General features: G+C 44.2%; 2 protein-coding genes across 2 annotated transcripts; one reads left to right on the forward strand and one right to left on the reverse strand.

Moving 5' to 3' along the window:
* Window positions 1–3,518: 3,518 nt before the first annotated feature.
* On the reverse strand, window positions 3,519–49,140 carry LOC134337658 (trypsin I-P1-like). Its single transcript, XM_063032850.1, is given in 7 exon segments — window positions 3,519–3,665; window positions 4,502–4,768; window positions 11,047–11,188; window positions 11,292–11,442; window positions 27,354–27,446; window positions 27,576–27,644; window positions 48,897–49,140. Coding segments are annotated over 7 exon segments (1,113 nt in total).
* zmp:0000001088 (trypsin) lies at window positions 33,948–45,078 on the forward strand. Its single transcript, XM_063033342.1, has 5 exons — window positions 33,948–34,005; window positions 34,499–34,646; window positions 34,736–34,880; window positions 39,826–40,092; window positions 44,929–45,078. The coding sequence occupies exons 1-5, from the start codon at window positions 33,948–33,950 to the stop codon at window positions 45,076–45,078; spliced, it is 768 nt and encodes a 255-aa protein (XP_062889412.1).
* Window positions 49,141–72,089: the final 22,949 nt, after the last annotated feature.

The raw sequence follows: 72,089 nt of genomic DNA on the forward strand, positions 1-72,089 counted from the left end.
TGTGTTCAGAAATGCTCCTCTGCACTCCACTTCTATTTGAGTTACTGTCGGCTTGAACCTGCCTGGCCATTCTCCTCTGATTAACAAGGCGTTTTTGCCTACAGAACTGCCTCTCCAGGGTTTTTTTTTGTTTTGTTTTTCACATCATTCTCTACAAACTCTGGAGACCGGTGTGCATGAAAATCTCAGGAAATCAGCAGTTTCTGAAAAACTCAAAACCACCCCATCTGGCATCAACAATCATTCCACAATCAAAGTCACTCAGATCACATTTCTTCCCCATTCTGATGTTTGGTCTGAACATCAACTGAACCTCTTGACCATGTCTGCATGCTTTTATGTATTGAGTTGCTGCCACATGATTGGCTGATTAGATACTTGCAACAATGAGCAGGTGTATCTAATAATGTGGCCATTCAGTGTATAATGCAAATAAAGTTGATCCAGGATCGTATAGAAGTGATGGTATTGTTAGAATCTGTTGTTTTAAAAATACTTTTTATAAGGTATTATTTGAATTAATGCAACAATTTGTATTTTTAGCAAACACACATTTTTTCTGAATATGTGGCCTTTTATCTCCGCCTACTGGCAGGAACATGGTATAGCAGTTACTCGACAGTTTGTCATCTTTAATTGGCTAAGTGTCAGCACATTACACGTGATTTCATTGTGTGAACTTTGATTGGATTCTCTTATCTAAGGAATTTGTGTTATCTGCACTATTGAGGTGATAGATTTATCAAAAGCACCATCTTTAATCTTTATTTAATCCTTTCTTGCTGGAGGAACTCAGCAGTTCAGGCAGCATCCATGGAGGGGAATAAAAGTGAAATGTGTTGCTCGCATCGTCAAATCAATCCTCGCTGACTGAATTTAATGCAAATGACGCATTTTGCTGTATGCTTCAGAATCACAATCAGAATCACTTTATTGCCAAAATTGATTGTGTTTGGTGCCAAGCATAAAACACAGGACAATACCATAACAGACAACACAAGAGCAACCAACTATTTACAAGACGATAGTGCAGACAGGCACGAGCAATCAACAATTAGCAGAAGGGTCACATGTGCGAATGTCAATAATCAAACTTCAATAAATGTGAATATATGAACAGACTCAATAATTATCAACAGAACAAGGAGCTGCGAGACCGTTTAATGGATGTTGTGCTGGGACAGTCAGGGTATTACATCTGAGTGAGTCTTGTTGAGAAGCTGGGTAGCTACAGGAAAGGAGTTTTGGAGGTGGGGTCTGGTCCTGGTATCTGATGGACGTAGCGTCTCCCTGATGCCAGTTTTGTGAACAGGTGACGGTTAGGGTGGGTGGAGTCAGCAGTAATATTTTCAGCTCTTTTCGTTGCTCTGGCAATGAACAGCATTGACGTACATGTGACGAATAATGCTAATCTTTATCTTTTCAGAAACAGTTCATGTTTCAGGCCGAGACCCTTCATCAGGACTGGAAGGAAGGGGGAAGAAGGGGGAAGGAAAGGAGTACAAGCTGGCAGGAGATAGGTAAGACAAGGGGTGGGGAGTGGGGGATGAAGTAAGATAGGTGGAAGGGGTAAAGGGCTGAAGAAGAAGGAATCTGATTGGAGAGGAGAGTGGAATAAGGGGAAGGAGTGAATGGGCAGGTCCTGGGGACATGGGAGGAAAAGAATAGGGTGAGGGGGCAACTGGAAAGAGAAAACAAAAAAAGCTGTGGAGAAGAGATGGGAGTGGTTACCATTAGGCGACTGCTCTGCTTTAGACTATATATCTCAGAATCAGCTCTAAAAGGATAGACTCTATTGTCGTTTGCTATCTGTGAGCAAAATGGTAAAGAATTTTTTCTGAAATGAATTAAAAACTTAGGCTGTGACCCACATTTATGCTAACCACTCCTTTCTTGTTTATCATTCTGGATTGGGAGAGCCCCATAATGACCATAAAATATAAACGCTTCTGGTTTTAATGAAGTGTCACTTTCAGGAATTTGAAGGCATGTGCTTCAGTCTTGAATCTCAGCAGTTAGTTTGTATCAACGTTAGTGAGCTCAGAGATTGACAGACAATTTGTAAAAGGACAGAGTGTGGTGCACATGCATTGTAGAGAGTGGTTTTTCATTGGGTCCTGAAGAAGGGTCTTGGTCCAAAACGTCAACTGTTTTCCCATTTCCATAGATGCTGCCTGACCTGCCGAGTTCCTCCAGAATTTTGTGTGTCCTGCTCTGCATTTCCAGCACCTGCAGAATCTCGTGTGTTTACTATTTCATTGACTCTATTGTGTTTCTTGGATTTACTGTGAATGCCCACAAGAAAATGAATCTCTGGGTTGTATATGGTGACATGTATGTACTTTGATACTAAATTTACTTTCAGTTTGAACTTTGAACTTTTACAATTTAGAGTTTAGTTACTGGATGTATGGTTTGAGGTTAACATGCATGTTAAGTCGGTGGTAAGGAAGGCAAATGCAATATTAGTATTCATTTCCAGAGGACTAGATTATAAACTTAGTGGCCACTTTATTAGGTACCTCCTGTAACTAACTAAATGGCCACTGAGTGTAAATCTTGGTCCTCATGCCCATCCACTTTAAGGTTCGATGTGTTGTGTGTTCAGAGATGCTCTTCTGCACACCACTGTTGTAACGTGTGGTTATTTGAGTTACTGTCACCTTCCTGTCAGCTTGAACCAGTTTGGCCATTCTCCTCTGACCTCTCTCATTAACAAGAGTTTTCACCCACAGAACTACTGCTCACTGGGTATTTTTTGTTCTGTGCACCATTTTCTGTAAACTCTGGAGATGATCGTCCGTGAAAATCCCAGGAAGGAGATCAGGAGTTTCTGAGATACTACAACAACCCTGTCTGGCACCAACGATTATTCCACGGTTAAAGTCACAGATCACGTGCTTTCCTTATTCTGATGTTCGGCCTGAACAACAACTGAACCTCTTGATCATGATGGCATGCTTTTAGCATTGAGTTGCTGCCACATGACTGGCTGATTAGATATTTGCAATAAAGGGCAGGTGTACAGGTGTACCTAGTAAAGTGGGCACTGAGTGTAAAAACGAGGAAGTGATGCTGAGGATTTATAAAGCATCCGTCAGATCGCTCATGGAGTATTGTGAGCAGTTCTGGGCCGCTTATCTAAGAAAGGATGTGCTGACATTGGAGAGGGTTCAGAGGAGGTTCAAGAGAATGATCTTGGGGATGAATGGGTTAACATATGATGATTGTTTGATGGGTCTAGCACTGTACTCACTGGAGTTTAGAAGAGTTGGGGGGGAATCTCATTTCTGTTCAACTTAATGATTATAATTAGAGGCAAGTCGTTAGTCACATATTGAATTAAAACTGATTTAAATTACGTAAATAATTGCATTAATTGGCTCTAAAACAAAAGGCAATTTTGAAAACTTTTTTTTTCTAGTTTTTTAGGACTAACATAAGCAAAAAAGAAATTAACTAGATGGCACCTAATGTATTTTCACAAGTAACCAGGAATGTTGAGTGACGAGCTGTACTCAAAATCTTATTTTGTTTCCTATCCACTTTATGTATTTAGCCACGTTGGTGTAAACGCCTGGGTATCTTCCATGTGCACAGCTGATCCCCCAGGAGACGATTCCTTGAATTATTCCGTCACAGATCAGTGGCCCTCCAGAGTCACCCTGCAAGGAGAGAGGAGGAAAATCAGAATCAGCACCAAAAAACTTTGATTGCAGAATAGGAGACACCCAAGTGCTGGAGGAACTCGGCAGGTCAGGCAGCACCTGAGGAAAGGAATAAAGAGTCAACGTTTTGGGCCCAGTCTCTTCATCAGGACAGGAGAAGAAGGGGGCAGAAGCCAGATTAAGAAGGTGGGAGAAGGGGAGGAGTTCAAGCTGGCAGGTGAGAGGAGAGGGGGAAGGGGGAAAGGGAGAGGTGGAATGAAGTAAGAAGTCGGGAAGGGATAAGATAAATGGAAAAGGTAGAGGGCTGAAGAGAAAGGAATCTGTTGGGAGAAGAGAGTGGACTATCGGAAAGGGGGAAGGAGGAGGGGCTTTCATTTTTCTCTTGTGAACACGGTTTATTGGATGCCAAACGCCTGTGATACTGCTGTAAATACGTTTCTCTTTGCATCCATATACACATGTAGTTGTACACATGACAATAAACTTTGATAGCTCTCCTGTCAAAGTCCTGTTTTCACTTTCTGGGTCGCCATGGAAACAGTAAACAGCGGCGGTGTGCTGCAGTAAGGAGGCCCCGGGAGCACACTTTGCATTTTCCACTGTGTATCTGTTTAGTATTTGTCTTGTCCTGCCGATTTGAGTGCTCGATTTAGCCAAGTATTGGTAACTGTGCAGTTTGAAAGGTTTGTGGGTCCAGTGTCTGTCTTGTCCTGTATATAAAGAGTTAACTTACTCACCAGTAGTGTGTCTTCTGCCCCACTCACTGAACCCACAAACCTGATTTCACACGACAATTGTGTAATGTAGAAATACGTACCGTGAATATTACGCACCTGACAAGAATCCTTGCCTCCCTGGCGATATCCCGCACAGATCATGTAGTAATTAATTCTGCCGTTGTAGGAGGAAGGTCTATTGCACATGTAATTTGAGATGATTGGAACCTGAACAGCTATGAGCACATCCGACAGGCTGTAACTGTAAACACTGGTGACGCCCCATCCTGAGACGGTACATATCGTGTCTTTCGGCACCCTCCTTGTGGATGTTGGAATTGGTATGGGGCTGATATATGCGCTCTGTTTCACTCGCTTGTTAATCTGAGATATATATCAAAACAAGTGTTACATGCAAGATTCAAGGTTCAAGATTTTTTAAGGGAGAACAAAATAATTTAGAGCAGAGATGAGGAGGAGTTTCTTTAGCCAGAAGGTGGTGAATCTGTGGAATTCATTGACACAGGTGGCTGTGAAGGGCAGGTCACCGGGTGTATTTAAGGCAGAGGTACATAGGTCACTTACTTAAATCTGATTCCAACTTGCAAATAACAACTCATGTCCAGTTTTATTCATTTATCATGAAGGCAATTTGCACAGCTGAATCATTGGGTTCTTGGTACAATTTAGATTCAAGATTATATAATGTTATATCATGTGATAACAAATGTAGAGGGGATCAAAATAATTGTTACTCCAGATCCGACACAGCACAAAAAAAACCTACTAAAGATAAGGAACAAAATAATAAAAAAACACAATAAATATAAAGACAGAAGCCAGCTTATACACGTAGATTGATTGTATGTCCATACGGTGACGCCAGGCACAGGAGTGTCTGTACATAAGGTGACTCTGACAGGAAATGATAAAGTAGTGGTGTTTGGGGGTGTGGAGGGGTGCAGGTGTACAATGAATTTACTGAACTGATTTGCAAAAACATTGGTCTGAAGTGTCAGTCAAAGTTGAAGTGAAGATGTTATTTCAGAACTGATGTAAATACAATTACATTTGTGAAGAACTACGTGTTCAGGTCTGCTGACATTTACACCAGACTCTAGTGATGTTCTGAAGGCTCTCTAACGAGATTCTTGAATATATCTCACATTCAGACTGAGATACGTTTATTTATCACATGCACATGGAAACATACAGTGAGCTATGTCATTTGCATTAACAAGCAGCAGATAAGATGAATGGTCAGTTTTTCCCCCAGGGTAGAGAGGGCATCACTTTATGGTGAGAGTAGAAGATCTAATAGGGAAACGAGAGACAACTTTTTCCACACAGGGTGGTGGATATGTGTGTTAGGGTTAGCGGAAATAGTAGAGGTGGATTGAGATTTATTTAATGACAGGTACATCCTGACATACCGTGAAATGTATCATTTGAGTTAACAACCAACACAACCTGGGGCACGCTGTGTCACCACACGATCTGGTGCCCACATAGCATGTCCACAATGTTCAACAGAACAACACAAGCAGCAACAACCACAGAATGACGGTAACCAAACAACAGCAGCGAAGCTGGCCCCTTTCCTGCCTCCCACCCACTCACAGGTACAGACAGTCGTCCAAACCCAGAAAAGGCCACCTCTGGGCCTCCAGTAGATCTCCAGATCAGAATGTGATAAAAAAAAACAAACATTTCAGTCGATTGTAACTGTATCTACAAGATACACTGCCTCAGGAAGGCACCATCCATCGTCAAAGATCCCCACCATCCCGGGATGCTATTTTGTCACAGCTCCCACTGGACAGGAGGTACAGAAGCCTGAAGTCCCACACCACCAGGTTCAGGAACAACTCCTTCCCTTCAACCATTCGGTTCTTGAACCAACCAGCACAACCCTCATCACCACAGTTTACCAACACTATGACCACTTGATCACTTTGCACTAAAATGGATTTTGTGTTTTATTTTGTTCTAATGGTGATTTTTGTTGTAAAAACCATGTTTAATTTATATTTTCCCTGTGACTGTTGAGTACCTGATGCTCCGAGCCTGTGATGCTGCGGTAAGTCTTTCACTGCACCTGTGCACACAAGGTCTTGTGTACATGATAATAAAGTCAACTTTGATTTCCTCTTGTAGAGTTACTGAATTCATTCATTCGTTATGAAATGAAATATCTTTATTGTCATTGCATAGTACAGTCGTCATGCACCAATACAGCGAAAATGAGTTTGCAACTCTCATACTCAACGCTATAAAACAACAAATAAAATAAATAAACAATAAATACAATCCAGTAACCAGCCAGTATAAGCAACGTCCAGCAGTACAAAAGCACAACTCAGGTGCATGACAGACATAAAACCAGTATTAAAGTAGCAATATAACAAATTTATGGATGATGCTTGATCGATTGGTTCAGAGCAATTACAGCTCTGGGGAAAAAGCTATTTTTCAGTCTGGAAGTGTGGGCATAGAAAATCTTATAACGTCTGCCAGATGGAAGAAGTTCAAACAGATGATTGCATGGGTGTGTATTGTCCTTACAGATGCTTGTAGCTTTCCTTAGGCAGCGAGAGCTGTAGGTGTCCTCCAGGACTGGGAGCTGCGTCCCGATGATCTTCTGTGCGCTGGAGATGACCCGCTGACGTGCTTTCCTTCCAGCTGCTGTACAACTGAGAAACCACACAGTGATGCAGCATGTTAAGATGCTCTCTATGGTGCAGCAGTAAAAGGTCACCAGCATCTGTTCAGGTAGACCAGCTTTCTTCACCGTCCTGAGGAAAAACAAGCATTGCTGTGCTTTCTTAACTATTGTAGTGGTGTTAGTGGACCATGTAAGGTCTTCTGAGATGTGTATTCCCAGAAACCTGAAACTGGACACTCTCTCCACTATGACTCCGTTAATGTAGACTGGAGCGTACTCGTCATCCCGTGACTTTCCAAAGTTGATAATTAGCTCCTTAGTCTTGTCTGTATTAAGAGACAGGTTGTTCTCTGAGCACCAGCTCACTAGGTTCTGTACCTCTGCTCTGTACTCTGATTCGGGTCTCTGTTGGAGATCAGCCTGATCTCTGTTGTGTCGTCTGCGAATTTGACGATGGTATTGGTGTTAAATGCAGGTACACAGTCGTAAGTGAAGAGGGAGTAGAGTATGGGACTCAATACACAACCTTGTGGTGTACCAGTGTTCAGGATAGTAGTGGAGGACAGGTGAGGGCCCAGTCTCGCTGCCTGTGAACGCTCTGACAAGAAATTCAGGACCCAGTTGCAGAGTGATGAGCTGAGGCCGAGCTGGTGGAGTTTGGAGACCAGCTTGCTGGGGATGACAGTATTAAAAGCAGACAAACAACATCCTCACGTATGTGCCCTCCCCCTCCAGGTGTGTCAGGACAGTGTGAAGAGCTGATGAGATGGCATCCTCCACAGACCTGTTTGCTTTATAGGGAAACTGGAGGGAGTCCAGTGTAGCAGGGATAGTGACTCTTGTGTGTTGTGTCGTATGACATGGGCGGTCATGGCCTTTCCACTTCCATTATTGCTCTTGGCAAATTTTTCTACAGAAGCAGTTTGCCATTGTGATTGTCTTCTTCCGGGCAGTGTCTTTACAAGACAGGTGACCCCAGCCATTATCAATACTCTTCAGAGATTGACTGCCTGGTGTCAGTGGTCACATAGCCAGGACTTGTGATGTGCACCAGCTGCTCGTACGACCATCCACCACCTGCTCCCATGGCTTCACCTGACCGGATGGGATCTAAGCAGGTGCTACACCTTGCCCAAGGGTGACCTACAGGCTAGCGGAGGTAAGGAGTGCCTTACCTCTCCTTTGGTAGAGACGTATCTCCACCCTGCCATCCAGTTACTAAATTGCCTGCTGTTAAAACCAATGAGGTGCTGCAGATCTCTCTGTCCATGGAATATCTCCTCACAAACCTTATCCTTCTTCTACAGAATATTTAGTTATTTTGTCCAGACCAGACATGCCTTCATCAACCGCACCCAGACCACAAGACCGTAAGACACAGGAGCAGAATTAGGCCACTTGGTCCATCAAGTCTGCTCTGCCATTCCATCATGGCTGATTTATTATCCCTTTCAACCCCAATTCTCCTGCCTTCTCCCTGAAATCTCTGTTGTATCAAACATGGTGATGAATCAGCATACAGGAGTGAGGATGAAGATTTGGCTGACTGGTGTAATAACAACAACCTCTCTCTCAATGTCAATAAGACCAGGGATCTGATTGTAGACTTCAGGAGACCCGCACCACCAGGTTCAAGAACAGTTACTACCCTTCAACCATCAGGCTCTTGAACAGAACCCCTATTTAAGGACTTTTAAAATCATATTTTATGCTCTTGTTATTTATTGCTATTTATTATATTTGCATTTGCACCATTTGTTGTTCATTGATCCTGTTTACAGTTACTGTTCTATAGATTTGCTAAGTGTGCCTGCAGAAGAGGAAAAGAATCTCAGGGTTATATGTGGAGACCTTTATGTACTCTGATAATAAATTTTACTTTGAACTTTAAACTTTTTAACCTTTGTGATACCTATACTAATCAAAAGCCTATCGACACCGCCACTTTAAGTATACCCAATAATTTGGCTTCCACAGCTGTCAGTGGCATGAATTCCACAGATTCACCACCATTTGGCTAAAGAAATTCCTCCTCATCTCCATTCTAAAGAGATATCCTTCTACAATGAGGCTGTGCCCTCTGGTACTAGACTCCCTCACTATAGGAAACATCTTCTCCACATCCACACTGTCTAGGCCTTTCAATAGTCAATAGGTTTCAATGAGATCCACCCCATCCCCATTCTTCTAAACTCTGGTGAGTACAGGCCCAGAAACATCAAAGGCTCCTCCTACGTTCCCAGGATCATTCTTGTGAATCTCCTCTAGACCAAGTTTAAGAGAAATCACTGGAAACAATGATGCCCAGGAATGTGATTATGTGGGTTTCCTCTGGCTGCCCTGGTTCCTTCCCACATTCCAAAGCCGTATGGGTTTGTGTTGGTAAGTTGTGTCCACGCCATGTGGCTCAGGGAGTGTGGCCCCCAGCATATCCTCACTGATTTCATTTGACACAAATGGCGCATATTTCAATGTACATGTGACGAAGGTGACACTCACTTCAGGGAAGGGGCTATTGTAGGTAGCATTCACGCCAGGACCACCAGACTCGAAAACAGTTACAGCACTTCCCCCCCCGCCTTCTAGATCAGTAAGGCTGACCTATACCTCCACCTGCTAATCCACCCCTCCACACCCCCAACCAATCTGGAATCTTGAAATAAAGATACTTACTATAAGTACTGCAGGCCCTTAGCATTGTCAATGATCCCTTCCATCCATCCAACAATCTCTTTGACCCCTTTCATCAGGCAGGAGGTACCATAGCATTAGGACAAGGACTGTTAGGATGGGAAACAGCTTCTCCCTTCAGCCTATAAGACTACTGAACTCCCTGCCACCACCCCAGTCTCATCGAGTATGAAGTGCCTGTAGCATTATACTGTTTGCTTTTTAACTTGTGTCATAAATACATCTTATGCTAAAGGTTTGGAATATATTTTATTATTTGTTAATTTTTTTATGGTAATATTACATTGTGCACCATGTATGAATTATATGTAGTGTGTTCTGCATTTTGGCCGGAGGAATGTTGTTTTGTTTGGCAGTATACATGCATACAGTTGAAATGACAATAAACTTGAGCATGAACTTGAACTGCTACTAATCTTTAATCGTTAATCATTGGCATTTTCAAAGCTTGCTTCCCAATATCCCCTGGCCCCACCGACCACTCCCCAAAGCCCCCTGTTCTGGCCTCTAGATACATAATTCAGTTTGAATGAACTTCACCTCCTGTATGCAAAATTTTTTTTTAATATAATTTCCTGGGTGAGTAGTTTTTATTCTAATTTGAAGCATACGATGGAAGGACATTCATTTTCACCCACTCTTTATTTGTCCTTGAAACAGCCTGAAGTTCAGGTAATACTGGTAAAAATTTAGTGGATATATTTTAAAGGGATCATTATGTTGAAGTTTATTATTGTGCTGGAGTTTACTCGTGTTTACATGGCACAGTTATGGAATGTTGCATGTGTTCACTACCTTGGTTAACACATTGTGAGAATAATCATCAGTATTAGTATTTTCAGGTGCACGACAACTCTCTGCATTACATGTATTATTTTTATTTGAAATACTGCACGGAACAGGCCCTTCCAGCCCTTCGAGCTGCGTCCACCCAACAACCCCATCTCAACCCTAACCTCATCACAGGACAGTTTACAATGACTAATTAACCTACCCGGCACATCTTCGGACTGTGGGAGGAAACCAGAGCACCCAGAGGAAACCTACGCATTCCCTGGAGAGGACGTATAGAGACACCTTCCAGAGGACGCCGGGAATGAACTCTGAACTCTGATGCCCCAAGCTGCAGTAGTGCCACACTAACTGCCACGCTATGGCGGTGCCCGAGTTTCACAGAAAAGAGATCTCATTAAAAGCCCTGGAGAAAGCTGCCGTCTCAGGTGATTTTTAAGAAGTTGTTTAGCACACTGCATAGCCGCGTGCGTGCACACAGTGAGCACAGCGGACACCCAGCACATTCACTTACCTTCAGAAGCATGATGTCATGTTTGAACGTTGCAGGCTGGTAGTAGGGGAAGAGGATAAGTTTGGACACCTTGTAATACGCCTCACTACCATCCGACTTGGACAGACTGTGTTCACCAAGGACGACTGTGATGAGATACGGACTAAAACAGCAGAACAGTTACAGGTTACATTTTTGTAGCAAGGGCCTTTGAAAATTTGAGTTCTTATTTTAAAATATGTGAGGTATGTTTTCAAGGAACCTACGGTTTCACACAGTGGGCTGCAGAGAGGATCCAGGAGAGGTTAATTAGACTCCCACTGCAGTAATGAACGGATCGTATCTGTAAGGAGGCTTGGAATGGGAGAGAGTGGGGCACGACTTCAAAGCCTCCGATGATCCTGTCCTGAGCCCGACCTGGACAAACAAAATATTGAACATTAAAAAAAATACACATCGGATCACAGCCAATACAAACCCACCTTGTGCCTTGAGTTTGCCCCTCACCCCTTCACTCTAACTGCATGATTGTGTTGACCTACTGCGACCGCAATTCTCAATGCATTGCTGTGAGGTACAGTGAGCCGGCAACGGCGCGAGGTTGGAGGGTGTGGAGTTTTAGAATCATAGTTAACTAAAGCACTGAAGCAGGCCCTTCAGCCCATCTAGTCCATGTCAACCTATCCTGCCTAGTCCCATCAACCTGCACCTGGACCATAGCCCTTCATATCCCTCCCAAACTGCTCAGAAATGTTGCAATCAAACCCACGTTCACCACTTCTGCTGGCAGCTCGTTCCACACACACACCACCCTCATCCCTTCAGATCCCCCGTAAATATTTTAACTTTCACCCTTAACCTATGACCTCTAGTTCAAGTTTCACCAGACCTGAGGGGAAAGAGCTTGAAAGAGGAAACTGCAGTTCAGGATTTCAATCAGCGGATGGCTACCTGACAGGACCCTGGCAAAAGGCCTTTCCACTATCACTGACGACTAGTGTCATCGCAGGTAGACAGGGTCATAAAGAGAGCTTTTGGCACATTGGCCTGCATAAGTGAAAGTACTGAGTACGGGAATTGGGATGTTACGTTGAAGTTGTATAAGACGTTGGGTGAGGCTTAATTTGGAGTATTGTTTGCAGTTCTGGTCACCTGCCTACAGGAAAGATATCAATAAAATTGAAAGAGTGCAGCAAAAATTTGTGAAAATTGTTGTTTTGTGTCAGCATAAAATATAGAATAAATTATGATAAGAAATGCATACAGTAAAAAAACTAAATATGTAGTGCAAAAAGGGAAAAAATATTGATATAGTGTATATTGGTTAATTGTCTGTTCAGAAGCCTGTTGGCAGAGGGGAAAGGAATTAGTGTCTTAAGGCTCCTGTACCTCCTCCCTGATGGTAGCAATGAGAAGAGGGCACGTCCTGGCTGATGGATACCACCGTCTTGAGGCTTTGACTTTTGAAGGTGTTCTGGATGCTGGGGAGGCGAGTGCCCATGATGGCACTGGCTGAGTTTGCAAACTGTCTGCAGCTCTTTTCAATCCTGTGCAGTGGCCCCTCCACACCAGATGATGATGCAATCAGTTAGAATGTTCTCCACTGTACTTCTGCAGAAACCTGCGATAGTCTTTGGTGACATACCAAGTCTCCTCAAACTCCTCATGAAATGCTAGCAAGCCTTCTTCATGATTGCATCAATATATTGGGCTCAGGCTAGATTCTCTGAGATGTGGATACTTGGGAATCTGAACCTGCTCAGCAGTTCCACTGCTGACCTTTCAATCATTTGGTTGACTTGAAGTGGACCAAACGGCCACTCAGTACCTCCTCCCTGACCGTAGTGATGAGAGAGGTCATGCCCTGAGTGGTGAGGGTCCTTAACGATGGATGCCGCCTTCCTGGGGCATTGCCTTTTGAAGATGTCCTCAATGGTGGAGATACTAGCACCTCAGAACGTTCTCCCCAGAATTTCTGAAAAAACTTGCTGGAGTCTCTGGTGACATTTTGGGACTGAGATGTTCTCTCACATGAAGGGCTCAAAGAGATTCAAAGTACACTTATTATAAAAGCAGAATACAACCCTGAGATTCATCTTCCCACAGACAGCCATGGAACAAAGCAAACAATGGAACTGGTTCATAGAAAAAAAACATCGAACAGCTCACCTCCCGTGAGAAGAAAGAAACAAATTGTGCAAACAGCAATGAAAAACTGAGTGAAAACTCAGAATATAAAACACAAAATCAAAAGGCGTACAGTATTTCATCTCACCTGAGCATTGAGACTTCTGCACTGTGAGTTTCGCCTCACAAAGACAGAAATTATAATACATTGTACCGTCACCATGTCACACTCTGCAAACAAATCTATTACATTTAAGACATAGGAGCAGTATTAGGCCAATTGGCCCATCAAGTCTGCTTCACCATTTGATCATGGCTAATTTATTATCCCTCTCAACCCCATTCTCCTGCCTTCCTACTCTAATCTTTGACATCCTGACTAATCAAGGACCGATCAAATTCCACCTTAAATATACCCAATGACTTGGCCTCCAAAACCACCTGTGGCAATGAATTCCACAGATTCACCACTCTATGGCTAAAGAAATTCCTCCTCATCTCTGTTCTAAAGGGATGTCCCTCTATTCTGAGGTTGTAGCCTCTGGTCCTAGACTCTGCCTCCATTGGAAACATCCTCTCCACATCCATTCTATTTTCCCCTTCCAATATTCAATAGGTTTTAATGAGATTCCCCCCCCCCACTGTTCTTCTAAACTCCAGTGAGTACAGGCCCAGAGCCATTAAACACTCCTCATACATTAATCCTTTAATTCCCAGGATCATTCTTGTGTATCTCCTTTGGACAAAATTTAAGAGAATTTGGAGGGGGTAATGGATGGAAGGGGGATGGAGGGCTGTGGTCTGGGTGCAGGTCCATAAAACCATAAGACATAGGAGCAGAATTAGGCCATTCAGCCCATCAATTCTGCTCTGCCATTCCATCATGGCTGATCCACTCAACCCCATACACCTGCCTTCTCACCATATCCTTTGATGCCCTGACCAATCAGGAAATGATCAACTTCCACCTTAAATGTACCCACAGACTTGGCCTCCACCGCAGTCTGTGGCAGAGCATTCTGTAGACTCACCACTCTCTGGCTAAAAAAACTCCCCCCTATCTCTGTTCTAAAAGGTCACCCCTCAATTTTGAGGCTGTGCCCTCTAGTTCCAGATACCCCTAACATAGGAAGCATCCTCTCCACATCCACCCTATCTAGTCCTTTCAACATTCGGTAGGTTTCAATGAGATTCCCCCCTGCATTCTTCTTAACTCCAGCGAGCACAAGTCCAAAGTTGCCAAACACTCCTCATATGTTAACCCCATCATTCCCGGAATTATCCTCGTGAACCTCCTCTGGACATTGTCCAAAGACAACACGTCCTTTCTGAGATATGGGGCCCCAAACTGGGACAATACTCCAAGTGCAACTTGATTAGTGTCTTATAAAGTCTCATTTTTATCTCCTTTCTTTTTATTCTCTTTGAAATTAATGCCAACATTGCATTTGCCTTCTTTACCACAGACACAACCTGTAAATTTACCTTCTGGGAGTCTTGCACAAGGATTCCTAAGTCCCTCTGCACCTCTGATGTTTGAACCTTCTCCCCATTTAGATAATAGTCCGCACAATTATTCCTTTCACCAAAATGCATTATCATACATTTCCCAACACTGTCTTCCATCTGCCACTTTTGTGCCCATTCTTCCAATCTGTCTAAGTCCTGCTGCAATCGCATTGCTTCCTCAGCACTACCTACCCCTCCACCTATCTTCATATCATCTGCAAACTTTGCTACAAAGCTATCAATTCCATTATCCAAATAATTGACAAACAATGTGAAAAGTAGCGGTCCCAATACCGACCCCTGAGGAACACCACTAGTCACTGGCAGCCAACCAGAAAAGGTCCCCATCTCACTGTCTCCTGCCTGTCAGCCATTCCTCTGTCCATGCCAGTACCTTTCCTGTAACGCCATAGGATTTTATCTTGTTAAGCAGCCTCATGTCTGGCACCTTATCAAATGCCTTCTGAAAATCCAAGTAAATGACATCCACTGCTTCTCCTTTGTCCACCCTAATTGTTACTTCCTCGAAGAACTCTAACAGATTTGTCAGGCAAGATTTTCCTTTACAGAAACCATGCTGAATTTGACTTATTTTATCATTAGTCTCCAAGTACTCCAAAACCTCTTCCTTAATAATGGACTCCACTACTACAACTATGTTGACTCAGGCCTAGGGGGCCAGTGTCGGGCATTTTATGCCTTGCAAGGCGCTAAACGAAAGACTGTGTGGTGCGCCGCTCCTCAGACAGACAGTAGGTGGCCGTTGACTCACAAAGAGTTCATCCATCCTTTGACTGGTTTTGTTTTTAGTCCTGCTGGGTGCCTGCACACCCTCCTCCCTGGTTAACCGAAGTGCACCAGGTGGTGTGCTGGTTGAGTCTCCGACAACCCGACCCGAGACAGGTAGTACTGGGCTATGTGCTACCAGTAGCAAGGCAAGGCCCTGACCTGACATCTAGTAGACTCCAACAATTTCACAACCACTGAGGTTAGACTAACTGGCCTATAATTTCCTTTACTTTGCCTTCCTCCCTTCTTGAGAGTGGAGTGACATTTACAATCTTCCAGTCCTCTGGGACCATGCCAGTGATTCTTGAAAGATCATGACCAATGCATCTGCTATCTCTTCAGCAACCTCTCTCAGGACTCTGGGATGTAGTTCATCTGGTCCAGGTGACTTATCCACCTTAAGACCTTTGAGTTTGCCTAGCACTTTTTCCTTAGTAATAGCAATGGCACTCACTCCTGCTTCCTGACACTCACAGACATATGACACACTGCTAGTGTCTTCCACTGTGAAGACTAATACAAAGTACTCATTACATTCAACTGCCATTTCTTTGTCCCCCATTACTACCTCACCAGCATCATTTTCCATTGGTCCATTATCAAATTTCACCTCCCTTTTACTCTTTATATAACTGAAAAATCTTTGGGTCGATGGACTAGGCAGATTAATAGTCTGGCATGGACTAGATGGGCTGAAGGGCCTGTTTCTGTGCTGTGGAGCTCTATGACCCTATGACTCTACATCAAAATAAATCCAATGTATGAAGACAGATTACTGTGGAAAATTCTGTTCTTCTTGCTGTTCGACAATGAACAGCGTATTTTCATGCTGGTACCTGTTCAAGTGATTACAAAAATAACATCTCACAGAACTGATATAATAATAGAAGGTATAGAACAGGTGTCAGTATAGTTGAAAAAAATCTTACTCTACAAATCGCAGAGCATTATAATTTACAGCTGTGTCGAGATCTGTAATCTTTAAGAAAATAAATCTGTCCTTCTGGAGACGCATAGTAGAGAGCATCCTAACAATCTGCATCACTGTGTGGTACGGAAACAGCTCTGTAACGGACAGGAAGGCTCGACAATGGGTAGTCAAAACTGCCCAACGTATCACTGGCACCAGCTTACCCACCATCAAGGGCACACACATATATAAAAAGATACTGGGAAATGGCCAGGAATTCCATGAAGGATCCCAGCCATTCTGCTCATGGACCACTTGTCCCACTCCTGTTAGGGAGGACGCTACGTAGCCAGGACCACCAGACTCAAAAATAGTTACTTTCTCCGAGCAGTAAGGCTGATCAACACCTCCACCCACTAACCCACCCCTCCACACCCCAACCACTACTACTTTATCAGAAACACAAGAGATTCTGCAGATGCTAGAAATTCAGAGCAACACACGTAAAATGCTGAGGAAGTCAGCAGGTCAGGCAGATGAAAATGAACGAACAGTAGATGTTTTGGGCCAGGACGCTTCACTGGGATTGGAATGGAAGGGGGAAGGTGCCAGAATTAAAAGGTGAAGGGAGGGGAAGGAAGATAGCTAGCAGGTGCAGGTGAAGCCAGGTGGCTGGGAAAGGTAAATGGTTGGAGAGGAAGGAGAGGAGAGTGGACCATAGGGGGAAGGGAAGGACGAAGGGTATTAGGCGATGTGATGGGCAGGTGAAGAGAGGTAAGAGGCCAGATTGGGGAAAGGAGGAGGGAAAATTACCAGAAGGAGAAATTGATATTTGTGCCATCAGGATGGAGATCACCCGGATGGAGTACAAGCTGTTGCTCCTCCATCCTGAGGGCAGCCTCATCGTGGTACAAGAGGAGGCCACGGACCGACGTGTCAGAATGAAAATGGGAATCGGAATAAAATGTTGCGACACCGCCAAGTTCCAATTTCGGCAGATAGAGCGGAGGTGTCCGATGAGGCGGTCCCCCAGTTTACCACAGGTCTCACCAGTGTAGAGGAGGCTGCATCGGAAGCGCTGGTCACAATAAACGGCTCTAGCAGATTCGCAGGTGAAGTGTTGCCTCATCTGGAGGGACTGTTTGGGGCCCTGAGTGGAGGTGAGGGAGGAGGTGAATGGGCATGGACACTACTTTATCAGTTCCTGTCAGAGTCACCTTACTCCTGTGCCTAGTGTCACTTTATGGGCGTACAATCCATCTATGTATATACACCATTCTACTGTACGCATTTATATTTATTGTGTTTTTTTATTATTGTGTTCTTTATCTTACTTTTTTTGTGCTGTGCTGGATTCGGAGTAACAATGATTTTGTTCTCCTTTACACTTGTGAACAGGAAATGACATTAAACAAAGTTGAATCTTTTATTAATTGTGATGTGATTTCTACCATTATAGTGTGCACTAGTTCCTACGAAACAAAAGCTGCTGATTTGCTGTCAATTTTCTTGAGGTTATTGGCTTTGAGACTTTTCCTATTTAACATAATGTGTAATTTCTATGATTAAGCTTAACATCAGCAAATTAATTTTGTTAGAAAATTAACGGAGCTGTTGCAACTGACAGGAGTGCTCCAGGACATCTATAATCTCGCAGGGCTGCAACCAGAGCTCCCAGCTGCTTCAAGAGGGCAACAATCATATCAGTGCCAAGAAGAGCTGCTTCAATGGTTATTTTATTTTTAATTTTTAATATTTAGAGATTCAGGCCCTTCTGGCCCTTTGAGCTGCACTGTCCAGCAACCCTCGATTTAACCCTGGCCTAATCACGGGACAATTTACATTGACCAATTAACCCACCAAGTGGTACGAGTTTGGACTGTGGGAGAAAACCGGATCACCCGGAGAAAACCCACTCATTCCAGGAGAAGGACATACAGGCTCCTTACAGATGATGCTGGAATAGAACTCCAAACTCCGGCGCACCAAGCCTGTTAGAGCATCGCACCAATCTCTACACTACTGTGTCGCCCTCGTTCCTGTTTTAACCCTCTGATGGAACTATCCGTTGCAGCTGGTGGGACTGTTCAAGGATATCTTTAATCCCTCACCGCAGCAGTTGGAGATTCCCTCCTGCTTCAGAAGGGCGACAATGCTACCAGTGCCCAAGAGCAGGGTGAGCTGCCTCAACGACTATCGCTCTGTGGCGCTCACATCTACTGTTCTAATTGTAATTTATAGTTTTATTTATGTATTACACTGACGTAAAACAACACATTTCACAACGTATGTCAGTGATATTAAACCTGCTTCTGATTCGGATTCTGCACTCCCTCACAAGGCGAGTGTCACAGGGCGGTAGTCATTGAGACAGCTCGCCCTGCTCTTCGTATGATTGTCGCCCTTTTGAAGCCGGTGAGAATCTTCAGCCTGGACTCCATCTTTTCAGTTATCCACTGTTCCGGTGTACATCCCCAAGAGCCAACACTATTTCAGATTGGACTCTCCTTAAAACCTACATCATGTTCCCAGCCCCTCCCTTCATTCCTTTGGACTTTGGAAGTAAAGCATGACATTGCTCTTATGGTCCGTGAGTCCATTTGCAAGCCCGGGATTCCATTTATCTACAAATCAGACGTTGTCTTAAGGATCAAGGATCAATTTAATTCACCATCAACATGTACACATATTAGAATTTGTTATGGTGGGTTGGTCAGGGCCTTACATGCAACAAAAAACAATATAAATGTGTCTACACAGGATGAGAGGGTGATTAAGAAGCCATATAGTATGCGTGCCTTTATTAGTCGAGACATTGAGTTCAAAGGTCAGGAAGTTATGTTGCAGCTTTATAAAACTCCAGTTAGGCCGCATCTGGAGTATTGCACACAGTTCTGGTCACCCCATTATAGGAAGGATGTTGAGACTTTGGAGAGGATGCAGAGGAGATTTACCAGGACGTGGCCAAGTGGTTAAGGCATTGGACTAGCGACCTGAAGGTCGTGATTTCGAGCCCCAGCCGAGGGAACGTGTTGTGCCCTTGAGCAAGGCACTTAATCACACATTGCTCTGCGACGACACTGGTGCCAAGCTGTATGGGTCCTAATGCCCTTCCCTTGGACAACATTGGTGTCATGGAGAGGGGAGACTTGCAGCATGGGCAACTGCTGATCTTCCATACAACCTTGCCCAGGCCTGCGCCCTGGAGAGTGAAGACTTTCCAGGCGCAGATCCATGGTCTTGTAAGACTAATGGATGCCTGGATTAGAGGGCGTGAACTATAACGAGAGGTTGGAAAAACTTGGGTTGTTTTCTCTGTATCAGCGGAGACTGAGAGGAGATATGATAGAGGTTTATAAGGTGTAGATGGGGTAGACAGACAGTATCTTTTTCTCATTGTTGAAATATCTAAAACCAGAGGGCATGCTTTTAAGTGGGGGAACGGTAATTTCAAAGGAGATGTGAGGGGCATGTTTTTTACACAGAGAGTGCTGGGTGCCTGGAATGTGCTGCCTGGGGTGGTGGTAGGGTCAGAAACATTGGAGACTTTTATGAGCTATTTAGATAGGCACATGAATGTGAGGAAAATGGAAGGATATTGACATCGTATAGGCAGAAGAGATTAATTTAGTTGGCCATTTGATTACTAAGTTAATTGGTTCTGCACAACATTGTGAGCCATAAGGTCTGTTCCTGTGCTGTACTGATCTATGTTCAGCAATTATAAAGAATAAAGAATTATATAAAAGTAAGTTAAAGGTTAAAGTATGGAATACAATATGGATAAATACATTAATGCCAGCATGCATTTACAATGTAAACAGCATTACAAGAAGTGATTTAAAATGTTTACAGCTCAGTGCAGTGACTGAGGTAACAGATAGAGGGAGGTGGGAAGCTACTGAGAACGATTGATCACATGAACTGCCTGGGGGAAGAAACGTTTAAATGTTTGTTTCATTAGTCGTATAGCGCTTTCCAGAGGGAGCTTTTGGAAAAGGCAGTTTGCAGGGTGGGTAGTGTCTGCAATGATTTTTTTCCTGCCTGCGTCTTTGTTCTGGGCACATACAAATCCTGCAGTGGTGGTAGATTGCAGCCAATGAACTTTCCTGACAGTTCACTGCTGTCTTTGTAGATCTCTAAAGCTCTCTAACCCTTCATCAATGGAATCGAAAGTCAGTTTGGTGCATCAGTGGATCACACCTTTTCACTTTTGTCGTTGAGATCCAGTGCGGGGTGGGACAGACCCTTTGAGCCGCGTCACCCAGCAACCCCCAACTTAACACTGGCCCTCTCACGGGGCAATTTTAAAAGAATCAATTAACCTACCAACCAGTACGTGTTTGGACTGTGAGAGGAAACCCACATGGTCATAGGGAGAAGGTACAAACTCCATCCAGATAGTGGTGGTCCAGTAACTTGGCCATTACTCCACCACAACCCCAACAGAACTTACATCCTCCAGTATTCTGAACAATCTACAGCATCCAGGGGGAATTGGAAAACTGGGGCAATTATCGATTTTTGCTGGTTCTAGGAAGTTTGACCGTCTTTTATTTGTCAACATCCTTTGTGGGCGGCCCAGTGACGTGTGGGCAGCCCAGTAACGTGTGGGCGGCCCAGTGACGTGTGGGCAGCCCAGTGACGTGTGGGCAGCCCAGTGACGTGTGGGCAGCCCAGTGACGTGTGGGCAGCCCAGTAACGTGTGGGCAGCCCAGTGACGTGTGGGCGGCCCAGTAACGTGTGGGTGCCCCAGTGATGTCTGGGTGCCCCAGTAACGTGTGGGTGCCCCAGTGACGTGTGGGCAGCCCAGTAACGTGTGGGCAGCCCAGTGACGTGTGGGCAGCCCAGTAACGTGTGGGCAGCCCAGTAACGTGTGGGCAGCCCAGTGGCGTGTGGGCAGCCCAGTGACGTGTGGGTACCCCAGTGACGTGTGGGCAGCCCAGTGACGTGTGGGTACCCCAGTGACGTGTGGGCAGCCCAGTGACGTGTGGGTGCCCCAGTGATGTCTGGGTGCCCCAGTAACGTGTGGGCAGCCCAGTGGCGTGTGGGTGCCCCAGTGACGTGTGGGCAGCCCAGTAACGTGTGGGTGCCCCAGTGACGTGTGGGCAGCCCAGTGACGTGTGGGCAGCCCAGTAACGTGTGGGTGCCCCAGTGACGTCTGGGTGCCCCAGTAGCCAGAAGTGTGGTGACATCCTCAGACTGTGTTAGTCATTGACGCATATGACACATTTCACTGTGTTCCAATGTTTCAATATACACGTGACAAATAAAACTAATCTCCTTTTCAGTACTACGTCTTTACCTGCGTAATTATTTCACCTTCACCAGCATTCTACCTGGATGTATCATGACTTGGTATGGCAACAGCTCTGCCCGTGACCGGGGGAAATTGCGGAGAGCTGTGGACACAGATCAGCACATCACAGAAACCAGCCTCCCCTCCATGGACTCTGCCTACACTTCTCGCTGCCTCTGTGAAGCAGCCAGCAGAATCAAAGTGCCCCACCCTAGATATTTTAGTTTTTAATTTTTTATTGAGAAACAGTGTGGAACAGCCCCTTTGAGATGCGCCACCAGCTATCCCCAATTTAGCCTAATCATGGGGCATTTTACAATGACTAATTAACCTACTAACTGGTATGTCTTTCGACCGTGGGAGGAAATTGGAGCATGTGGTCACGGGGACAACTACAAAATCCTTACAGGCAGCAGCGGGAATAGGACTCAGATCGCTGGTGCTGTAAAATGTTGTGCTAACCACTACACCACTGTGCCATCCCACTACATGGATAATGTGCAATCACGAGATTCTCTCTTCTCCCCTTGCCTCCCATCGGGCAGAAGATATAAAAGCCTGAAAGCACTTATCACCAGACTCAGGCTCAGGGTTATTCTACATCACAATAAAACTATTAAATGATTCCTTTATATCAGGGTTCCCAACCTCGGCTAATGGTAGGAGTCCATGGCATAAAAAAGGTTGGGAACCCTGCTTTATATGATAAGATGGAACTCTGACTCACAATTTACCTCATTATGATGTTGCACTTTATTGCTTCCTCCAAGTGGACCACAACATTGTGGTGGTTTGGAGGTTTGTGTGTCTCAATGACCCAGAGGGCTCTGTTGGCTGGAGTCGGGACTTTATGCTTTGGCTCTTGGTAGGTTCACCCAAACAGGTCAAAGGGTAGAGGTCAGACAAAGAGTGGTCAACTGGTCCTCCAGGTTCGGGGTTTCAGCTCAGGGCAAACAACCCTGACTGGTAAAACAAAATTGTTACGGAAACAGCAATGAAGAATCCTACATCTGAGTGTGACAGTGTTCCTGAGTCTCCACCCGGGGCTTGCAGTAGTGAAGACCGAGAGGAAGTTACTTGACTGATGAAGGAAGCCCTGAACACTGCCAGAAATGGAGGCCCTTCACTGCTGCCCTAAACACCAGCGGTGTAACTGACAGTAGTACTTCATTGTTAACTGCCCTTTCTCTGTAACTGTTACACTTTATTCTGCATCCCGTTATCGATTTTCCTTGTTCTACCTCAACGCACTGTGTAATGATCTGATCTGTGTGAACAGTTTGCACGACAAGCTTTTTACTGTATTTCGGTACATGTGACAATAATAAACCAATTCCAATTTGAAAGTTATGTTACCTCATTCCTCTGCGGCATTTTTTTATTTCATTGGGAGGGGGGCACTTTGTTTTTACCTTTCACTATGCAGCATACACCAAGTTAATGTTATAACATTCAACATTGTTTACTGTCATTTCCAGTACACAGGAGTAGAGGAGAACAAAATGATTGTCACTCTGGACCCGATGCGGCACAAAGAAACACAATAAGATAAGGAACACAATAAATATAAATACATAAGGTAGCTTATATAGATTGATTGTATGTCCATAAAGTGATGCCAAGCACACAGGAGTCTCTGTACATAAGGTGACTGACAGGAAATGATGAAGTAGTGGTGGTTGGGGGTGTGAAGGGGTGAGTTAGAGGGTGGAGGTGTTGATCAGCCTTACTGCTTGGGGAAAGTAACTGTTTTTGAGTCTGGTGGTCTTGGTGTGAATGCTACTCATTGATGGGAATAGGACAAACAGTCCATGAGCAGGGTGTGTGGGATCCTTTCTGACTTTATTGGCCCTTTTCCATCACCTTTCTGTATATAAGTCCTTGATGCCAGTGGTGCCAGTGATGAGCTGGGCAGTTCTGACTACCCGTTGTAGAGCCTTCCTGTTCACCACAAAGCAGTTTCCGTACCAAGTAGTGACACAGTTTATCAGGATGCTCTCTACTGTGCATCTGTAGAATGATATAATGATAGATGTGTAGAGTATAGATATGCATAGTCCAGCTGTCTTCAGTCTCCTCAGAAAGGAGAGGCATTGGTGAGCTTTCCTGATTGTGTGGAATGTGGTCCAATCCATCATTTTGGGTGTCTCCTAGTGCACTGACACATCTCTGTTCCATTTGTTAGGATAGCTCAGTCTTGATGAACGGTCTCTCCTTGAAATGTCGACTCTTTATTCCCCTCCACAGATGCTGCCTGACCGGCTGAGTTCCTCCAGCATTTTGTACGCATTGCTTTGGACTTCCATCGTCTGCAGAATCTCCTATGTCTCTGTCCCATGTGTTGTCGGAGTCCAGAGATCAAAGTTCCATGATCAGTGATACTCCGAGGTCAGTGAAGTCTGGACGTTGAACCTGGAAGTGAAAGTCTAGGGATCCGTATGTCTGGAGGTCGAAGGTCTGCGAGTCTTTGAGTTCGGACCAGACAAAAGAGGATGGAAGCCAGATAATGGTCCATATGGAAGGTACTGGCCCGAAATGTCAACTATACTCTTCTACAGATGCTCCCTGGCCTGCTGAGTTCCACCAGCATTTTGTGTGTGTTGCTTGCATTTCCAGCATCTGCAGATTTCCTCTTGCTTGTGATTGGAAGCCAGATATCTGCAAGTCTGAGCATCCAGGGCCAAGGAATGATGATTGGAGGCCTGGAGGCAGCCTGCTCCCTGGAGTTGGAGGACTCTATATGTGTGAGAGTGGTTGGATGGGTGGGAAAGGGTCTTGTTTTCCTGTTGTTGGTTTGTTTTGAAGCTGTTGTTGCTTGTGTTGTACTGCTGAACATTGTGCGATACCAAATATGAGGGGTCTCGATAGGGTGAATGCAAGCAGGCTTTTTCCCTCAGGGTGGATGAGACAAGAGCTAGAGGTCATGGGTTTAGGGTAAGAGGTGAAATATTTAAGAGAAATCTGAGGGGAACTTGTTCACTCAGAGGGTCATGCAAATGTGGAGCAAGCTGCCAGCGGAAGTGGAGGACGTGGGTTCAATTGTAACATTAAAATAAGTTTGGATAGGTACATGGAGGGATTTGGATGGATATAGTCTGAGAGCAGGTCGATGGAACTAGGCAGAAGATCAGGTCAACAAGGACTAGATGGGCCAAAGGGTCTGCTTCTGTGCTGTAGTACTTTATAACTATGACCATATGATCTATAAAACTAATTAGCTTTGAAACTCCGGTTACTGATCTATTTTTATAAATTCATGTTTATTTTTCAGGATTCAGTTTGGTACTGGAAGGGTGAAGATATCTCTACCAAAGGAGGTGTGAGACACTCATTCCCTCCGCTATCATGTAGCAGCTGCTTAGCTCCCGATCAGTCTCATGTGAAGCCATGGGGGCAGGTGGTGGATGGTTGTTGAGCAGCTGGTGCACATCACAAGTCCTGGATATGCAGCCACTGACACCAGGCAGACAATCTCTGAAGAGTATTGATAACAACTGGGGTCACCCGTCTTGTAAAGACACTGCCCAGAAGAAAGCAATGGCAAACCAGTTCTGTCGAAAAATTTGCCGAGAACAATCATGGTCATGGAAAGACTGTGATCACCCACGTCATTCGACATGACACAGAACAAATGAAGGAACTGCTTTATGACCCTCTGGTGGATTTCAGAGTTGTTACTTTCATTCATCATTCATGATGAACAGTTTCTTCAACGTGAAACTTAATTCATAAAGAATTAAATGATGTTTTGTGTTGTACCCAACGCCCAATTCATGGACCAGCTCCCTAGCCTACTCTTTTATATTCGCATTTATATTTCTACTTTTTAAATAACACACCGAATGGACACTTGGTTTGAATCATTTCATATCTGATTAGTTGTTGGCAAAATGAAACAGCTCTGGCCTTCAGTAAGCAGGATTGGAAAGGGAAGCGGCAGAAGCCAGGATAAGAAGTTGGGGAGGAGCTGCACTTGGGAACTCCCTCCCTGATCGTGAAGTCTTGTTCAGCTGCTATGGGCTGTAATAACTCAGGTCTAACAAAGAACAACCAATCATTTTCTGGAGTGAAGCAATGAGTGTTGCCTTTGTAGACTGCATTAGGAGTGAATGTCTTAGGGCCAACAATCTGAAGCTAAATGTGATTCAGGCAAAACATACATTGTACTGTGAAGAACTTTCAAAACTCTAGAACTTCATAATTGTAACTGCGCTCCAACCTTCTGCAATCAAACTCTCAACTTTTACTGATTTTACCTCTTGCTCACAGATCACCAAAATTATGTTCCCTTGTAAGCAACGAAAATTCATTAACCTGCTCTCTCCAGTAACTAACAAAGCACTCAAGATTCAAGATTGTTTAATGTCATTTCCAGTTCACAAGTGTAAAGGAGAATGAAATTGTTACTCTGGATCTGATGCAGGACAAAAAAACACAATAAGTATAAACATGTAAAATAGTTTATACATATAGATCGACTGTATGTCCATAAAATGACGCTAGACACAGGAGTGTCTGTACATAAGGTGACTCTGACAGGAAATGATAAAGTAGTGGTGTTTGAGGGTGTGGAGGGGTGTGTTAGTGGGTGGAGGTGTTGATCAGCCTCACTGCTTGGGGAAAGTAACTGTTTTTGAATCTGGTGGTCCTGGTGTGGATGCTACGTAGCCTCCTCCCTGATGGGAGTGGGACAGACAGTCCATGAGCAGGGTCTTGAGAGCTCAAGATTCTTTGCATTTCATTTCCTCTTTCTTGTCAATAGAAAATGTAGCAATATAATTACTCAAGGTGAGTATGAAGTTCTCCTCAGGGGTTGTCTATTGGTGGGCCCTCGGGTGACCGTAGGGGTTGTCTGTTGATGGGTCCTCAGGTCACCGTAGGGGTTGTCTATTGGTGGGCCCTCAGGTGGCCGTAGGGGTTGTCTGTTGGTGGGTCCTCAGGTCACCGTAGGGGTTGTCTATTGGTGGGCCCTCAGGTGGCCGTAGGGGTTGTCTATTGGTGGGCCCTCAGGTGGCTGTAGGGGTTGTCTGTTGGTGGGTCCTCCGGTCACCATAGGGGTTGTCTGTTGGTGGGCCCTCAGGTGGCCGTAGGTGTTGTCTATTGGTGGGCCCTCAGGTGGCCATAGGAGTTGTCTATTGGTGGGCCCTCAGGTGGCCGTAGGGGTTGTCTGTTGATGGGTCCTCGGGTCACCGTAGAGGCCGATCCGGGATCCACTTGTTCTGGTGCAGTGTGGGCGAGAGTAGGTGGTGATTGTGGTTAGCGGTTAGGTAGTTTGGTTGTTCAGTCTCTCCTTTCACAGCTGCCATTTGTTCACCGTGACACAGCAGATCATTCTCATGTGACACAGCCCCCTCTTGAGCAGATTTCCTCCAGCTGTGTCTACTGAGTGCAATGTCTTCCTAGTTTTTACATGTCATGTTGAAATTCAGTATCACATACTGCCAGTGAACTAAATTGATTACAGCAGGTTATTGACTGATATTGTCATTGATAAATTGTGCGGTTATTTATTTAGCGATACAAGCCCTTTGGGCTTAACGAGCTGCACCCCCAGCAACCCACCGATTTAACCCAAGCCTAATCACAGGACAATTTACCATGACCAGTTAACCTAGTAACCCATATGTCTTCAGAAACTGGAGCACCCGGAGGAAACACACGTGTTTCATGGGAAGAAAGTACAAACTTTCTTACGTATGACACTGGAATTGAACTCTGACGGCCCGAGCTGAAACAGTGCTGGGCTAACCGCTATGCTATCGTGGCTGCCCTGAAGTCTGGGCAGATCTGTATCAATCAGCAAAAAGCAAAGTGAATGGTGAAAAAAATAAAAACAAATGGCAGAAATTATTAGATAATAAAAACCAAATGCTGCCAAACATTTCAAAATGTCAGACTCTGTCAATCTGACCTTACCTTGTGCAATAGCCATTAACACCAGAATTTTGATGTATTTAAGAGATCCCATTGTGTGGTATCTGTAACAAGCACAGAAAAGATATGTTTAGACACTAGAAATTCAACAGTTCATCTAGACTTCATCCAAACTACAACTTCAACTTCACCTTCATCAAGCTGCTAGACTTTTAACCAAAACCAGGATGAAGTTTCACTGTCATTCCAGCTACTTTGCATTGGCTTTCTGTATCTTCTAAAACTGATTTTAAAGTTCTCTCACTTGTCTTTAAAGCTCTTAATGGTCTGGGACCGGAGTACATCACAGAATCATTTTTGTTTTATAATCCTGCTCGAGCTCTCATCTCTTCTTCAGCCGGTCTCTTAAACTTAAACAATCTCCCTCAAAAGATAATTGGCAAGTCAGCTCTTTTGAACTATGCTCCTAATCTGTGGAACTCTATAACTACAGGGGATGCAGACACAGTTGACACTTCCAAAAGCCAGCTCAAAACCTGTTTTTTTAACCTTACTTTTAACTAATATCATTTTGCCTTTTACTTTCATGCTTGCGTGTTAACGCATTGTAAAGCACTTTGAACTACATCGTCTGTATGGAAAGAGCTCCACAATTATTATCAGCAGCTGAGCATTACAAACCTGTATGACTTTGATAAAATTGAAAAACTAATTCCGGATTAAGCCCAGGAAAATGATTACGTTCGTTTAATTGTCTTTCAACCACACACACGTACCCTAGACAGCTAAATGAAACAGGTGTTCTCTGGGGCCAAGCTGCAAAACACAGTACACACAGTCATGCTCGGCACACGGTACGTATAGCTACGACAGCACATACAGTCACAAAGTAATATTAGCACAAGTCCCGGAGTGTCATGGCCTGTAGATTCATGGTGTATGGGATGTTGTCCTGGAGCCGCGTTTCTGCAAGAACAAGCACAAAGCAATTCCTCATCTCACACTGAATCAGCTGCACACAAAGGCAATCGAACTTGAAAGGTCTCAGTCTGAAACACCGACTGTTTATTCTTCTCCAAAGTTGTGGTCTGACCTGCCGAATTCCTCCAGCATTTTGTGTGTGTTGCTCTGGATTTCCAGCATCTGCAGAATCTCTTCTGTTCAGGGAAATTATTTCAGCTTTGAAGCCCTGTTCTTGCTTTCTACCCAGTACCTTGACGTGGGAAGGGGTTTTTGCCTCAGACTGGAGAAAAACTTGCCTAAACTCAGTGTGATAAATCTGAGGACAAGATCCAGGTATTCAGCAAGAAATTCAGCAGAGCTATAGAGGAAGGAAACTAGGCTTTGTATTAAAAATCAAATAATAAAAGTAGTATTAAGTCAAATTTGCATACCCAGCCCTCACAGAATTTTCAAACTCTAGGTTACATTTAATGGTCAAAGTCAAAGTAAGTTCATTATCAAACTATGTAAACGTCACCATATACTACCCTGAGATTCATTTTCTTGTAGACATTCACAGAAAAATGAAAATAAACAGAATTTATGAAAACCATACGTAAAACAAAGACTGACAAACAACCCATGTGCAAAACAAGGGAAATTATACAAGTTAAAAATAACTGAGAACATGAATTGTAAAGATTCATTGAGAGTGAGTCTGTAGGTTGTGGAATCAGTTCAGAGTTGAGGTGATTAGCCTGCTAAAAGCATTTTAGTTTCCAATGCTGTAGATCCCAACAAATCCCATCAAATATACCAAAAGCAAAATCCATGGAGATCAGTGACTTATCGCGAGCCAAAGTTCTTTACTGTATTTTATAATACAACAATATTAAATAAATCTCCATTTGGTTCCCAAACTAGGCTCCATAGACCCTTGGTTAATGGTAAGCTTCCATGGTATAAAAAAGGTTGGGAACCCTTGATTTAAATCCTGTTTATGTTTTCCCATGAGTTAGACGTACCTCAAGGAAAGGATGATTCTCCTATGGCAACTAGTATGCACACTTTGAGTCGCCTTGAGAGTTACCCTGATGTGAAAGCCGACAAGCTACACGCTTGCTGCATTATATACGTCAGTAACACTACACTCTGGCATTACCAGGGTAACCCTTTTGTTCCTACTCTGGTCAGGGTAGCCTCAGGCTAAACCAACTCAAATGGACCCTCATAAATGTACAGCCTGCTAGAGTTACATCCTTTTATTCCCAAGTGTGAAGGCGGGGAGTATTATTTCGGGAAAAAAAATAAAATGTATAATAGGCTGGGACGAGAATTCTATCATGTACTGCAAAGCATGTGTGTCTGACTCCACAGAAGGTCACTGGCCAATCAACAGCTAAGGATTGGCATGTGAGTTTATTTCTAAGTTCCATTCTTTCACGAATGCACGGAAGAGTCCAAACTTGAACAGACTGTTACCATCCACCAGATCTATGCACCTCATCGTGTTCAATATTTCTGTAAGGTCACCCCTCATTCTCCCACACTTCAGTGAATGAACACTTAGCCTGGCCAATCTCTTGCTATAACTCTGGCTCCCTACTCCAGACAACACTCAGGATTCAGATTCAGATCTATTTATCTCAACAACATAGTATACTCACAGTGTTCGATAGAGTAACACAGTGTACCCACAGTGTTTGATGGAATAACATAGTGTACCCAGTGTTTGATGGAATAACATAGTGTACCCACAGTGTTTGATAGAGTAACACAGTGTACCCACAGTGTTTGATGGAATAACATAGTGTACCCACAGTGTTTGATGGAATAACATAGTGTACCCACAGTTTTGATGGAATAACATAGTGTACCCACAGTGTTTGATGGAATAACACAAGCAACCACAGGGAAACAAGAAGAACAAATCAAGTTTCTTTTCTCCCACTCACCCACTCACTCAAACATACACAGGCAGGTCCCCTACCCCAGGACAGGTAACCTCTGAACCTCTAACATCCTGTCCCTGGGCCAGACTCAGAGACATCATGCCTTTGACTTCTAGGCTCCCCAATCCCGAGGCCTGACTTCCATACTTACTTTGTAAGGTCTTCCACCTTTGGAATTGACCCCAGGACTCGCCGATCACGGGACTTCAAATTCCAGATTCTGTCTCTGGGTGTCACCGACCTGGGGGTCTCCCCAGGCCCAGCCTGGCTGACTCACAGGCACTGTGTCAAACAGCATGGTGTAGGACACATCCGGAAACTTCGTCCACCAGTTCGGGGTGGGTCAGCCAGCAGCAGGCATTAGTTATTCAGTGCCTAACTCCACAAACCTTGTGGAGTGAAAGAGGTTGCGTTTGTTGGATCCGGTGATATTGATGCAAAGGCTCTTTGGAAGTCAAGAGTGAAGTTTCAAATTTGGTATTTATGGCCATATAATGACAAGTTTATTGTCACACGGACAAATGCACATGTGCACAGGTACAATGAGAAACTTCCTGCACCAGCATCAGAGGCACACGCTTCCGATACACCGCAGTCGCAAGAAACGCATAAACATACTGATACACAATGAAACAAGCAAGAAGAACAAAAATGTCCAGTTCAGTGCAAAGTGGTTACAGTGGTCACAGATTATATGTCCATGTGTGTGAGTGTGCACATGTGTGTCTGCGTTTGCATGTGTGCATGTCTATGAGTGTGCACGTGTGTGTTTGTGTATTTGTATGTGTGCGTGTGTGTGTGTATTTGTATGTGTGTGCATGCGTGTTTGTGTATTTGTATGTGTGCGTGTGTGTTTCTGTATTTGTGTGTGTGTGTGCGTGTGTGTGTTTGTGTATTTGTGTGTGTGTGTGTGTGTGTGTTTGTGTATTTGTGTGTGTGTGTGTTTTTGTGTATTTGTGCGTGTGTGCGTGTGTGTGTGTTTGTGCCACCACTACCACATATACATGTCCCACCTCGAGCTTGTGGGTCCAGGATAGGGCTGTATAGTCATCAAAGATCTCACTGCTAAAGGAGTGGATGTTATTGGATTTCGATGGACAACCGAAGAGCGAAGAGAGAGTGTGTGTATAGACTGTCAGCATAATATACAAGTGAAAGAGTGGCCAAAGCAACCGTTACAAAGGCGTTTTAAGGTAAGACATTTCAGCTGCTTTCACACCATCAACCAGTATTTTACTGAAAGTCGTCTGCTTTCTTGTCACTTCCAGACTTAGGCTGACTCCTGGCCCGTAGTTTAAGTAATGAAGCAGGTTTACCATGGCAACAGTCTCTATTGCCCTGTAGTTAGTTTCCCCTGCACATTGTGCTCTTTTCTATTGCAATTTGACTGACATTGACTGAAAAGTGAAGGAGATTCACCCACATCAGAGCAAATCACTACAGATTGTAAATGGGGGAAGGGCTGCGTCTTATCTTGTTAACAAGGCATTTTTGCCCACAGAACTGCCACTCACTGGATGTTTTTTTTTGTTTTTCACACCATTCTCTGTAAACTCTAGAGACTGCGGTGCATGAAAATTTCAGGCAATCAGGTATTTCTGAGATACTCAGCCCACCCTGTCTGGTACCAACTATCATTCCGTGATCAAAGTCACTGAGGTCACATTTCTTCCCCATTCTGATGTTTGGTCTGAACAACAACTGAACCTCTTGACCATGTCTGCATGCTTTAATGCATTGAGTTGCTGTTACATGATTGGGTATTTGCATTAACAAGCAGGTGTACAGTACAGGGGTACCTAATTAAGTGGCCACTGATTGTGTGCACATGCAAACTCCTCTATTTTGCAAAGTTTAAAAGTTTAAATTAAACTATGAAATTCAATTAACGTAAACTAAACAAGCTGCATCACTGTATGGTACGGAGACTGCACTGCGGTGGACCGGAAGTCATACAATCAGTCTAAGTATATAACAATTACTTGTACATTGTGTTTTATAGGATTGCTTTTAGATTGATATTTATTGTGTTTTTTCAAATGGTTAAAGCAAATTTATTATCAAAGTACAAATACGTCACTATAAACAACCCTGAGATTCATTTTCTTGCAGGCATACACAGTAAATACAAGGAAAATCAATAGAATCAATGAAAATCTACACACAAACAAAGACGAACAAATAACCAATGTGCAAAGAATGATAAGCTGTGCAAATACAAAAAGTAAAACAAAATTATAACAATAAATAAATAAATAAACACACACACACACACACACACACACACACACACACACACACACACACAAATAAATAAATAATATTGAGAACATGAGTTGTGGAGTTTTCATTGGGTTTGTTATGCTGGTGCAACAACCATTTTGTTCTCCTTTACACTGCCACTGAGGAATGCCAGTAAACAATCTTCAAGTTCAAGTTCAGCTTGTTGTTACTCACCGTACACATGTATACCGCCAAATGGAACAACGTTCCTCCAGACCAAAGTGCACAAGACAGCACATGAACAAAGTACTAAGTTCAAAGCAAATCTGTTATCAAAGCATGCATACCATATACAACCTTGAGGTTTGTCTCCTTCCAGGGAACCACAAAACAAAGAAACCCTTTAGAAGCCATTGAAAAAAAAAGCAGATTGTTAAACACGCAATGTGCAGAAAAATACAAATCATGTAAACAATAAAAGCAAGCAATAAACTTTCGGAGCGGAAGTTCACAGAGGTGAGCCCACAGCTACAGAGCCAGCCATCACTCAGCCAGTGCAGGAGCCCGTTAGTTGCAGGCGGCAGCCTCAGTTCAGCATAAACCTCGTGGAGCAGCAAGCTGAACCGGCCCCTTCCTTGCCTCTGGCCCTGACACCCTGACCTTTCCAATATAACTCACACACAACACATAAAGTAAGATTACCACAAATAAACTAACAAAAAATAAAATATGTTCCAGAAGATTGACATTTAATGTAAGGTGCATTTGTGAAACAAGTTAAAAAATGAACGGTATAATGCTACTGGCACTTATTGCATGATGAGACCTGGGTGTTGGCGGGGAGTTCAGTCGTCTTACAGCCTGGGGGAGGAAGCTGTTTCCCATCTTAAAATTCCCCGGCCTCGTGCTATGATACCTCTTGCCTGATGTCGGGGGGGGGGGAGTGAAGAGATTGTTGGATGGACAGGAGGAATCCTTGATAACATCAATCTTGGATCTTAAGGAATTAATTCCAATCGAGTCGGTGTTGATGTGGAACTGAACATGATCACTTTCAGCTCTAACACAGACAGGCAGCAGAATATGATCTACGCTGTTCGTACGTGATTTCGGTTTCAATGATTCCCATTTAAAGTTAATTACAATATATAATGTTACCAGGAAAGCTGCTGGAGGGAACTCAGTAACTGGATAAAAGAACACTTGACATTCTGTCTTTTGCCTAAAGCTCTGAGTCAGTGACTTCACTATTAAGCAGTGGTAGGTAGTTTTAGCCCTGCTCTTCCCTGAACACAAAATGAATGTCTCCAACCTTTATATACTCCTGCTCTTCCTAAAATCACCTACAACTTATGGTGAGTGTTCACTTGTTCAGTTTGAACTTTTCATGATTTGTGAAATCGGAATAAGAATCATGGTTTCTTTCTTGCAAACCACTTCTCATTGAGAGGGAAATGCATGGTTATCCTTTATGTTTGTAGAAATTTAAAATACTTTAATGTCATGTCAAGGAGCCAAGGTCTGCTGACTTGAAGATCAGTCGCTGCTTTCTTTTCTAAGAGCAAACACTTCTGACTGGAATCGATTAATTGTTTTATGTTTGGAATAATGAACAATATAGATTCAGGATACAGGATTGTTCAATGTCATTTCCCGTACACAAGCGTAAAGGAGAATGAAATAATTGTTACAATATACCCACTGCTACGGAGAGATTTTGATGTATGATAGTACATCAGTAGGCAACTTCAAGCAGTTGTAGGTTGTAATAAGTTAGTTCAAATATATCTACTGGTTTTGTAAGGATATGATCAAATGGTATAACTTGGCAGTTTCTTTCAACTTTAGGGCAGTCGCGAATTGTTGGTGGGTATTCCGTATTACCTCACTCCATCAGGTACCAGGTGTCTCTGAAAAGACCGGGAGGAATTCATTATTGTGGCGGCTCTTTGATTCATCGCCGATGGGTTGTGACTGCCGCACACTGCAAAGTTGGGTTTGTAGATCTCTGTATTAAACACCTTCCAACCATAGGAATGAAGAGGAGGCATTAATGCATGGCTGTGTGTTCATGTTTCATTACAGAGGGACTGAGTCTGTGCAGATAATTGCAGGGGAGCACTCAATTACCAGATATGAAGGGACCGAACAAACGTTTTGCCCATCTAAGATGATTCCGCATCCTCGGTATGACCCAGAGAGCAAAGATTCTGACATCATGTTGATTAAGGTACACTTTTTGTGTGTGAAATTTCTAAGCGTTCAAGTTTAGGAAGTGTTAAACGGTGAATGACCCTCATGTTTACGAGCTGCAGAGCAATCTTAAAGGTTCTAATTTATGATATATAATCAAGTTCAAATTCATGTTTATTTTCATTCAACCATACACATGTATACAACTGAACAAAACATTGTTCCTCTGTGCAAAAGACAGAACATAAAGTCACATGCAGCACACATAGTTACAATCCAGGGCATACAATCATAAACACACGAGATTCTGCAGATGCTGGAAATCCAGAGCAACTCACACAAAGTGCTGGAGGAACTCAACAGGTCAGGCAGCATCTATGGAAATGAATAAACAGTTGACGTTTCGGGCTGAGACATTGACTGTTTATTCACTTCCATCGACGCTGCCTGACCTGCTGAGTTCCTCCAGCGTTTTGTGAGTGTTGATCAGCACTTACTAACACCTGGCGATGTATCTGTCACAAAACATATTAAAATCATTTTTCTTTCCTGTTGTGCACTGATCACTTATCTTCAGGATGGTCTATTACAAGGACCCAGAGCTTCTACAGACATCTGGATAAGTGAATTTTAATCAACAGGCAGTGATTTTGTAAGTAAGCATAACCTTACAGTGAGGCAGCTTGCAAAACTTCCACAATACCTTCAAAGGAGGAAGAGACAGGCAACCGGTTCTGCTGACCTATTTACAGTGTAATCAATCCTGGAGCTGCATAATATGTTTTCTCCACTGAACTGGCCTTTTCAGCCAGTATTTCCCCCACGTTTTGCACTTGCTGCTTAAAATTGAAGAGTGCTTAACTTGAGTTGTTATCTCTGTGGAAAAGTTCACAAGAACTGCCCAAAGTCAGGATCGTCTACTTTTTCCTCTGTGTACTGATTTATGATTTATATTAATTCAAGATTCACGATTCAATAATGTTTAATGTCATTTCCTGTTCACACATGTAAAGGAGAACAAAATAATTGTTACTCTGGATCTGATGCAGCACAAAAGAACACAGTAATAAAAAACATAATAAATACAAATCCATAGGCTAGGTTCTATCTAATGGATTTGATTGTATGTCCATAAAGTGACGCTAGGCACAGGAGTGTCTGTACATAAGGTGACTGACAGGAGATGATAAAGTAGTGGTGGTTGAGGGTGTGGAGGGGTGGGTTAGTGGGTGGAAGTGTTGATCAGCCTTACTGCTGAGCTGAACTAACTGTCTATTTCTCCCGTCATTAACAATTATAATCAGTATTGTCTTGGACACTGCTGGCTGGAAAATCCATGCCTCTTTATAATGATCAGGACAGTGAGATTACTTAAATAATTGTTTAAAAATCTGCAAATCCTGGTCTGGATTTGAAATATTTGCACTGACAGACGCGCAAGTAAACACTCAAATGTTCTGAATGTGGCACATTCGTTCAAATCGAAGGTATAAAACAAAATTTCACTCACCTGCGTTGCTCCTGAAGGTGTAGGTAAACTTCCTGGCCAGGTAGCGCTGCCTTGGGAGGCTGCTTCCTACTTGCTCACATCTAGGATGCTCAATGTCTAATTTAAATGCAATGCCTCATTGGTTGCTGGTTGGGCGAAAGCATCCAATAGCTGTAAAAGCAAGGGAGTGCCAAAGGACCAATATACACGGCATATGTATGCATTATGGTTAGAACACTGTAAAATATTGCTAGATATTTCCTTACATCAAGGACTGAGGCCATCAATTTTCCCTTACATGCCCATGTAAGCAAAGTAGACAGTGAGGAAGACTATCAGAGCTTACAGTGGGATCTGGGCCAGCTGGAAAAAATGGGCTGAAAAATGGCGGATAGAATTTAATGCAGACAAGTGTGAGGTTTTGCGCTTTGGGAGGACAAACCAGGGGAGGTCTTACACAGAGAGTGGTAGGGCACTGAGGAGTGTGGTAGAACAGAGGGATCTGGGAATACAGATCCATCATTTGTTGATAGTGGTATCACAGGTAGATAGGGTCATAAAGAAAGCTTTTGATGTGTTGGCCTTCATAAATCAGACTATTGAGTACAGGAGTTGGGATGTTATGTTGAATGAGGTCTAACTTGGAGTTTTGTGTGCAATTCTGTTCACCAGCCTACAAAAAAGATTTCAGTAATATTTAAAGAGTGCGGAGAAAATTTACAAGGATGTTGATGGGACTTAAGGACCTAAGTTCTAGGGAAAGGCTGTATTGGTTAGGGATGTATTCCCTGGAGCGCAAGAGAATGAGGGGAGATTTGATAGAGGTATACAAAATTAAGAGTGGTTTAGATAAGGTAAAAGTAAGCAGGCTTTTGCCACTGAGGTTGGGTGGGTCTAGAACTAGAGGCCATGGGTTAAGGGTGAAAGGTGAAAAGTTTAAGGGGAAGCTGAGGGGGGACTTCTTCACTCAGAGGGTGGTGAGAGTGTGGAACAAGCTGCCGGCACAAGTGGTGGGTGTGGGTTTGATTGCAACATTTAAGAGAAATTTGGATAGGTATATGGATAGGAGGGGTATGGAGGGCTATGGTCCGGGTGTGGGTCGATGGGACTAGCCAGAGTAGCAATTTGGTATTGACTAGATGGGCCAGAGGACATATTGTGTGTCGTAGTAGCCTATGACTTCAGGACTCAAATTCGACTTAACCCAGCTCCTCACACAAAATGCTGGAGGAACTCAGCAGGCTAGGCAGCATCTATGGAAAAGAGACCAGTTGATGTTTCGGGCTGAGACCCTTCAGCAGGACTGGAGAAAAAAAAACTATAAGGAGTCAGAGTTAGAAGGTAGGGGGGAGGGGAGGGAGAAACACAAGGTGACAAGTGAAACTGGGAGGGGGAAGGATGAAGTAGAGCTGGGAAGTTGATTGGTGAAAGAGATACAGGGCTGGAAAAGGGGGAATCTAATAGAAGAGGACAGAAACCAGCTTCTCTCTTTTCTTCAACCACACATCTTGCTGAGATTCTTTGGTGTCTGGTACAACGAAATATCAGAACACACAGTGAAATGCATCGTATTGCGTCAATGACCAAAAGAGTCATCCTGCTTCTGGCAGCAACATAACATTCCCACAACTTAGTAAAGCTAACCCAATGGTCTTTGGAATGTGGGAGGAATTGCACACAGCCATGAGGAAAACGTACAAACTCTTTACAGACAGAGGTGGGAATTGAACTTGGATTGCTGGGATCGCTGGCATTGCTGAGCATTGTGTCGACTGCTACACCACTCTGCCACCCACAGACACACTGAAGATATTTTTGGCTTGACTGATCGGTATTCTTGATGTCTCACTCAGAGATGGACAATACTTCAACAACCCAATAGACAACAAGATATAGGAGCAGAATTAGGCCGTTTGGCCCATCGATCTGCTCCGCCATTTCATCATGGCTGATCCATTTCCCTCTCAGCACCACTCTCCTGCCTTCTCCCCGTAACCTTTCATGCCCTGACCAATCAGAAGCTATCAACATTTGCTTTGAATGTACCAATGACACAGCTACCCATGGCAACAAATTCCACAGGTTCACCACTCTTTGGCTAAAGAAATTCTTCATCATCTGTCTAAATAGACATCCCTCTACACTGAGGCTGTGTCCTCTGGTCTTGGACTCTCCAATCATAGGAAGCATCCTCGCCACATCCACTATTGAGGTCTTTCAACATATGATAGGTTTCAGTGAGACCCTTCTTCTGAATTCCAGTGAGTACAGGCCCAGAGCCTTTAAACACTTCTCATATGATAAGCCTTTCAATCCTGGAATAATTTTTGTAAATGTCCTTTGAACTCTTTCCAATGTCAGCCCATCCTTTCTCAGATAAGGGGGCTAAAACTGTTCACAATACCCCAAGTGAGGCTTCACCAGTGTCTTATAAGGCCTTAACATTACATCCTTGCTTTTATATTCTAGTCCTCTTGAAATAAGTGCTAACATCACATTTGTTTTCCCCATCATAGGCTCAACCTGCAAATTAACCTTTAGGGAATTCTGCACAAGGACCCCAAGTTCCTTCGCACCTCAGATTTTTGAATTTTCTTTCTATTTAGAAATAGTCTATGGTTTTATTTCTTCTGCCAAAGTGCATGACCATACACTTCGATCTGCCACTTCTTTGCCCATTCTTCTAATCTTGATTGTGGAGGCCAGGTTGTTGGGTATATTTAATGTGGAGGCTGATAGGCCCTTGATTATTTAGGGTGTCAAAGGTTACAGGGAGAAAACAGGAGAATGGGGTTGAGAGGGATAGTAAATCAGCCATGAGGGAATGCTGGAGAAGACCCAATGGGCTGATTCTGCTCCTGTGTCTCATGGTCTGAAGTTCCAGTGACAGTCTATGAAGAGCCTTTTAGTTAACTACACACATTTTGTCTGCGATGCTCACATCTCACGCCTGTCAATTTGTGTAGTAATTGATTGTAACCCATCAAATCCTAGACTTCTAGAGTCACACCACACAGAAACAGGCTATTGGCCCAACCTGCCCATGCTGACCAAGACTGCCATCCGAGCCTAATGCATGTGCTCGTGTTCGACCCATATCTGAAACCTCTACGTCCATGTAGTGTACCTGTCCATGTCCAGTGCCTGTCCATGTCCAGTGCCTGTCCAAAAGTCTGTTCAATGAACTTCACATGGCGCACTGCCAAGCGTTGTTTGTAGTATTTTTGTCAAACACCTTGAAAGGCTGTTACTTAAATTCAGCTTACAAAATTGTTTTGTTGTTGAATAATCACTAACACACACACACACACACACACACACAGATATAAACACACAGACACACACACATACACATTCACATACATATACACAGACAGACACACACACACACACTCTCTCACCCAAGTGTGTGTGCCCACATACATTTCTATCACTAACACCAGCTGAGAACAACGTCACTGTCTGACCACACTGTGTCCTGTCTCATAAACAGCTGTCTCGACCTGCCAGGTTGAACTACTTTGTGGGTATTGTACCCTTGCCCCGCCGAAGATCGACACTGCAGGCAGACACATTATGCCAAGTATCAGGATGGGGATTCGTCAGTCCGAATGGGAAGTTCATACCCAGGATGCTGAGAGCAGTTAGACTACCCATCGTGTCTAATTCGTGGTGTAACCACACTGAGTCATACAATGGCAACATCACAGCCAACATGATCTGCGCTGGATTCAAAACAGGAGGCAAGGATTCCTGCCAGGTACAAGACCTTCCTTCTTCTCTTAAGCCTGACCGTAGCTTGCCAGAGTCCTCTGTCCTGGGCCAGTCTTTAACGTTGTAGAAGATCCTTCCTCTCCCAGGCATGAGGTCTTTGGTGTTTCTGTAGCTCTGGGTTTTTATGTGATGGGGTTGCTAGTCCCATGCCCAATCCTTCCCCTTTCGCAGCCGGGCTAGGGACGGGGTTATAGAGACCTTCACCTCAGCATTAACCTGCAGCAGATGACGTTTTGTTCTGGAGTCCAGCATCTGCCGCCGCTTGCCTGTCAACAAACTGGTTACATTTCCCATCACTAAAGCTGGGGACCCACACCAGGTTAGGACTGACACAGTGAAACTGAACAGAGAGATGTACTGTGGCTGGGGGAGTGTGTATAATGTGAGCATGGTTTTGAATTAATCGAATTGGCTCTAATGCTCTTAGTTGCTTTAAAAATATTTTAGATTGAGAATCAGAATCAGGTTTATCATCACTAAATATGTTGTGAAATTGTTGTTCAGTAGCAACAGTACAGTGCAATATATAATAATAAAAAACTATAAATTACAATAAGAAGTTCATATAAATTAACTAAATAGTACAAAAAGAGATGGAAAAAATAGTGAGGTAGTGTTCATGTGTTCAATGTCCATTCAGAAATCAGATGGCAGAGGTGAGGAAGCTGTTCCTGAAATGTTGAGTGTGTGTCTTCAGGTTTCCTGTACCTCCTCCTTGACGGTAGCAATGAGAAGAGGGCATGTCCTGGGTGATGAGGGTCCTTAGTGACGGATGCAGCCTTCCTGAGGCACCGCCTTTTGAATTTGTCCTTGATGCTGGGGAGGCTGGTGCCCGTGATGGAGCTGACTGAGCTCACAACTTTCTGCAGCTTTATCTGGTCCTGTGTAGTGCCCCCCACCCCCCGTACCAGACGACAGTTCAGATTTAGAGATACGTCAGGGTAACAACCTCTTCCAACCCAATGAGTCCACACTGCTCAATTCCACCCATATGAACAATTAACCTACCAGCAACCTGTACGTCTTTGGAAGGTGGGAGGAAACCAGAGCTCCTGGAGGAAACCCACGTGGTCATGGGGAGAATGTACGAACTCCTTTCCGACAGCGGTGGGAATTGAACCTGGGTCACTGGCACTGTAATAGTGTTGTACTCACTGCTACGCACCATAGCAATTTAACACAATTCTGCTTACTTAATAAAAAATGTGACAAGGAACAGAAGAACTGTAAGCAGGAGAAGGCCAATGAGCCCCGCAAACCTGCACAACATTGCTCATCGAGACCATAGATAATCTGCTATTCCCAGTACCCAGGACCACCCAACGCTCTATTGATCTTCCACAGATGAATTGATTTTAAATAGGCATTTAATGTTTAGTGAAGATTCAGTGTTTTAGGCAGTAGGCAAGAACAGCTTGTTACGGAGGAGATTGTTCTCAGACCATAAGACAGAAGAGCGGAATTAGGCCACTCGGCCCATCTGCTTCACCATTCTATCATAGCTGATTTATTACCTCATTCAACTAATTGAACATAGATCATAGAACATTGCAGCACAGTACAGGCCTTCAGACTACAATGCCATGCTGACCCATTAACCTACTCAAAGATCAATGTAACCCTTCCCTTCCACAGAGCCCTAAGCTTTTCTATTATCCATGTGGCTATCTAAGAGTCTCTTAAATGTCCCTGGTTTAAGCTGGACATTCACCCCAGCAGTGCATTCCACGTTACAACCACTCTCTATGCAGAGAAAAAAACACCTCTGATACCCCTCCCACACCACACACAAAATGCTGGAGGAACTCAGCAGGCCAGGCAGCACTTATAGAAATAAGTAAACAGTCGATATTTCGGGCCAGGACTCTTCATCAGGACTCTTTTCCATTAATGCTGCCTGGCCTGCTGAGTTTCTCCAGCATTTCATGAGTATTGCTTGGATTTTCAGTATCTGCAGATTTTCTCGTGTTTCTGATATCTCCCTTAAACTTTCCTCTTGAAGTTATAGCTCTTGTTTTAGCCGTTTCTGCCCGGGGACAAGTCTCTGGCTGTCCACTCGATCTATGCCTCTTGTCATCTTGTACACCTCCATCAAGTCACCTCTCATCCTCCTTCACTCCAAAGAGAAAAGCCCTAACTCACTCAACCTAACCTCATAAAACATGCTCTCCAATCCAGGCAAAGAAACATCCAAAGAAGAGGTGGATATCACAGTTAAGGGATATGAACTTTGAAAGCTGAATATAAGAAAAAGCATGATACTGATTATATCCTAGTCATTCCTAGTCAATTTTTAATCTCCCCCTCTCCCAATGTAGAGTGTCCTCCTGCTTCAAATCATCCACCATTGTCCCTGTACCAAAAAAGACCAAGGTAACATGCCTGAACGACTGGTGTCCTGTTGCACTCACCTCAATAATAAGCAAATACTTTGAGAGGCTGGTCAAGGACTACGTCTGCAGCTTGTTACCACCCAAACTGGACCCCCTACAATTCACCTACCGACACAACCCGATCGACAGACGATGCAATAGCCACTGCTCTACATAGCGTCCTTACACATCTGGAGAAGAAGGATACTTATGTGAGAATGCTGTTCTTGGACTACAGTTCAGCATTCAACACCATAATTCCCTCCAGGCTCAACAGGAAGCTCAGAAACCTCGGCCTTGACCCTGCCTTGTGCAGCTGGATCCTGGACTTCCTGTCAGATTGCCAGCAGGTGGTAAGAGTAGGCTCCCTCACCTCCACCCCTCTGACTCTCAACACAGGAGCCCCTCAGGGCTGTGTACTAAGTCCCCTCCTTTACTCTCTGTATACCCATGACTGTGTCGCCACCCATAGCTCCAATCTGCTAATTAAATTTGCCGACAACACTACATTGATTGGCCTAATCTCAAACAATAATGAGGTGGCCTACAGGGAAGAAGTCATCTCTCTGACACAGTGGAGTCAAGAAGACAACTTTTCCCTCAATGTCACAAAAACAAAGGAGCTGGTTGTGGATTACAGGAGGAATGGAGACGGGCTAACCCCTATTGACATCAATGGATCTGGGGTTGAGAGGGTCAACAGCTTTAAGTCCCTCAGCATCCACTTCACCGAAGACCTCATGTGGTCTTTACATACTGGCTGTGTGGTGAAAAGGGCACAGGTGCCTCTTTCACCTCAGACAGTTGAGAAAGTTTGGTATGGGCCCCCAAATCCTAATAACTTTGTACAGGAGCACAATTGAGAGCATCTGACTGGCTGCATCACTGCCTGGTATGGGAACTGTATCTCCCTCAATCACGGGATTCTGGAGAGAGTGGTATGGACAGCTCAGTGCATCTGTAGTTGTGAACTTCCCATGATTCAGGACATTTACAAAGACAGGTGTGAAAAAAGGGCCCGAAGGATCATTAGGGACCCGAGTCACCTCAACCACAAACTATTCCAGCTGCTACCATCTGGGAAATGGTACCGCAGCATAAAAGCCAGGACCAACAGGCTCCGGGACAGCTTCTTCCACTGGGCCATCAGACTGATGAACGCACGCTGATTAGAGTGTACTCTATATTACATTGACTGTTCTATTTATTATAAATTATCATAAATTACGATGATTGCACATTGCACATTTAGACGGCGACGTAACATAAAGATTTTTACTCCTCATGTATGTGAAGGATGTAAGAAATAAAGGCAATTCAATTCAATTCAATCTCCTCTGCACCCTCTAAAAGTTTTTAAAATGTGTCTGTTAAATTAGCCTGTACCACCAGCCCCGGTATTGCATTTCAGACACCCACCACTCTGTGTAAAAAAGCTTACCTCAGATATTTCCCCTAAATTTGGGTCCACTCAGCTTAAGCTGATGTCCTCCTGTGTTGGCCATTGTTACCTTGGGTCAAAGACATTGGCTGTCCAGTATACCTGCGTCTTTCAGTATCTTATACACCTTGAACAAGTTGCCTCTGATCCTCTGTTGCTGTGAAGAGAAAAGCCCTAGCTCGATTAACCTATCCTCATAAGACACGCTCTGTAATCCAGTCAGTATCCCGGTGAATCTCCTCTGCACCCTCTCTAAAGCTCCCACATCCTTCCATGAAAAAGCAACCAGAAATGAACACAATGCTCCACGTGCTTCAAAGTTCAAAGTCAACTTATTATCAAACCACATATATGCCACCATATGCTACCCTGAGATTCGTTTTCTTGTGGGCATTCACAACAGAACAGAGAAATACAATTGAATCAATGGAAAACTACACTCAAAGACTGACAACCAATGTGCAAGTAAAAAACAGACAAATAAATACAAACATACATACATAAATAAATAAATAAAGAGAGAAAGAAATAAATATTGAGAACAAGAGCTGTAGAGTCCTTGAAAGTGAGTCTGTAGGTTGTGGAATCAGTTCAGAGTTGGGGTGAGTGATGTTATCCACACTGGTTCAGGAGCCTGATAGCTGTAGGGTAGTAACTGTTCCTGTACCTGCTAGTGTGGGACGTGAGGCTCCTGAACCTCCTCCCGATTGCATGGCCTGGATGGTTAGGGGGTGGGTCCTTGATCATGCATGCTGCTTTCTTGTGGACCAACTAGCGTCTATGGGATTAACTCCTTTATGACACAAGTCTCTGCTGATGTGAGGACTGTCTTTACTTAGCACAGGAAGATGACACAGGAGCAAGTTGAGTTTGGGGGATCTGCAAAAGCGAGGCTGCTCTTGCCACCTACTCTCCGCAAGTTCTGTTGTTGTGCGTTTGCTGTTTTCAAATGTCCGTCTGGGGTGCTGCCTATTAACTCATTCCTGGTATTCTATTTTTTCTTTAACAGGGGGATTCTGGTGGTCCTTTGGTCTGTAAGGGCAGAATATACGGGATAGTATCATGGGGCAAGCATTGTGGAGACGGGAGATACCCTGGGGTATATACAGCTGTGGCAAAGTTCCGTGACTGGATTATTAGAACCATCAACAGATCATAAATTAATTTGTTCCCGCCTTGTCATTTTTGTTAACTTTCTTCCAGTTTGGGTCGACAAAACATTTACACTATTAACTGCTCAAATAAGACCAAGATTATTATATAATTCAAGATTGTTTAGTGTCATTTCCTGTACACACGTGTAAAGGAAAATGAAATAATTGTTACTCCAGATCTGATGCAGCACAAAAAAACCACAATAAGATAAACAACACAATGAATATAAATATTTAAGATAGCTTCTATATATAGATTGACTGTATGTCCATAAAGTGACACTAGACACAGGAGTGTCTGTACACAAGGCGACTCTGACAGGAAATGATAAAGTAGTGGTGGAGGGGTGGGTTAGAGGGTGAAGACAGAACATGTACTGCCTCTCGAGACTGAAATAGTGTCAGTAGCTGGAAAGTTTTATTCAAATCATGTGCGGTGGTACCCACTAACATGCCATAACCGAAAATACGCATTTGCAGAAAAAGGATTCTCAATATTAATGATTCAAAGCAGAATTTATTGAAATTAAACTGGAGGTAGCAGATTTACTTTTGATTGAGAAAGTCACATCAATTGTCCTGACATTGCTGGAGTTTTATTTAGTAGGTTTCATTTAGTTTAGGGTGCGTATGTTTTATTTCAGGGTGGCTTTTGTATTGAACTTTGTGAAAATAAAGTGTCTGTTACTAGCAAATTTTCTTCAATTGTTTTGATAAAACTTTCCTCTTATTTTAATTTTTACACAGAACAGCATTTATCTTGACATGTCTGTATGTTGTTGGGTCCACATAAGTCAAAGCTTTACATTTGCACTTACAATCAGTGAACACTTCATTAGATACAGGAATGGAACCCGGTGTTGTCTTCTGCTGCTGTAGCCCATCCACTTCAAGGTTTGACGTGTTTTACATTCAGAGACGCTCTTCTGCACATCACTGTTGTTATGTGTGGTTATTTGAGTTATTGTCGCCTTCCTGTCAGCTTGAACCAGTCTGGCCATTCTCCTCTGGCCTCTCTTATTAACAAGGCACATTTTCCCACAGAACTGCTGCTCAATGGAAGTTTTTGTTTCTCACCCCATTCTCTGTAAACTCTAGAGACTGTGTGTGTGAAAATCCCTGGAGATCAGCAGTTTCTGAGATACTCAAACCACCCCATCTGGCACCAACAATCATTCCACAGTCAAAGTCACTCAGATCACATTTCTTCTCCATTCTGATGGTTGGTCTGAACAACAGCTGAACCTCTTGACAACATCTGCATGCTTTTATGTATTAAATTGCTGCTGCATGATTGGCTGTTTGGATATTTTCATTAACGAGCAGGGGTACAGGTGTACCTAATAAAGTGGCCACTGAGTGTATTTACATATTACAATATGGGATGAATTAGCATCACAGCACTTAAATATTTATTTAGAGACAAAGAGCATGTATACCGGCCCTTCGGCCCATGCAGACCATCAGAGTGTGCAAGTGCACGCATGGGTAAAAGGTAAGAGTTTTGTTTTGCTGTTGTTCTGTTTCGTCATGTTCTGTGTTGTTCTGCCAAGCATTATGGGTGAGCTCTATTGGTGCCAGTTTGTGGCAACACTTAGGTTGTGTTGGCTGTTAATGCAAAAGATGCATTTCACTGTATGTTTCAATATATGTACATGTGATCAATAAATTGTCTGAATCCGAATTGGAAATTTTACCTTCGACTCTAACTCATCTTTCCAAGGACTTCAAATCTCTGGGAGTCCACCCATTTGCTCCTTCCTTATGTGTCGATATTTCTCCTCAGTTAATCAATCAAATATTCCTCATTGATTTTCTGGGTATGATTAGAATAGGGAAATGACAAAAGATAGACTGGGCGGTTCTGAAAACTCACTTTCAGGAACTCTACAACTCGTGCTTTCAGTATTATTTATACTATTTTATTTATTATTATTATTTGATTTCTTTTTGTATTTGCACAGTTTTGGCTTCTTTTGCACACTGGTTGTCAGTCTTCATTGATTCTATTGTATTTCTTTGTTCTACCATGAATGCCTGCAAGAAAATGAATCTCAGGATTGTATATGGTGACATGTATTTATTTTGATAATAAATTTACTTTGAACTTTGAAAAGTTTTGTATTAACTTTTCAGATGGTTGTCCCTCAATTGAGCATTAAGAATCTGATGAGAAAACATGGCTTCCCCTGTGTGTGGTCGATGCCCTCACCCTTTTCTCCTCCATTTACCACACTTCTGCTCTCACCCTGCCTCTCCCCAGACAGAACCAAGTTCCAATGTTCCTGAACTTTCTCCCCGTCAGCCTTCGCACGCAGTACCTCATCCTTTGTGTGACTGCAGGAAACCACAGAGAGTTGTGGACACAGCTCAGCATATCACAAAACCAGCCTCCCTTCTATGGACGCTGTGTACACTTCTTGCTGCCCCAGTAAAGTAGCTAGCAGAATCAAAGACCCCACCCACCTTGGACATTCCCTCTTCTCCTCTCTTTCACCAGACAGTAGATACAGATGGCTGAAAGCATGCAGCTCCAGACTCGACAAGTTCCTAAGTGGACTCATGACCTCACAATCCACCTTGTTATGGCCTTGCACCTTATTGTCTGCACTGCACTTTCTCTGGAACTGTAACACTTTATTCTACATTCTGCTATTGTTTTCCCTTGTACTACCTCAATGCGTTGTTGTAATAAATGGATCTATATGAATGGTATCCAAGGCAAATTTTCCACTGTACCTTAGTACAGGTGACAATAATGTTGTGGATTGTTGTGGATGATGAGGTAGGTTTTCAAAACTTGCAGAGAGATTTAGGACAGTTAGAAGAGTGGGCTGAAAGATGGCGGATGGAGTTTAATGCTAAAAAATGTGAGGTGCTACATTTTGGTAGAGCTAATCAAAATAGGACATACATGGTAAATGGTAGGGCATTAAAGAATGCTTTAGAACCGAGGGATCTAGGAATAATGGTGCGTAGTTCCCTGAAGATGGAATCTCATGTGGATAGGGTGGTGAAGAAAGCTTTTGGTTTGCTGGCCTTTATTAATCAGAGCATAGAGTACAGGAGTTGGGATGTAATGTTGAATTTGTATAAGGCATTGGTAAGGCCAAATCTGAAGTATTGTGTACAGTTCTGGTCACCGAATTATAGGAAGGATGTCAATAAAATTGAAAGAGTACAGAGGAAGTTTACTAAAATGTTGCCTGGGTTTCATCTCCTAAGTTACAGAGAAAGGTTGAATAAGTTAGGTCTTTATTCTTTGAAGCGTAGAAGGTTGAGGGGAGACTTGATAGAGCTGTTTTAAAATTATGAGGGGGATTGACAGAGTTGACGTGGTTAGACTTTTTCCATTGAGAGTGGGGAAGATTCAAACAAGAGGACATGGGTTGAGAATTAGAGGGCAAAAGTTTAAGGGTAACTTGAGGGGGAACTTCTTTACTCAGAGAGTGGTAGCTGTGTGGAATGAGCTTCCAGCAGAAGTGGTTGAGGCAGGTTCTATGTTGTCATTTAAAGTTAAATTGGATAGATATATGGACAGGAAAGGAATGGAGAGTTATGGGCTGAGTGCAGGTCGGTGGGAATAGGATAGGGTTAGAGTTCGGCACGGACTAGAAGGGCTGAGATGGCCTGTTTCCATGCTGTAATTGTTATATGGTTATTATATGGTTATGTAATAATCCAATTTACCACTTAACCACTTCTGCCATCTTTAATGAGATCCCACCACTGGCCACGCCTTCCGTTCTCAACAATGGTGTGAAGGAACGATGATATATTTCCAAGTCAGGATGGTGTGTGGTTGGCGGGTAAATTCCAGGTGGTGTTGCCCTTGTCCTTCCACCTGGTTGCGGTGGTGGGTCTGCAAGGTGCTGTCTGAGGAGCCTCAATGAGTTGCTGCAGAGCCTCCTATAGACAGTGTAAATACTCCAAGAAACTGGATCAACAAAACAAGCTGTAAGTTTTCACACATCCTTTTCCTCAACTGGTAGCGTAACATTGCAACTGAGAGAGTTCGCAATTAACTCAATCCTTAATGAATCATTGCTTTTTAGGCTCCAGGACATGAAAACGCAACACAAATTCACAAAATCACCTCTCACCTTTAAATAGAGCTGGGATTGGATTTCACAAAAGTTTTCTTCACTTAAGATATCCGATCCGCTGAGTCACTTTGTTGGTCTTTAAAGACGTATCTCTTTCAGGAAAACACCCAAAATACTGGAGGAACTCAGCAGGTCAAGCAGCATCTATGGAGTGGAATAAACAGTTGACATTACAAGCCAAAACCCTTCAACGTAATCTGAAATTCTTTCCAGGAATTCAGATTTCTGAGTTGGTCTCAATAAATGAGAAGTGATATGAAGATAGATGTTCACAAAATATAGGAATTCCAATCCTCCCAGCAATAATAATTCAACAATTAAACTCAAGTTTTTATTGATTCAGATACAACAGGGAATAGCCCTTCTGGTCTTTTGATCCATGCTGCCTGGCAATCCCCTCATTTAATCTGAGCCTAATCATGGGACAATTTCAAATGGGCAATTATCCTACCGACCAGTAAGGTCTTTGGAGAGTGAGAGGAAACTGAAGCATCCGGAAGAAACCCACGCTGTCACAGGGAGGATGTACAAACTCCTTATAAACAGCTGTGGAAATTGAAACTACACTACCGTGTCGTCCCAAGTTCAAGTTTAGTTTACTGTCATTCAACCGTACACATGTATACAACTGAAAAAAATAGCATTTCTCCAGACCAAGGTGCACAAAACAGTACATATAACTCACACACAACACATAAAATAACATTACCACTAGTAAATTAACAAGTAATAAGGTGCATTTACGACACACGTTAAAAAGTCTACATTATAATGCTACTGACGCTTCGTACTTGATGAGACCTGGGTGGTGCCAGGGAGTTCTGTCCCCTCACAGTCTGCAGGAATAAGCTGATCCCCATCCTAACAGTTCTTGTACAGTGCAAGACATAAAAAAATATGATAAGTTACAAAAAAATGCAAAAGAAGAATAACACGCGAGTGTACATGGGTCTTAGCTATTTATTTATTTGTTTGTTTGTTTATTGCGATATGGCACAGAATAGCTGAACCACCCAACAATTCCCCCGACTTAACCCTAACCTAATCACAGGACAACTTAAAATGACCAATTAACCTAACTTACCGGTATTTGTTTGGACTGTAGGAGGAAACTGGAGCTCCCGGAGCAAACCCATGTTGATCACAGGGAGAACTCCTTATAGACAATGGTGGGAATTGAACCCAAGCCAGTGGTACTGTAAAGCGTTGTGCTAACCACTACGCTACTGTACACAGGTTCATGAACTGTTCAGAAATCTGACGGCAGTGGGGAAGAAGCTGTTTGTAAAACTCTGTGGGTCTTCTAGCTCCTGGACCTCCTACTTTCCATTCACCTAGATTCTAATTCTTAAATTCAGCTTAAGTATCACCTAGAACAGGGGTTGGCAACCTTTTTGCCTCTGTGGGCTGGATCGCGTATTAATGAACGGACGATGGGCCAGATAAATGCCATAAAAAAACTTGAAATATGGGAATCACCCATTTAAGTACACATGCTAGAAAATCATTTGTGCTTAAGGTTGCCTACCCCTGACCTAGAATAATAGAATCATCACAGAATTTCATAACTCTGCTTATGGAGGGTCCCAAGCCCGGCTGTGAAAGGGGGAGGGTTGGACATGGGGCTAGTAACCCCATCCCCTAAAACCCAGAGCTACAGAAACACCAACAGAAGCTCCAAAGGCCTCATCGCTGGGAGAGGAAGGATCTTTGTTGAGAAGATGGGCTGCACCTGGAGACAACGTGAAGGACTGGCCCAGGGCAGAGGACTCTAGCGAGCTACTGCCAGCGGCCTATGACCCCGCAAGGGTTCAAAGTTCAAAGTAAAATTTTATTACCAGACTACATACATGTCACCACATAAAACCCTGAGATTCTTCCCTGCGAGCTTACTCCATAAATCTATAGACAGGATCAATGAAATATCAAGCAGAGCATAGAAGATAGCAAAGTGTGCAAATGCAAATATAAATAAATAGCAATAAATAACAAGAGCATGAAGTAACAAGATAAACAGCCCTTAAAGTGAGATCATTGGTTGTGGAAACATCTCAATAGATGAATGTAGTTATCCCTTTTTGTTTAAGAGCCTGATGGTTGAGGGGAAGTATCTGTTCTTGAACCTGGTGGTGCGAGTCCACCTTGTTAATATTAAGAAAATGCAGTTTAGGTTGATCCCATTGCCCACAGTCAATCGTCCTACATCTGTCCATTTTGTTTTGATTCACCTTGTCTTCTTGTGACCATTTTAAGCGCGGTGTCATAGGCTGAGAGCTCTAACTGTTCTCAAACTTCAAAGTGTTCCGCCAGGAACTGCAGATAGTCACAAACTGGTGTCTGTACAATGCAACACCAAATGGAGTCCAGGGAAAAGGGTTTGGTAGGATTATCGCTTTGTTTGGCAAGTGAGAGGATGACTTTTGTCATAATAATGTCCTGCTATAAATGGTGGGAGGCTGTGTTTTGACACAATTTAAGCCTTTGTATCATGTGTTTAACAAACACTTTTTGATGAAGGTGAAACCTCTTTAATGGGTGTTTTCAGGTCCAGAGAAAGCCGAGTTGTCATAGAGACGTTCCCATTAACAGCCCTCTATTATCTTGCTATAATACAGGATAGCAGCAATGAATCAGGACAAAGCAAGACTGAGCCCATTTCCAGGGGATGCAACAAGCCATTCCTGAACAGAAATCACTCTTAACCTCAGTCTGTAATGGTTCAGAACAAAGGAAATATTAACAACAGTATTGGCTAATAACGCAGTGAGTTATGAAATCAAATCCCAGACGCCCAGGTCTAACATTGTTGCAGATAGAGCCTAAACACCACATCAACGATTTTCCATTTTGCAGTTTTATGTAGCTTTCCCATACAATCAAATCATTTTACTTATCGTCATGTTACTTGGAATATCGTCTCTAGTTCTGGCTGCCTCATTATAAAGTTCAGGGTATGTCCAAAGTCCGAAGACGTGCTGGGGGCAGCCCACAGGTGTCGCCATGCTTCTGGCACCAACTCTGCATGGCCACAATTTACAAAGCCTAACCTGTACACTCTTGGAATGTGGGAAGAAACCAGGGCACCTGGAGGAAACACACACGATCGCAGGGAGAACATACAAACTCCTCATAGATAGCAGCGGGGATCGAAGCTCGATTGCTGGCACTGTAAGTTGATGCACTAACTTCTATGCTACCACGTTGCCAAAGTTTTGTAGGTGAGAGATGGAAATGAATAGATCAGGTGTACAGAATTCACTCTCAGTGACAGATGAACCCGAGGCCAGTACTGAGCTCAGGTTGGATTTTTTTAAATTAAGCAAAATAAATTTTATTCAGAATAAAAATTATTAACAAGAATAAATCATGCAATGTCTTTTCATTCTTACATTCATAGTCAAGTAGTGTTCTAGTGTCCCTTAAAAACATTAGTACTGCTGCCACCTGTGTCGTCCCCTGGGGTAATTCATTATTACAATAATTGAGGGGCTTCCTTGCCCACTTTGGCCCCTCTCCATCCTAGCAGATGGACCCTACACTGTGGTCCTTCCCCACCGAGCCCTTGTGGTGGCTGCACTGATTTCAGTGCATCCCTCAGCATGTCCTCATGCTGCCCGGACCGTAAGGCCAACGGCATCCCCTTACAGATACCTCACTGTCCTGGGAGAACAACAAGCTTTGGGCAGGCCGAAGGGCGTCTTTGTCCTTGTCCAGCCACAGGGAGTTCATGATGAATAACTCCTAGGAGAGGGGGAAGTGAATCTGTATAATCTCTGAGAAGCATATTCACAGGACCATAAGACATAGGTTTTATTTGGCCCATTGAGTTTGCTTCACCATTCCATCATGGCTGATTTACTTTCCCTCTCAACCCCATTCTCCTGCCTTCTCCCGTAACCTTTAATGCCCTGACTAATCAAGACCTATCAACCTCTGCTTTAAATATATCCAATGACTTGGCCTCCACAGGCCTCTGTGGCAATGAATTCATAGGACTGCTCTACATACACAACTGAATTTCACAACTGTAGGTTGGTTTGATATTGAGAAAGAAGACTTGGTTCAGTGGAACAGTTTGAATTAAAATTGCGTTTCCATTGAGTAATCATTGGGAAAGACCAATCAGGTGGCAGATTTGGCCTTTGGACTTTGTACAAAAGATGCATGTTGTCGTGGTAACTTCACTGGGGTGGAGGGGTTCTAATGTGAATTTAGTATTCTAACTGAACATCAATAAAGCTGACCCAAGAGTCATTTCCCTTAGGAATCCAAAAAAGGCCTTTTCTTTCGAGACAAATTTCAAAGCAAGTCATTGGAGATTGTAATGTAATCACTGCTTCAGCGTACAAAGCAAGATCTTCTCTCTGCGTCAGCGTCCGTGCCCACTCACACTCTATATTCAGACCTGTGTCCATTAGCCAGGAAGATCGCTGATATCTGATACCTTGAGAACAAGAGCTTTCAGTAAAATTTGTTGCCTTAAGTCAATACAGTCATTCTGAGAAATGATTGAGGTGAAACCTGAGACACCATGGAGAGCTCAAGCAATCAGATGTGATGTATGTTTAACTCTTAATGGACTTATTTATCCATTTGTATAGATAAAAAGTTAACAATTAAACTAATGTTGGCACCTAGCAATTGACTTCAGATTTCAGCACAGTTCAAATGTGTTAACATTAATAAATCCAGACCAGACTTTCATACCTCAACTCGGAACATTCCCACTCACCTTCACCAGGTTTTATAAATCTGCCTGCTGGATCCTGATGTCTTTGCAATCCAAAGTTTTTCAGAAGTCAAGAGTGGGATAGAGACATGTTGCTTGCGATTGTTTCATTAAGTGTTACAAAAGAGGAAAATGAACAGGAAAGAGGATCCGAAAGAGCAAAGACAAAGGAGAGAACAACCACGGTCAACTCATACTCAGACTGGAGATAACAACATCCCAATGATAACACTTCGTGGAAACATAGAAAGCCTACGGCATAATACAGGCCTGAGGAAATCTGCAGATACTGGAAATTCAAGCAACACACACAAAAAATGCTGGTGAATGCAGCAGGCCAGGCGGCACTACCTCAGGACTACTTACCCCACCTATCCTCGTATCATCTTCAAACTTTTCCACAAAGCCATCAATTCCAATATCTAAACCAATGACAAACAATGTGAACAATGACAAGCAGCGGTCCCAATACTGACCCACTGGTCACTGGCAGCCAACCAAAGAAGGTCCCCTTCTTTCCCACTCGCTGCCTGTTGCCTGTCAGACATTCCTCTATCCATGCCAGAATCTTTCCTGTAACACCATGGGATTTTATCTCGTTAAGCAGCCTCATGTGTGGCATCTTATCAACTGCCTCCAGAAAATCCAAGTAAATAACATCCACTGCCTCTCCTTTGTCCATCTCACTTGTTACTTCCTTGAAGAACTTGAACAGATTTATCAGGTAAGATTTCTCTTTACAGAAACCATGTTGACTTTGACTTATTTTATCAGTAGCCTTCAAGTACCCCAAAACCTCATCCTTAATAATGGACTCCAATACTTTCCCAACCACCAAGATTAAACTAACTGGCCTGTAATTTCCTCTTTTTTTGGCCTTCCTCCCTTCTTAAAGAGTGGAGTGACATTTGCAATTTTCCAGTCCTCTGGAACCATACCAGAATCAAGTCATTCTAGAAAGATCATAACCAGTGCATCTGCTAACTCTTCAGCAACCTCTTTCAGAACTCTGGGATGTAGTACATCTGGTCCAGTTGACTAATCCACCTTAAGACCTTTCAGTTTGCCTAGCACTTTTTCCTTTGTAATGGCAATAGCACTTACTCCTGATCCCTGAATGAATAGAAACATACTCCCTATTCTTTCAAGAGTTAAATAAGAAAATAATAATAAGAAATAAACTTACCTACTTGCCACACCTCTGCCTGTTCTCGCTGAAGCCTGTTGAGCCAAAGCCTTGCCACTCTGACTCAAACCACTCCCATGATGACCACTCAGCTCGATGGTATTGTATGTGTGGTAGCATAGAGTGAAGCAAGGGTGATTGTACGATGATAGACTGTGGCACAGCACTGTACAAGCAGGTGTAGGAAAGTTAAACACTGAAAAAAAAACACATAGCAAAAACAATTCTACAGCCTATCCAGATGCATCACAGCTTGGAGTGGCAACTGCTCGGCCCATGACAGTGGGAAACGGCAAAGAGTCGTGGACACAGCCCAGTACAACACAGAAACCAGCCTTCCCTCCATGGCCTTTGTCTACACTTCTCACAGCCTCAGTAAAGCAGCCAGCAGAATCCAAGACTCCACCCACCCCAGACATTCTCTCTTCTCCCCTCTCCCACTGGCAGAAAATACAAAAGACTGAAAGCATCGACCACCAGGCTCAACAACGGCCTCTTACCTCACTGTTATAAGACTGTTTAACAGTCTCCTTGTTAGCTAAGATGGACTCTTGACTTCACAGCTCAGAAGAAGGCAATGGCAAACCACTTCTGTAGAGAAATTTGCCAGGAACAATCATGGTCATGAAAAGACCATGATCGCCCACGTCATACAACAAGGTATATAATGAATGAACGAATGAATGTCTTTGCCTCTACACACTGTCTGAGACAGTGTGATCCATGTACCCGCCACTCTCTGTGTAAAAAGCAGCCTCTGAAATCCCCCCCATACTTTCCTCCAATCACATTACAATTGGGCCCACTTGTATTAGCAATTTCCATCCTGGGAATAAGTCTCTGATTGTCCAGTCCATCTATGCCTCTCGTCATTTTGTACACCTCAATGAAGTCACCTCTCATCCTCCATCACTCTTTCACCTTACCACCAACTAGATCTCATCACCTGTAGCGTAATATTATTATTTTTTAACTTCTGTCATAAACGTACTGTATTATTTGTTAATTTATTTCTGGCAATGTTACTTAATGTATTGTTTAAAGATTAAAGTCTGTCACGAGCCTTGTGGCCCATCAGGCCAGTGCTTATGCCAGTTTCCGTGGTGTGAAGCGACTGAAAGTACGAGACTCCCCGCCCCCCCCCACTCCCCCCAGATAGGACGCCAGTCTATCGTGAGGTTAACCCCCAGCATTTGCCGGTACCCATTCTCAGCTGGGTGGACTGGAGCAGTGTGTGGTTAAGTGCCTTGCTCAAGGACACAACACACTGCCCTGGTCGAGGCTTGAACCTATGACCTTCAGATCACTAGTCTAACGCCCTGACCACTTGGCCACGCGCCACACATGTGTTGTGTATGAATATTATGTACTGTCTTGTGCACCTTGGTCTGGAGGAACGTTGTTTTGTTTGGCTGTATACGTGTGTACAGAGGAACATTGTTTCATTTGGTGGTGTACATGTGTACAGAGGAACGTTGTTTTGTTTGGCTGTATACATGTGTACAGAGGAACGCTGTTTTGTTTGGTGGTATACGTGTGTACAGAGGAACGTTGTTTTGTTTGGCTGTATACATGTGTACAGAGGAACGTCATTTTGTTTGGTGGTATACATGTGTACAGAGGAACGTTGTTTTGTTTGGCTGTATACATGTGTATGGTTGAATGATAATGAACTGAGCTTGATGCAGGCAAAAGTATTCTGTAAGATCCAGTAGAGGCCACTCTTGTAACGCTTGTGGTGGAGTAGCAGGCAGTCGGCCCGATGTATTAACTTGCAGCCAGTGTGAGAGCTGCCCTTAAACTGAATTTGGTGACTACCCTGCAGCTTAATTCAAAATCATCATAACTACTAATCTGTGCTGAAGAACAACTTGCCAATCAGCAATATTAGGAGCAACATTTCTTTGAAATAATTTTTATCCTGTTAGCTGCAATCTGCTGATTAGCGGAGCTGAACCGAATTGCAAACAATGATAACTATTGTCAGGAGACAAGCTGTAACTATCACCCTACATTAAAGTCAACATCAAAGTAAATTTATTATCAAAGTATGTATATGTGACCATGTTCGACCTTGAGATTCATTTTCCTGTGGGTATTCACAGGAAAATAAAGAAATACAATAGCATTTATGAAAAACTATTCAGGAATAAAAACTGATGAACAACTCATGCAAAAGAAGAAAAACTGAGGAAATAAAAAATAAATAAATCAGCAAATAGGCAGACAGACAGATAAAGAAAGAAAGATAGATGAATAGATAAAATGATAAATAAATAACTAATACAGAGAATTTGAGTTGTTAAGTCCTTGATAATGAAGTGGATGGGTTGTGGGAACAAGTCAGTGTCAGGGTGAGTGAAGTTATCCCCTCTGGTTCGACAGCCTGATGGTTGAATGATAATGACTGTTCCTGAACCTGTTGCTGTGGACCCGAGCCTCCTGTACCTCCTACTTAATGGTAGCAGTGAGAAGAGAGCATGTCTGGGTGCTGGGAATCCTTAATGACGGATGCTGCTTTCTTGAAGCAGCGCTCCTCGTAAATCTGCTCAATAGTGGTGGGGGTGGCGGTCCCCAGTGGGAGTCCCTTTTCGAGGGAGTTCTTCTCATGCACCTTGGGGATCTGGGGTGGAGGCTACTGCATAGAGCGGTGCCCTGCAATAAGTTCTTTAGTTTGTACACAGATCCCCAGCCACATGTCACTTCTGCGGGCTGGAGGAGGCTAGGTACCACACGTACACGAAGTGTGTGAGGCCTACAGTCCCTTTTTGCATATCTGCAGGGGCTGCTTCTCACCTTCTGGTTACATTTTAGCCCCACCTTATTTACATACGGTCATCCAGTAAGGGGGGGGCATGGAGGGATGAGGATGTCCTTGTCAACTTGCTCCTGGGGCTGGCGAAAACAGCCATCCGTGGGTCTTGGAAACAGGTGGTGGAAGGATCTGGCCGGGCAGACTACCTGGCAACGTTTAGGGGGTATGTTCATGCCAGGGTAAATATTAAGAGGGAACGTACGCTGTCCAGTGCAACCACAGAGTCGTTCCGGGACCATTGGCTCCACGAGGGGTTAGCGCCATCATTGACAGAGATAGAAACAGTTTAGTTTAATGTCGTTTGTCTAGTCGTAGTGTAGTAATTGTGTTAGTCACTGGTTTGTTTATATTGTAGCAATGAACTTGTAATAAAGATATTTTATATGAAAAAGAAATGTTGGAGAGTGCTACATCTGTGCTGGACTGGGCTGTATCCACTACTTCTTGTAGACTTTTCGTTTTTGGGCATTGGTGTTTCCATACCAGGGCATGCCAGGTTTCCTCACCTCTGGAAGACAATTCTGTAGCAATAGTGAGGGCACTAGAGATGGCAGATGCTAGTTAGTGAATTGGTATAGGAAGGCCTAACGACATTGGATTTGGTCTTTTGTCTCTCTTTGCTCTCTGTTCCTTTGTCCCTGTCTCTGCCTTTCTTTGTCTCCTGTTTCTTTCCCCTTGTTCTGTTCTTGTAACGTTTAATAAGTGATCATGAACGATAAGTTTTATACTTCACTTTTGACTTCCAAAGAATCTCAGATCAAAAGCGTCAGGATCCAACAGAGGGATATGAGCCAAACGCAGGAAATTGGGACTACGAGGATGAGCACTGGGGCCAGCATAGTGCCATCCCTTCGAATGGCCTGCATCCATGCAGTATTGTTGTGTGGTTGTGTGGCTCTAAGGGCAGTGGTGAGACAGGAGTCCGAGGTGATTAGTGGACTGAGGAGGGGTGAAAGGTAACTAACAGTGGAAGACAGCATTCTGGGTCATAAATCTGTTGTTTGTTGCTGCATTAATGACACCTTAGTCCTAAAGTCATTCTGTATTTAGATTTCACACCTTTCCCTGTCACAAATTAGAACACAGAACAGTGCAACACAGGATCAGACCCTTTGGCCACAATGTTGTGACGAAACAATTAAATTACAAATCAATTTGCTAACTAATCCTTTGAAACCCCTTTTTACCGAGCATCTCTAGAAACACGGCCAGTTAGCCCCTCGTTAACAAGCTAATGGATTTAGTGGTGAGTGAACCACTTTTATTGAACTCTGTATGGTGATATGACTTGGGACCTACCAGATCGGGAAACCCAGGATGCTTTGACCACCTGCACCCCAATCTGAGCAAATACTGTGTAAATGCTGCCCGCTTGATATTACCTGTCAGCAAGAAATAGCAGATTGTACCCTGCATGCAATTATAAAGAAAGAATATTTACAAATTTCAGCTTTATCGAAGTTAGTACGAAAAGAAAATAAAAAAGGCCTCGACTCACACCTGTGTCCATCACAAAAAACCTCTCCACCCAGCATTCTCTAGAACCTTTTCCCAATCCCACCATCCTGAATGGCTGACAAAACATTCCTAAATTAAACAACAAAGCCCCTTATCTGAACTCAATCCCAAACAGGCTGGAAGGAGAACAGACTGCTCTTACGGAACTGCTAAAATGAAATACCTGCTGCATAGCAGTAAAAATCTTAATCAGGGTGTTAGACACTTATGCCTACACAATGCCCATATCCCGTCATTTCCCTCACATTCATGTGTCCAACCAAACATCTCTTAATGTCCCTAATGTATCTGCCTCTACCACCACCCCAGGTAACACATTCCAGGCACTCACCACGTCTTTCAAAATTCCACCCTTTCACTTTAAATGCATGCCCTCTGATTGAAACATTTCAATGACCTTGTCATGAGGGCATGAGTTCCCTTGTGCTGTGGACCACAGCAGTTCAGCCTTTGCCCATTTCCCTGAACAAACCTTGAAAAATCTTTGTGGCAAATGGAAAGGTAAGAGCTCTCTGTCCCCGGGCATTGTACCGGAGAGAAATAGGCAAACTTTTACTGACGACATGTACTGTGAGCCAAATATGGTCTTGGGTGAGACTATCTAGAGTGGTTCCTTAAGGTTATTATAGCTGGGGGTGATAGTGGGGACAAGCCCCCACTACCTATTAAATGCTCCCAATAGGTTGGGTCTGCAGGCTTCAGTACCTCCTTCCTGATGGTAGTAATGAGAAGAGTGTGTGTCCTTCGTGATGGACGCTGCCTTGTCGAGGCACCAGCTATTGAAGATGTCGTCAGTGGTGGGGTGGGTTGTGTTGGTGATGGAATTGCTGGGTCTACAAACCTCTGCAGCCTCTGATGATCCTGTGCATAGGAGTCTGCATACTAGGATGTGATGCAGTCAGCATGCTTCCCACTGTACGTCTGCAGAAATTTGTAAGAGTCCTTGGTGACATACAAAGTCTCCTCCAATCCTCTGTTCTGTTGAGCCTTCCTCATGATTGCTTCACGATGTTGGGCCCATGATAGATCTTCTGATGCCCAGGAACTTGAAGCTGCTCACCTTTTTCACCACTGGTCCCTCAATGAGGACCAGTGTGTGTTCTCATGGCTTCCCCTTCATAAATTCCAGAACAAAGTGAAAACAGACAGATCAGCAAGATCCTTAGAATACAGTACTCCATTCTGGTCTAAAGCTCATTAAAGATACGTTGTGTAGAAAAAAATTCATGAGATCTGAAAGGCTATAACCAGCTGCAAAAACTAAACAGGTTGGAGATCTAAACACAAAATTTTGTGTGTGTTGCCCTGATTTCGCAGCATCCGCAGAATTTCTTCTGTTCAGATTGGAGATCTTTTCTTCTCTTGAAGTGAAAAAACCCTTCACAATAACAATGCTGGAGAGACTCAGCTGGTCAAGCAGCATCTTTCTTTCTTTTTAAATCTTTTTATTGAGTAAGTATACAAAAAAGGTAAGCCATATAAACATTAATACAATGTTAAAGTACAATAAAATTCCAAAAGATAACAATACCAAAAAGAAAATACTACAAACAATGTAATTTAAGCATAAGAAACCAAGATAACATAATAGTATACTAGATTTTATATATATCAATGGAAAAAAAAAGAAAAAAGAAAAAAAAACCCCCCAAAAAAAAACCCACCGTGCAACTACCTAAAAGCAAAGCAAAGCAATGGGCTAACTTGAAACCAAACAGAGTTAAACTTAAAATCACGTCCTCAATCCCGACCTCCATTAAAACAGTGAAAAAAAAACAAGAAGGGTAAATATTACATTAAATGAAAATATCGAATAAAAGGTCCCCAAATCTGTTCAAATTTAAATGAAGAATCATAAAGGTTACTTCTAATTTTCTCCAGATTCAAACATAAACAAGCAGCATCTGTGGAGAGAATAAACAGTCAATGTTTCAGGCCGAGAGCGTTTGTCAGGACTGGAAAGGAAGGGGGCAGAAGCCAGAATAAGAAGGGGAGGGGAGGGGAAGGAGGAGAAGCTGACATGTGATAGGTGAAGGTAGGTGAGTGGGAGATAGGTGATGAAGTGAGAAGCTGGGAGGTGATAGGTGGAAATGGTAAAGGGCTGAAGAAGAAGGAATCTGATAGGAGAGGAGAGTAGACTATGGGAGAAAGGGAAGGAGGAAAGACAACAGTGGGAGGTGATAGGTTATGAGAAGGGGTAAGGGCTAGATTGGGGAAATCAAGAAGAGGGGAGGAGGAGGGGGAAATTACTGGAAGGTAGAGAAAGGAGGGAGGAGAAGATGGCGATGCGACGCAGCACGCGTGGCCGTTCTGAATGATATCGATTATGTGTTAACTAGGGGCCGTGCACAATCCGGATTTGATGGAGGCAGCCGTTTGAAGCATGGAGGAACATCTGGAGAAACTTCTGAAATGCCTGCTTCACTGCCGCTGCTACTGTGCGATCGAGAATCTCTGGAGACAAAGCCCCAAATCCTCAGCTTTGCCTATTGCCAGGGCTGGGGTCGAAGCGCTTGGCAGAGATGGTGCTCAGTGCTCGGTGTCAGAGAGCTGGTCGGAGGTTCGGAGTTTTCGGACAGACTCGGAGTCGGACTGTGGTCGGATGCTTCCAGAATGCTGCATCAGCAAGTTGGCGGCGCTGGAGGTTTACCGTCTGCGTGAGATGATGGGACTTTCGAGAGACTTTGAGACCTTTACCGTGCCATGGTCTGTTCTTATCAAATTATGGTATTGCTTTGCACTTTTGTAACTATATGTTATAATGATGTGGTTTTTGTCAGTTTTTAAGTCGGTTTGTCATGTGTTTCCGTGATATCATTCTGGAAAAACATTGTATCATTTCTTAATGCATGCATTACTCAATGACAATAAAAGAGGATTGCGTGTCCTCATAATCTAATCTAAAAAACTGAGGTTCATGCCATCAGGTTGGAGGCTACTTAGATAGAATATGAGGTATTTCTACTCCTCTTTTACCAGGTGGTCTCATCCTGGTAAAAGAGGAGGTCATGGACCAACATGTCAGATATGAACTAAAATGGTTGGGCACTGGGAAATGCAACCTTTTGCAGTGTCTGGGAAATGCTTCAGTCAGGTACCCACAGGGACAATAAATTCAAACAGGAGAATATCTGCAGATGCTGGAAATTCAAGCAACACATACGAAATGCTTGTGGAATGCAACAGGCCAGGCAGCATCTACAGGAAGAGGTACAGTCGACGTTTCAGGCCGAGACCCTTCGTCAGGCCCAAAATGTTGACTGTACTTCTTCCTATAGATGCTGCCTGGCCTGCTGCGTTCCACCAGCATTTTGTGTGTGTTGCTAGAGACAATAAATTCACTTGTCAGGAAATCTGAAATACAAAGCCATAAATAAAAGATAGCCAATAACTAATCCAAGGGGGAATGTAAGACAGAGGCACAATCGAAGTAGGTCACAGATCCCTTTGAGGCTGCTCCACATTTCAATAGCTGATCCTCGTCATTGCTAATTAACTGCACCACTCGGACTCGCTCCTCCATCACATTTCAGTTACTTGTGCACAAGGACCATTGTCAGGACCCCACCACCCAGGACATGTTCTCTTCTCACTGCACCGAACTGGCACGAGGTACAGGAGCCTCGGGACTCACACCACCAGGTTCAGGAACAGTTATTCTCCTCAACCACCAGGCTCTTGAACCGGAGAGGATACCTTCACTCACTCACCCCCATCACTGAACTGTTCCCACAACCAATGGATTCACTTTCAAGGACTCTTCATTTCATGTTCTTGATAGTTATCCCTTATTTATTTACTATTATTATTTTGTTTGTATTTCTTGTTTTTGTGGTTGCACAATTTATTGTCTTTTGCACGTTGGTTCTTTGTCTAAGGTTCGGGAACATTTACTAATTATGTTATAGTGTAAGTAGTGGAAAGAGTCTCCAGTTTCAAGCTTTTGGGGATGAACATCACCGAGGGGCTCCCTTGGTTGGTCAACACACCTCGATAGTAGGGAAGGCACAACAGTGACTATACTATCTGAGGTACTTAAGGACAGCTAATCTGACCCAAAAATTACTGGCCAACTTTCACTGATGTGCAGTGGAGAGCATACTGACTGACGGGATGACAGTGTGGGACTCTAGCTGCAGCAAGACAGATCACAAAGCACTCCAACGGGTGATTAGGACAGCTCAACACATCATTGGGACTTGGAGACAATCTACAAGTCGTGATGCCTACAACACACTCGGAACATCGTTAAAGACCCATCCCATCTCAGACACTGCCTGTTCAATCTCCTGCCTTCTGGTGGCAGATACAGAAACATCTCAGCCAAGACAGTAAGACTGAAAAACAGCTTCTTCCCAAGGGCTGTTGTGCAGTTGAATAATGCTCCACCCCGGCTTACCAATGGCCTTTGAGCATTATGGACTATCAAAGTCACTTGTTGCATGTAAGTATGAGAATTCAAAAAAATTAAGCCATACTGCATACATTGTAAATATCTGTTTTGCATGGACTGGAGTAACACCCCATTCTCACTGTCTTGAGCAATGACAATAAAGTTCTATTCTATAGCGTGTATCCATAGTAATAGAAAATTGGATTTACTGTTAGACCTGTGGACAATCCTAATACTCTGTAATCAGGACCAAGTTTGTTACTAACAAACCCTCCTGTTAGCCACTATTCTGTTTTGCATTTGTGGTTTTACCGGTAATCTCATCAACTGAGGATGAAAATGCTGAACCAAATTCATCCTCAGGAAGATCAACTTTGACTGGTCTCCTGGTACACAGCAGATTTTAATAAACCGCCTGTTATTTCAAGCAACATCCCCACATGATCTTTCAGCTTGTTCCTATAAGTTTAGTTTTCCTTTGCCAGTTCCGTGACCCTGACAGGAATTGTGGTTCAAAGTTCCAACCTGTACCAACACGGGAGCAGCCTCAGTACAATCAGACACAACAAGATGGACAAACACCCGTGTGCAAAAGACAACTGTGCAAATACAAAAAAAGAACCAAAGTAATAATAATAAATAAATAAATAAGCAATAACTCGAGGACATGAGATGAAGAGTCATTGAAAGTGATTCCATAGGTTGTGGGAACAGTTCAGTGAGTCAAGGTGAGTGAGGTTATCCCCTCTGGTTCAGGAGCCTGATGGTTGTAGGGTGATTACTGTTTCTTAACCTTGTTCTGTGTCTCCTGTGGCTCTTGAAATCCTCACCAATTTCATTCGACACCAATGATGCATTTAATTGTATTGTGGCACTCTGGGGATGTGGTCGACTTATTGTTCTCGTTTTGAAAAGCAGTCGTGGTGTGAGGGTTCAGTGGAATTAGGGTGAGATGTTTAAGTTCATTTATTTTAGCTCGGGTTATACAGCTGTTCAGTCCTGTCTGCGTGCCATCCGGAATGTAATAATCACCTCCCTCTCCTGTATGTGACTGAGTTGGTCCTCGCCGAGCAATTGTGCTCTGTCTATCACTGTGCTTGTCCCAATAAATAAGGCAGTTGAGATCTCGTCTGTCATCATGGACCGAATGCTCTTCACATTGGTGTCAGGAGTGGGATTAGAAATTGCCCGCGAGATGGAAGAGCCGCGACATCGGATGGAGCGCCTTACGATACAGGGAATAAGTCGAGAGACCGAGCAGAATGCCTCCCCCGCACCGCTGAACATGGGATGCCAACCCGGAGGGAGAATCTGGGAGCTGAGCATTCTGCCTTCTCAGGGAACCCCGATGGGGCAAGCATACCCAGGTGCCCCAACCCCGGGTACACAGTGGAGTGCATCACCTGCCTCCCTCACAGCCCCTGCCAGGGAACCCAAGATGCCTCAGCAGGGGAGGACGGGCAACAGGGCAGGCACCACCAATGTTACTGGCCGCCTGGAACCTTACCTGGAGCAAGTCAAACTTGCCGCATGGCAAAACGGGTGGAGCCCCACCGAGACGGCGGTGCAACTTGCCCTGGCACTGGAGATGGATGCCCTGCAGGCCCTCGTCAACCTCAAGGGGTGGCAGCGCATTGCAGTGGGGAGAAACATAGTGGAGCACGAGGTGTGGCTCGCCGACATCTGGGACTCCTGCGTCATTGGCCTGGACCCGCTGTCCCGCTGGGGGGCCCGCGTGGATGTGCCGGGGGTAACACTCTACCTCGATGGTGAAGGCGTGGCTCTCCGGCAGGGCAGCCCCAGGAAGCAGACCAGGTGGGTGCAGCAACAATCACCACCGGTCTCACAGCGGCCTGCAGCACATGAAGGTTTGGATCAGGACCAGCAATGGTGGCTGAAAGGCCTCCAGGTCCAGCACCTCAACATCTTCACGGCCAGGGATGAGGAGTGGAGCCAGGGGCAGGCAGGGTAGACCTCCCCACCATTGACCACCAGCGGGTAGGTGAGTGACCCCGTTCTGGCCTGGGTGAGGAGATGGCTGAGCCTGGGATGGTGGACTGGGTTGGGGGGTGGAGGGAAGGTCTCTCCCCTGGGTACAGAGACCGAAGCCCCGTGCTCTCTGTGGGACCCGCTGGGGGTAAGCGACAGGAAGCTGCTCTGGCGGTAGCAGTTTCCTGATGGTGACAGACATCTCCTGCAGCTCCCCGGGGCTCACAGCCATGTTGCTGGGGTCGGTCAGTCAGTGCATGGGCCGGCCATTTCGGGGTTGCAAAGACACTGGGCAGGCTGTCCGAACGCTTCTGTTGGCCTGGACAGAGGGAGGGAGGGCGTGGAGCTTTTCGGGCACCGCTGCGACGCCCGCATGTTCCAGAAGGTTCTGAGCATGTCTGCCAGTCTAGGGCACCGATGCAGCGATACCTGGTGAGGGCCCCAATGGAGCGCGTAGGGGTGGACATCCTGGGCCTTTCCCCTCATCCTGATGCCGGGAACCGCTACGTTCTCATGGGCATGCATTACCTCATGTAGTGGCCGGAGAGGACCAGAGCTCTACCGCCACCGCTGAGAGACTCATGGGGGAGTTCTTCCGCCATTTTGGTGCCCTGGGGGGGGGGCGGCTGGGAGTCACAAAATGCGGACCACCCCCCTTCACCCGCACAGTGAGGGGCTGGTGGGACGTTTTAACTGCAGCCTGCCGTCCCCGTCAGCCAGTACCAGCAGGATTGGCATTGCCGCCTGCCCGCATGCCGGGCAGCACTTCAGATGTCTGCTGGCGGTGCTCATGCCTGGGCGGGGGCTGTGGTTCTGGTGTTTAGCCCCCTCCCGAGCCGGAGGTTACTGGGGGGGGGTCGGGTTGGAGTACAGTACCTCCAGCGCCTCAGGGGGTTACGTGCGGGTTGTTCATTATTGTGCCCGCAGCCGGGGACAGGACTTGACCGTGGGCGTCCCCGTATGGGTCTCCTGCCCCACTTGGAAAAAGGGACGATCCCCCGAGCTTGGAAGCCGCCTCACCAAACAGAGCCTCCCCTGGGGGGTTGGGGGCTACAGACACCTCCCAGTGCCACAGGAGGTGGCACCAACCACCACCGGGGCTTTTGGACTTCATCGTGGACTCTGCGGTTGCTGGGGATGGCTGACCCCTCAGGTGGGGGCAGTGTGGCACTCCGGCACTCCGGGGTGTGGTCCGCAAAACGCCCCAGCGCTTCTTATTCTTCCTGCTTTGAAAAGCATTCATGTCGCCCGGGTTCAGTGGAATTACAGTGAGATGTTCACGTTCATTTATTTTAGCTCGGGTTATACAGTTGCTCAGTCCAGTGTTTGTGTGCTACCCTGACTGCAACCGAGGTGTGTACTGATCACCTCCCCCGTCAGTATGTGACTGCGTAGGTTCTCACTGAGTTACACTCTGTCCGTTATGGTGTTTGTTGAAATAAAAGGGGCTGTTGAGCTAAAAGAGCTCCTCTTGTCTGTCACCAATAACCGAATGCTCGCCACGGATGTACATGTGACAAATAAAGCTGGCCCAATCTAATTGATTGCTAACCTATAATGGTAACAGTTTACAGGATTTGGCAATTTCTGCAAATGAGTTTGGCTTATTGTAAAGTTCTCATGGAAACTCATGGATTTCACAGTGAACAGACCGCGTATGTTCTCAGCTCCACAAGTATCAGGGAATATATTTGAGACAGAAGAGATTCTGCAGATGCTGAAATTCCAGAATCAGAATCAGGTTTATTATCATTGGTAAGTGTCGTAAAATTTGTTAACTTAGCAGCAACAGTGTAATGCAATACATGATAATATAAAAATAAATAAATAAATATGCAACTAAATCATTTACTGTAAGTATATATATATTAAATAGTTAAATAAAAAATAATGCAAAACAGAAATAATATATTTTAAAAAGTGAGGTAGCATTCGTGGGTTCAATGTCCATTTAGGAATCGGATGCAGAGGGGAAGAAGTTGTTCCTGAATTGCTGAGTGTAAAATGCAGGAGGAACTCAGCAGGTCATGCAGCATCTATGGAGAGGAATAAACAGTCGATGTTTCGGGTTGAGACCCTTCATCAGGACTGGACAGGAAGGGGGAAGAAGCCAGAATAAGAAGGCGTTGTTGCAGGGGGGTGCTGGGAACAGACCCAAATTCAAGACACAGACACTGAAGTACAAGGAATAGGACCTGCCTAGAGTAGGAACGTGACCGGATACAGACAAGGAGCAGGGACAAGAATGCAGACTTGGGCTAGGGCATGGACATGGACAAGACAGAGGACCCGGACAAGGAATTATGCACTAGGAGCCTGGGCTTGGGCGCCAAGCCAGAGACTGGACAAGGACCCAGAATCTGGGTCTTGCCTCGGGCTTGGGCCCCAGAACCAGGCAAGGACATGACATGACTACAGGACAGGATGTGGCTGGGGCCTAGAGGCTTAGGGCTGCAGGCTGGGGTCTTGGTCTTGAAGCTTGTGTTCTTGGAGCTTGACTTGGGTTCTTGGGGCTTGGCTGCGGGATCCTCGAGGCTTGGGTTCTTGGGGCTTGGCTGCAGGATCCTCGAGGCTTGGGTTCTTGGGGCTTGGCTGCAGGATCCTCGAGGCTTGGGTTCTTGGGGCTTGGCTGCAGGATCCTCGAGGCTTGGGTTCTTGGGGCTTGGCTGCGGGATCCTCGAGGCTTGAAATGCAGAGGCTGATAACTCGGAGGCTGGAGCTGAGAGACCGACTGGGAACTGAACATCAACATAGAGCCGGGACTTGTCCATTGAAAAGCCAGGACTCATAATTAACAACACCAACATGAGACAGGACAGCACATAGACATAGAGCCAGGACTCATACTTAGACAAGCCGGGACTCAACCTCTCCACACCACGGTGGGACAGGTCCACATGTTGGGTAACAGCAGACAGCTAGACTCACCCAACAGAGGCAAAGACAAGACAAGACAAGACAGATTCCCCTGCAGGGCAACAACAAAACAGCCTGACTTACCCCACAGAGGCAAGGACAAGAAGAGACAAACACCAAAGAACGACAGACAGTCCCATCTCTGCTCCAGGGTAGCTCCAAGTCTCAGTTTGGCCAGCAACCTCAGCTGGCTACAGAAACAGCCAGATCCCTACCTAGCTCAGAGTAGCTGGCAGCCACTCAGCTGGCCCAGGAAACAGCCAAATCCATACCACAAAGACAGCTCCAACTACTGGCAGCAAGGCTCCATGAGGGGATGGTTCCCCAACCCAGCCTAAAGATGGCAATTGGCTGCTCTAGCCTTCCACCAGCAGGTTGCTCCCAGGGGATCTTGACAAAACAAACCAGCAGCTCACACTCAACCCCAAGTCTACTTATATTCCAAGCCCCAAGATGGGAATCAGGTGCCTGTGATTAACTCAAACAAGGGACAGCTGGAAGACCCGGAGTCCTGAGTCCACGGACCAGACCGTGAACTGGAATGTGGACTTCACGGACTGGACCATGACAGGTGTGGGGAAGGGGAGGAGTACAAGGTGCAAGTGAGACCAAGAGAGGGGGGACAGTAGGTGGGTGGGGGATGAGGGATGAAAGAGAACTTTGACCTGATTACCTTCCCATCACCTTCCTCTGGTTCCCCATCTCTTTTCCTTTCTCCCGTGGTCCACTGCTGTCCTATCAGATTCCTTCTTCTTCAGCACTTTCCCTCATCCATCTATCACCTCCCAGCTTCTTACTTCATTCCACCCCCACCACCCCATTGGTCAGTTGATCAGGGTGGTAAACAGTCGCACAGTGGCAGGGCAATTAGGATAACACTCTACGACACCAGCAATCAACAGCATCGTAATGTGTGACCCCAACATGTCCTCTGACCACGCTGAGGAAAATGTACAAACTCCTGACAATCAGCGACAGGAATTGAATCTGAATCAGAATCAGGTTTAATATCACTGGCATACGTCATGAAATTTATTGTTTTGTAGCAGCAGTACATAATATTTAAAAAAACTACAAGTTACAATAGGAATATATTAAAAATAATTGAATGATGCAAGAGGAAAGGAAAAAATAGTGAGGTAGTGTACATGGATACATTGTCTATTCAGAAATCTGGTGGCAGAGGGGAAGAAGCTGTTTCTAAAATGTTGGGTGTGTGTCTTCAGGTTGCTGTACGTCCTCCCTGAACTCTGACCATACAGCTGGTGATGCGAAGCAGGACACTAACTGCTACACCAGTTGCTGCCGTATCACCCGCTTACTCTAGGGTGCCCAATGAACCAGAGCACCTGGAAGAAACCGAACATAAACATCGAAATGCTAACCGACAAGCATAACAGCTTAGAGTTTGTTATAATGAGGATATGGTGATTTCTGCAACTGAGTTTGGCTTTTTGTAAAATTCTCATGGAAGTGTTATTGACAGTGTGTCTCAGTTGTTTCACAGACGCTTGGGAATTTCACAGTGAACAGACCGCGGCTGCTGTCAGCTCCCCTGAATATACATCCAGTGGCCACTTTATTAGACACCTCCTGTACCTAATAAAGTGGCCACTCAGGGTATGTTTGCGGTCTTCTGCTGCTGTCTCCCATTCACTTCAACGTTTGATGTGTTATGTTTTCTGAGATGCTCTCTCTGTTGTAACATGTGTTTATTTCAATTCTTGTCAGCTTGAACCAGTCTGCCATTCTGCTCTGATGTCTCTAATTAACAGGGTGCTTTTGCCCACAGGTATGCCAGTCCCTAGGTGATTTTTGTTCTTGCACCATTCTCTGTAAACTCTAGAGAATGTCGTGTGTGAAAATCCCAGGAGATCAGCAATTTCTGAGATACCCAAACCATTCCGTCTGGCACCAACAATTATTCCATGTTCAAAGTCACTGTGATCACATTTCTTCCCCATTCTGATGTTTGGTCTGAACAACAACTGAACCTCTTGACCACGTCTGCATGCTTTTATGGAATGAGTTGCTGCCACAATTGGCTGATTTGGTCTTTGCATTAACGAGCAGGTGTACAGTTGTACCTAATAAAGTGGCCACTGAGTGTATGTTGGCTTATTGTAGAATTCTCATGGAAACCTGATTGACAGTGTGTCTCTGTTGTTTCACAGAAGCTTGGGAATTTCACAGTGAACAGACCACGGCTGCTGTCAGCTCCCTCGAATATACTAGATCTCACACAAAGGCATTAGTCAGCTCGACCTGATTCCTGCATCTTGCTGCAACATTGCACAAGGCTGTAAAATTCTGTTTCTGATCCTCATTCTGAAAGGTAACAGAATGTTAACATTTATTGCTTGAGTTGAAAGATGTGGAGGTTAATTTTCAGTTACAGTCTGCACTGTGGCGGACAGGAAGGCTCGACAACGGCTAGTCACCGGCACCTGCCTACCCGCCATTGAGGACATATACACAGAAAAGAGTCAATAACCTCTTAAAGAATCCCACCCACCCTGCTCACAGACTGTTTGTCCCACTTCCATCAGGGAGGAGGCTACGTAGCATCCACACCAGGACCACCAGACTCAAAGTCAGTTACTTCCCCCAAGCAGTGAGGCTGATCAACACCTCCACCCACTAACCCACCCCTCCACACCCCCAACCACCACTACTTTATCATTTCCTGTCAGAGTCCCCTTATGTACAGACACTCCTGTGTCTAGTGTCACTTTATGGACATACAATCAATCTATGTATATAAGCTATCTTATGTATTTTTATTTATTGTGTTTTTTTATTATTGTGTTCCTTCTTGTGTTTTTTTGTGCTACATTGGATCTGGAGAAACATTAGTTTGTTCCCCTTTACACTTGAGTACTGGAAATGACATTAAACAATCTTGAATTTTGATTCCTGAAACATCTTTGGTGAAATCAGTTCTGAAGTACTGAGCAGTGTTGATGCATTAGAAGCAGCTGAAGGAAGGTTTATTAGTCTAATACCGGGCATGGACAGCTTGTCCCAGGAAAATTGTGGGCAGGTTTGCATTGTCGTGTCTGATAGTAAAATAAAATAACTGGGCCCAGAACGCTCGCACTCTAATGACTCAGATGTACTTTATTTACCTGCGCACAAAGAGAACAGCATGGCCCTGTCACACACACACTGTTCTAGAGGACATAAAACTGCTATTTTTATACAGAATTAGCTTATCTTTTACAATATTGACTATTGAATAAATTCAACACTGTACGCTTGAATTCCTTATTTGCAAGGTCAGTCATCATTCACAATAGGCATGTTAAAAGTCAATAGAAGCGACTCTTTGAAGTTAGTAAAGCAATTGCCCCTTAGTTGTTGG

Source organism: Mobula hypostoma, chromosome 25 (assembly GCF_963921235.1).
Source record: "Mobula hypostoma chromosome 25, sMobHyp1.1, whole genome shotgun sequence".
NCBI lineage: Eukaryota > Metazoa > Chordata > Chondrichthyes > Myliobatiformes > Myliobatidae > Mobula > Mobula hypostoma.

What these genes read in the sequence shown, in the direction of transcription:
- zmp:0000001088 (XM_063033342.1), top strand. Translation starts at nt 33,948, where the DNA reads ATGAATGTCTCCAACCTTTATATACTCCTGCTCTTCCTAAAATCACCT. An exon ending in CTGACATCATGTTGATTAAG is followed by an intron (nt 34,881 to 39,825) that starts GTACACTTTTTG and finishes TCTCATAAACAG; the next exon opens with CTGTCTCGACCTGCCAGGTT. An exon ending in GAGGCAAGGATTCCTGCCAG is followed by an intron (nt 40,093 to 44,928) that starts GTACAAGACCTT and finishes TTTCTTTAACAG; the next exon opens with GGGGATTCTGGTGGTCCTTT.